The sequence below is a fragment of the Solanum dulcamara genome, chromosome 9, assembly GCF_947179165.1.
Source record: "Solanum dulcamara chromosome 9, daSolDulc1.2, whole genome shotgun sequence".
NCBI classification, from domain to species: Eukaryota; Viridiplantae; Streptophyta; class Magnoliopsida; order Solanales; family Solanaceae; genus Solanum; species Solanum dulcamara.
The window spans coordinates 47,257,046-47,329,134 of NC_077245.1; the positions used below are offsets into that span (position 1 = coordinate 47,257,046).

Below are 72,089 nucleotides of genomic sequence, written 5' to 3' on the forward strand. Positions count from 1 at the left end.
ATTCCATGAATACTAAGGTGCAACTGAAGGTAATGGAAAGTCCAGAGTGGTTGATATTCATATTACTTCCATGTTGAATAGGTTCAAAGGACGACGAGCCAAACATGATAAAGAGTAACTCGTACGAGGTATGTAAAACTTTCTCTTGGTATGTTTTGGTATAAGTACGTACAACTATCTTTCTTTACTTTTGGCAAGTCTTAGACTTAAGTGAATTGTATGTCAAATGTGGGGATAATTCCATTCCCAAAACTCCAGGTACACCTCATAATCCCTAACTACAGTTAGGTGTTGACACCCCTACAAGAATTGAGCATTGCCTGTTAAGGCTTCTACGTGCTAAAGAGTAGTGTATGATTTAAACTGCATATAGTTGCTCACTACTCTACTCGTGTATACTGTAGCACTTTTTTCACCGAGTCCTGGGCTGGGAATAGTAATCATGCATAATTTACTGCATTGTCTGCCGAGCCCTTCATTAGAGGGTCGGGATACGTATGTATATATATATATATATGATCATATGTTGTAATAAGGTGGTGATGGCACTGGGTTGTGATAATCTTACAGGTATATCCACCGAACCCCTAATAGGGCCGGCTATATGATATAATTTGAACATGCATGTTTTTGTAATTCATAGAGTACAGGTACAGGCTTCTAATTTGATAATGTGTTCCCCTGCTTCTTTATTTCGGATATACTTCCAGTTGTATTATGTTACGTTTGACATATCAGTACATATATCGTACTGACCCCCTTTTCTCGGGGGGCTGCGTTTCATGCCCGCAGGTACAGATACAGGTTTTGAGAGTCCATCAGCTTAGGATTCCGTGCAGCTCAGTTGGAAGTGGCTCCATTATATCGGAGCCTAGTATTTTATAATGTCCTCTGATGTATAAAATTGTTTTATCCATTCAGGGGTACGGCGGGGACCCTGTCCCGCCATATGTTGTCGTTAATATTTTTAGAGGTCTGCAGACATGTATATGTGGGTTGTGTGTATCAGTTTGATTCAGCTGGGTCTACATGATGTATGGTATATGTTATTATGTTATGGCAGCCTTGTCATCTTGCATGCCCTTTCATGTTATGACACAAACGAAAAGGGCTACAGGTTTATGAAAATGTTGTCGCCCAATGGGGCTCTATTACATGATATTATTTTATTTACAGTTCAATTTGACCATAACTGATATTTAGGTATACGGGGGGTCCAGGTCAAACCCCAGTCGCGGCCTACGGGGTTGGGTCGTGACAATATCAAAGCATACATAACGTGAAATATAACAGCAGAAACCTCATAAGAGAGTATAAACCATGAATAGAAATCTGAAAATGTCTTATTAAAACATAGACTCAAACATATGTCCAACTAGATGCCTCTAAAAATGAGTATGAGCGGAGGCTAAGACATGTCCCTAGCTCACCCTTAATATACAACATAAGAAAAAGTCTTTTGAAAAGAAAATAGAAACCAACTTGAAACTAGTCCCCGGTCAATGAGGACTCACCACAACACCACCGGATAGAAGATGCCTACAAGTTACGTGGACGATTAGGATCTTCAACCTCAAACCCTATATTTTGAGATAATGTAGGAAAAAGTATGTATTAGTACGTTGGAATATACTAAGTATGTGGGGAAATGCAATGCATGAGAAACCATATGTGTAACAATGACCATTTGAATTAGCAGGTTAGGAGAAATAGTCGGAAAACATAAGTAATCTTTAAGAAAGATACATGCATAATAACCATGACAGTATCATGTAAATTAAAACATAGGATTAGTCATTTAAAATATAAAAAAACGTACATATGTGGGATAGGAACCATAACCGATAATAAGACAATGCGAGCTATAACATGGAATCCGATGATCCCCACATCGAGAAGGAGGATGCTACTTTGCCAAGGTAGACTCCTAATCATGAACATGTGCTATTTGTGGATCCACTATCTAGGCCATAAAGGCAATCCTACGGTGACACGTAGTTATGAGACAAGAGACTTTATATAAGGACCCCTTACTTCGAGCCCCCACCTCAAGTCCATATTTGGTGCTAAGTCAAATTCCATGGAATACATATATAAAATAAGATCATAAATTTTATATATCATAGTCATGATCATAGGCTTAAAATCATAGATTAGCTCATTTTCATAACATAAGTGGAATGCGGGTGTTGTCCTTCCACATTAAAAATCATACATACATAGACATAATTCATACTTGGAAATTAGGGTAAAACTTGGATGCATAATCAATTTGAATGAGATTCATAATAATACCTTTGAAATCATTAAATAAAACTTCCCATAGAATATAACTTGAAAATTCATGATCATAGTTTATACTTGAAATTAGGGTATGACATGAATACATGATCAATTTACTTGAAAATCATGAAATTAACTTGAAAACATGCATGATCATAAACCTTATATTAGCCCATACATAATTCATATAGATAATATCCTTTAGAAGTATAAATCAAAATACTTATAATTTACATCATGAACCCTAGAAATCAAAATAAAAGAATTTATGAAAAAACTCTTCAGTTTAATTCAATAACCATCAATTTATATCAAAATAGACTCATGATCATATTTTAAATCAAAATTCATGCAATTAGAATAGAGATCACAAAACCCATAAAACACCACTTTAATTTGATAGAAAACCTTAAGAAATTGATTGGGCTTCATAGATGAAAGGATCCATAAATCAATACCCACATATCTTGAGTGAGAACACCAATTAATTTGGAAGAACTTGAGAGTTTTGATGGAGAAATTGAGTGAATTTGCTTGAAGTCTTCAATGAAAACCCTTAGGAGACTTTTTGTAGAGAGAGAAATATTTGATAGATGAATTGTAGAAAAATGAATAAAATTAGAGGTTTAGGTTAATTTATAGAGTTGAATTAGGTTCTAAAAACGTCTAGGTTAATTAACTAATAATTTGGGAAAAGTGTAAAACGCCCCTTAAAAAAACTCAATTCGGCCAGAAATCCTTTCCAGGTCCGCGTCGCGACCAACTCGGTCAGAAACTGTCCCCAGGTCTGCGACGCGGTCCTGTCGCGGACCCCACTATTTTGTGGTTTCTTCAAAAATCTTTCTTCCATTCTAAGGGTCCTAAAAATTCACTGAGACCATTTTCTCGCAGGTTTTGACCCCCTGGTCGATATTCCGAACTCGGATTTTCCAAAAAGATTAAGGATAGTGCGTTATATGAGTGGCCTATTTTCAAGGCATTCTTAAGTCACTTCTTTGTATTTTTTTTGATTGTTTTTGAGGAATGTACAATATCTCCCCCTTGGGAACATTCATCCTAAATGAGATCCAACTAATACAGGAAAGACATGGAATAAGGATTTAGGCTTGAGTGACAGGAAGGAGATAAGGATATCACTTCATCATGTCCAATCCCACTTCCCACGTAGCACTCTCTACTTGTTGATTCCTCCATAATATTTTGACGGATACATCTTTATTTCTTAACCTCTTGACTTGCCGGTCTAACATCTCAATCGGGATGTCCTCATAATTCAAACTCTCTTCAATACTCACATTCTCTATTAGCTTAATAGAATTCGGATCACCCACAAACTTCCTCAACATTGACATATATACCTTAGGCTACTACACCACTATAGGAAAATAGAGTACTACTCCTTACTACCCATACTCACCAAACCTCAAAACCTAATAAAGAAACACACAATGCATCTTACATTCACCCATATGCCATCAACACTACATTCAAGCCTAGTTCTATAACAACTCTTATACACTTACTTGAAACCTTTAACAAGAAGTCATCAATAGACTACTATAATCTTTCAATATCTACAACCACACATTCAAGCCTACCATTTTAACCACTTTATAGATCCCTTGAAGTCAACATCACTTAATGAGTTTTGTGTCTACCCTAGCATCTCTACATCCTCATTGGTATTTATTCCTACCAAAGGTTACACCAATATATTCTTACCTATGTATTGTACACAGCAAGGTCTCATCTAGCTCTTTCTCTATCTCCTCAAATGGACCAAGCATGCCACAATTATCAAAATACGGAACACCTACTCTTCCCCCAATCTTCCCTAACCTATCCATCGAGAGCTATAACTTTACTCAATATTATTTCTCTTAGGCTATCAACATTGGGACATACAACCGACCTTGGTAATAAAATACCCCATATCCTCCTTGTGAGAGAACCTCTATCTTCTTATCAAACATTGATTTCTCATGCTCTACCCATCATTAGCATACTTACCCCTAAATACCGAGTCACCTAAGGGTATTAATCAAAAAGGGCTCTAGCAAAATTTTGGGAAATACATCAAATTTTATAGAAAGGCAAGGAGTAGCAAAAGATAATGTTGTACCCAGATCAATTAAACATAAAGATTAATGTCAAACACCCGTAACTTACCCTTAACCACATCGAGAGACTCTTCAACCTCTTGCCTAGCTTGAAATGCATAGAACCCATTATGGCATGGGCCGCCACCTCGTTGAGCTTGTCCAACTTGTGTAGCTTTCCCTTGAGGACGTCTTTCTCTCCCCTTGTTAGGGCATTTGGAGACCTTATGCCCCATTTTACCACATCAAAACCAAGCACCCGTTCCCATCAAACACCTACCCCAATGATTCCTTTTACACTTGGCACAGGTAAGGAGAGTAGTACCACTAGCATTCACATCTCCACCTTGGACCTTAGGGTATGGCACCCTATTCTTATCAAACCTTTGGCCAGAAGTTTGAGGGGGAACCTTGACATTGGAATCTTTGGCCTTGTTGAAAATGGCCATTATCCTTACCGGTCTTAGCATTAGAAGATCCGTCTTCAAATCGAGCCCTCTTGGTCTTCCTCATCCTTCTCTTTTCCAACTTCTCCCCTTCTATTTGTTCAGCATAGGTCATGAGCCGAGATATGTCTATTTCTTTCAAAAGTATAGCGGCTCGGCATTCTCTAGTAACTAAGTTGGATACCTCCAAAATGAACTTACTTATTCAGGCTCGAGGGTAAGATACCAAAGTCGGAGCATAACCGGACAACTTCATGAAGTTGAGGTGATACTCCCTCACACTCATACTTCCTTACTTCAAGTTGATAAATTCCATTAACTTTGCCTCTCTTAACTCTAAGGGAAAGAAATGGTCAAGAAAAGTACCTTTGAAATCCTCCCAATCTATAGGGCCTCTTTCAACCCTTCCATCCTTCTATTGGTCAAATTACACTCGAGTGACACCCCTAAGTTGGTAGGCCGTCATCTTCGCCTTCTCTTCCGAAGACATCCCCATAATATCTGTAATCTTATATACCTTACAAACAAAGTCTTGGGGATCCTCATCTCTTTTCCAACCATGGAACTCGGGAGGGTTCAACCTTGTGAAGTCTATAACTCTTGAAGCCTGTGTGATCACATTTGGAGGAGTCATTACTCCTTGGTTGGACACTATATGAGCTAGCATAGTGTTAGCGGTCCAAAACTCCTCATTAGTTACTAGCTCAGAAAGAGGACCATTAGCTTGAGAGATTTGTCTTCTCGGAGGCATATTCTAAAAAATCATAAAAAACAATCATTAGAAGGGAAGGTCTTATAGTACCACTCTACCGTATGACATGGATCATGAAAGAAGTGAGAATTTCCTAAGACGCCTCGTAGACTCCTACTCATAAGTGTGGCACGCTTCACACCCATGAATAAGACTCTACTTGACGCGGCATAATGGCCACCTTAGGACATTTGGAAAATATTGTGCTCTGATACCAAGTTTGTCACAACTCGACCTAGGGCCTATTCATAACACAGTGATTGAAATCCCAAAGGGCTCCAACCAAGCCTCTTGTACATATCATAAGCATACATAAGGTGAAATATAACATCGAAATCCTCATAAGAGAGTGTAAACTATGAATAAAAATCTGAAAATGTCTTATGACAGCATTGACTCAAACATATGTCCAACTAGATGCCTCTAAACATGAGTATGGGCGGGGGCTAAGACATGTCCCTAGCTCACCCTCAATATACAACATAAGCAAAAGTCTTTTGAAAAGAAAATAGAAACCAACTTGAAACTAGTCATCGGGTAATGATGACTCACCACAACACCACCGGATAGAGGATACCTATAAGTTACGTGGACGATTAGGATCTTCAACCTCAACCCCTATATTTTGAGACAATGTAGGCAAATGTATGCTTTAGTACGTTGGAATGTACTAAGTATGTGGGGCAATGCAATGCATGAGAAACCATATTTGTAACAATGACCATTTGAATTAGCATGTTAGGAGAAATAGTCAAAAATCATAAGTATTCTTTAAGAAAGATCAATGCATAATAACCATGAGAGTATCATGTAAATTAAAAGATAGGATTAGTCATTTAAAACATAAAAAACGTACATATATGGGATAGGAACCATAACCGATAATAAGACCATGCGAGCTATAACATGGAATCTGATGATCCCCACATCAAGAAGGAGGATGCTACTTTGCTAAGGTAGACTCCTAATCATGAACATGTGCTATTTATGGATCCACTAGCTAGGCCATAAAGGCAATCTTACGGTGACATGTAGTTATGATACAAGAGACTTTATATAAGGACCCCTTGCTTCGAGCCCCCACCTCAAGTCCATATTTGGTTCTAAGTCAAATCTCATGGAATACATACATAACATAATATCATAAATTTCATATATCATAGTCATGATCATAGGCTTAAAATCATAGATTAGCTCATTTTCATAACATAAGTGGAATGCGGGTGTTGTCCTTCCACATTAAAAATCATACATACATAGACATAATTCATACTTGGAAATTAGGGTAAAACTTGGATGCATAATCAATTTGAATGAGATTCATAATAATACCTTTGAAATCATTAAATAAAACTTCTTATAGAATATAACTTGAAAATTCATGATCATAGTTTATACTTGAAATTAGGGTATGACATGAATACATGATCAATTTACTTGAAAATCATGAAATTGACTTGAAAACATGCATGATCATAAACTTTATATTAACCCATACATAATTCATATAGATAATATCATTTAGAAGTATAAATCAAAATACTCATAATTTACATCATGAACCCTAGAAATTAAAATAGGAGAATTTATGGAAAAACTCTTCAATTTAATTCAATAACCATCAATTTATATCAAAATAGACTCATGATCATATTTTAAATCAAAATTCATGTAATTGGAATAGAGATCACAAAACCCATAAAACACCATACTTTAATTAGATAGAAAACCTTGAGAAATTGATTGGGCTTCATAGATGAAAGGATCCATAAATCAATACCCACATATCTTGAGTGAGAACACCAATTAATTTGGAAGAACTTGAGAGTTTTGATGGAGAAATTGAGTGAATTTGCTTGAAGTCTTCAACGAAAACCCTTGAGAGCCTTTTTGTAAAGAGAAAAATATTTGATAGATGAATTGTAGAAGAATGAATTGAATTAGAGGTTTAGATTAATTTATAGAGTTGAATTAGGTTCTAAAAATGTATAGGTTCATTAACTAATAATTTGGGAAAAGTGTAAAATGCCCCTGAAAAAAAGCTCAATTCGGCCAGAAATCCTTTCCAGGTCCGCGTCGCGACCTACTCGGCCAGAAACTGTCCCCAAGTCCGCGACGCGGTCCTGTTGCGGACCACACTGTTTTGTAGTTTCTTCAAAAATCTTTCTTTCATTTTACGGGTCCTAAAAATCCACCTAGACCATTTTCCTGCAGGTTTTGACCCCCTGATCGATATTCCGAATTTGGATTTTTCAAAAAGATTAACGATAATGCGTTACATAAGCGGCCTATTTTTAAGGCACTTATGAGCATTTTTTTTATTTTTTATGTTACAAGAATCCATCATTCATATCATTTCATCATTCTTTCATTTCGTAAGACCCCTTTTGGATCATAGATATTATTTTCATAAATATTTATTTGGAGTCAAATCTTTAAAGTCAAACTTTATTGAAAACATAGTAAAACTAGGTGGGTTTAAATCACTTCAAATTTCAAACATGAATGTAAATAAAATTATGCATAAAAACTTTGAAATCCATCAATTAAATATTTTAAACAACCCACCATGAATTTCAAGAACCTTTAAAGTGTTAAATAGAGAAAATACTTGCAAATCATCAATTCATACATATGAAATCATTTTTGCATCAAAATAGACCAATAATTATTAGTTTAACCATAATTCATGCTTTTAAGTAGAAAGAAGAATTACCCATAAGAAAATCTTACTTGAAATCAAGAGATTTAGTTGAAAGAGTTTTGGACTACATGGGTAGAAAAACCCATGGTTGAACACCCACATACCGTAGAATAAAGCTTAAAGAAAATAGACATAATTTATCATATAATTAAAATACTTTAGGCATGAGAGTGGAAGGAATACTCTCATTGAAGCCTTACATGCCTGAAATCCGAAGTGTTACTCAGAATCGAAGGACTTAATAAACTACTATTGAATCCTAGCATTTTCTCCTCGCCGGAGCGTTTTGTGTACTACCTGAAGTATATGAATCACCAAAATAGTATTTCTACATTATTAAGAACTAAAACTATATTTTTAAAATGAGTAAAGGAGTGTATAGAGAGAAGAGTTTCTTGAGAAAGCTTGATGAACAAAATAATGAAATAAGGTGGGTATTTATAGGTGTGAAGGAGAGACCTACCAATAAGTAAAATAATTATAAAGAAAAATCTGAAAATTTAATAGAAGATTGTGATATCATGGGTGATGTAAAATAGAGGACTATTGATGTCATAGGTGATGTCAAATGGATCTAGATCTTTTCATGATTGGTGAGATGAACCTTCTTTTAACGGAATACCCTTTTTCACAACTGTGTTTGTAAAATTTAACTTTCTAATTAGGATTTGGTGTCTTCATATGAATTGTTTCTCTAGAAGTCTACTTTCATTTCATTTAAGAATCAATCGATTTAGAGCACCCTACATTGAGATATAATTTTTCTTCTATAAATACTCCATTTTGTCACAATACCATGTCTTGCTACAATTAATTTATTTGACCTACTTATTCTATAAAACTTAAAATATGTTCTCACAAAAATTGTAGGTAATGATGTTGAATTATTTAGAAATTTAAATCACTTAATTCGGACCAATCTATTAAAAGTTATGCCCAAAATACAGAAGTGATATCATTTTTATCGAGAATTGGAACATCATATACAATGCTTTTAGGGGGTGTTACAAATACCAAGTTTGTTATGACCCAAGCTAGATTCTAGATGTGACACGATCAGTAGGATCCCAAAAGGCCTTAAAATAGCCTCTGAATAAGCATGACTTAAGATAACATGATAATCAAAGTAAGAATAAAATGCGGAAGATAAGCTTAAAAAAATCTTATCATAGAAACTCAACATAATAAGAATCTAGGGATAACTTCTAACCATCTTATCATAGCTACTCAACAAAAGAAAAATCTGATATAGCTTCTAACCATCATAAATAGGGCATAGTACAAGCCCTAGCTCACCAAAATTTGAAATTGAAAGACCTGAAATAAAAGACATTATAAGGTGGTTGTGCCCTCGAAGCATGAGGACTCACCAAGCAAGCAACGCTGAAAGGATCCAAGTAATAACCACGGGCATAAGTGGGAGCATGTGATCTATATTATAAAATAAAATAGGTAAAAGAAGCATGAGGTCAGCACTATATGATGTACTGAATATGGAGAATGTTCAATGCATGATATAAAATATGATAATGCAATGACCAAGCTAAAATATGACATAATTCTTTAAAACATTGTTATAAAGATAAAGAATAATCAATGCAATATTCGTAACAAAATCATAAGCTTAACATAACATAATTGAGCGATACTGTAACCGACATAAACCATGTGAGTTATAACATGGAGTTCAGTGTCATCCCTCCCACAGCGAAAAGAGATTATCCTACTTGCAAAGGTAAGGACCATTAACGTGAGCTATTGTGGATCCACTAGCTAGAGTCAATTAAGATTAAGTCCTACATGGGCACATAGTTATGGAAAAAAAGGATTGCTACTAGATACCTAACCTCTACTAACGGGAGAGCCTCCATCCAAGTATTTATTCAGTGCTAGGTAAACTCTTAACAAGAATAGTCATAATAATAACATAGTCATCGAAAATGATAATAAGCTTATAAGACCAAATTCATCATAAATACTTGAAAATCATAAGAATAGCTCATTTAGAAAATCATGATATCATAGCATGTTCATAAATATACTTATCTCAGCATCGAAAATCATGATAACTTGTTCATAGAAAAATCATGGAAATCCTTCATGATAGAATACTTTACATTGAAGCAACCTTTCTCTTAGTAGAATCGTAATTGATTCTTTTCATAAAATCATCCTTAAGAACATAGTCATTATTTCAAGATGCATGTATAATTCTTAAACATAGATCATGTTTATAAAATAGGCATATGGTTAGGTTCATGTAAAAGTCATAAAAAACATGTAACTAAGATCAATTTATGCAAAATAAGATTATTGAGATTGAATAAAAACATACTTAATTGAACCCAATGCAAGATCATCAAAATATAAGGTTTAGGAGAGAAATCATAAGAGGAATTTTAAACACATTTGACATGACCCAAGCCTACACCTTAGACATGACCGACACTCAAAGACCATTCCTAGCCCTAAGAAAACTCTTGGCCTGGTTGACTACTGAACAGAAGACTAAACATATATGCGAAAGTTTTATAAAGTGAACCTATAAAACATTTAAGTAAATCTCATGATAAAGTTTGAATAAATCTGAATAAAAATAATAATAATAATAATAATAATAATAATAATAATAATAATAATAATAATAATAATAATAATAATAATAATAATAGTAATAATTATGTTTAAAACATCTAAAATACAAAAAGTTTACACTAACTATGTCTATCTATGAAGCCTCTACTAAACTAAGATAGGTGTCAAGACAGGACACACGGCTACCTGACTATTCTACTGACAATCACTGAAAATCGAGTAAGCTTACTAACCAAATTGGAGCCCTCAGAAAAAAAGGAGATCTCACTAACTGCTGATGGGAAGAGAACTTACTGAAGTATCTGCAATCGTGAGTACCTGAATCTGCATCATGAAATGATACAACGCCAAATGGCATCAGTACATGAAATGTATGAATTGTAATAAGATTATATAAAAGTACTAAATCAAACTAAATACTCATACTGAAAGACAAGATGAAAATATCTCGACTGGAGTAAAATATTCATGTATAATGAAACATCAAACTTTACAACTGAAATAAGGCAATAAATGCAATTCTTTAAAATAATAACTTTAATTTTTTGGGGGAGTTTCTCTATCCGACAACTATCACTATGAGCCTCATGATGATACAACATCTTGTCCATATTGCCAGAGCCATCCTATACCTTATCGGGATATAGGAAAAACTTTAATTTATGGATCCACCTTATGAGCCTTCTCAGAGGAATTGAGGAGTCACCCAACATTCGGTGCAATCCTATTCTACAGTGGCTATGTAGTTATGGGATTTAAGTTGTTTGAAATCTTGCCCAACTCGGTGTTTAATACTACTCCCAAACATGCACTATGCTCAATAACTCTAAAGATGTCCCATTTTAGGGAAAAATTGATAATCTGATACTTAGAGCCTTTGCTCAAAATACTTCCTTTAAACTGAATCTTGCTTTCTCAAAGCTGATAATGATTTCTCATAACTGATAATGCCTTCTCATAACTAAAATGCTTTCTCATAACTGATAATGTTTTATTTTACAAAGAGACATGCTCTATAACATAAAATAATGCAATTTGAACGCTTCATGTTGTTTAAAAATCTTCTTCAACTGATAACTTAAAATACTTGAACTTTACTTTAACTGAAAATCAAAGCGTGAAATTATTTATGCAAAGCTTTAACACTTCTTCAATAAATAGGATTCATGTAATGGTATAAATATGAATAGTAATTTAAGAACTTAAAACACACGAAGCATAATTTTAATGCCAATACTCTCAACTCAAGATAAGGAAATCAAGACATATTCAAATTCAAGAGAACTTGTGGTAAAACCATAGGCCTCAATCTCACTGAATTTAAATGTAGGGTGTGAGGATGAACCGTGAGGCCCCGAAAATTGAAAATTTGAAATGTTGAGTTAAAAGGAAAATTGAGAAAAGTTTAGTCTTCGCCAAATGGAAGGGGCGACTCGCCAAGGGGCCTTTGCGACTCACCAAAGGGAAAATGAGTTCGCCAAATATTACTGAAAAAATTGCTCAGGAAGTAAGGATACCCGGCGAGAAGGTATCGTGATTGGCGACTCTCCAAGAAGGTTTTGCAATCTCAGGAACCTCGCCAAAAGAATTGGAAGGTTTTTGCTCAAAGAATAGAAAAGATTGGCGAGAAAAGTTCCAGTTTGGCTACACGCCAAAATGATTGGCGAGCTGGAGAACCTCGCCTAATTAATCAAAAAAATTGGGAGGGAAAGGAAGAATTAGGTGAGGAAAAAGAGAAAATTAACGACTCACCGAATGGGTCACTGAGACAAGTACCTCATCAAATTATTCAAATATTTCTCATCAGATTCTTGATGCAAGTCGGCGAGTAAGCCAGGAGGTTGTTGACTGGCCGATCAAGATGGTGAACTCGACCGACCTCGCCAATAAGTGTTTGATAGTCATTTAATAAAGGTAGTTTCATCCTTTCCAACTCGTTTAATTACTAGAATACGTTGTTTTAGACCTATTACTAAACCTATAACTACCCAAATCCTTTGAAATCCCCTCATTCCCTCTCCAATCACTAATTACAATAGTTCTCTCTCAAAAAATACTCTCCCAAGGAATTTCTTCTCTTTCAAGCCAAGGATTTCCAAGATCAAGTTCAAGTCCCCAATTCAAATTCATTTAGGGCTTGATTTAATCAAGATGTGTTGGAAATTCATCCATGGATCCTTTCAGTTCGTTAAATCCCAAATGTTTTCTCCTTTTCCAATTAATTTCGATTCAATAAACTTGGGGCTTTCATGAGAATGTATTGGCTCAATTCAATTATGATTTATTTCAAGGTTAATGATTCAATTATGAATGTTTTAAGTTGAATTGCATGTTTTCAAGTGAGTTTTCATGGACCCGTGCATTATGCTATTTTCAAAGTATGAATTTATTTTCATGGATCGATGAAGGATTTATGAATAGTTTATAATGATGATGAATTATGATTTCAAGTATGTTCTTAAGAAAGTATAAAGATTGTGAAAGATTTTCTTACACACTCATGTTAAAGGTGACAAGTTTTCTCACCTATTCATGGATTCATAAAGATGAAAGGTTTTCTCATTCTTGTATGAATTACCATGTTAATGCGCTACATCTATGAATATTTTATTATGTGGTTTGGTATTTATTATTGCTTTTTCTATTAATATTAATGACTATAATTTATAAATTCCATTGAGATATTGACTAATTACCGAAAGGACTTTAACATGGGGTTCGGTTCAGAAACTCAAGATGTGACCCAAGGAAATTCTAGTAGTAACCTCTAGTCCCAAATTATGTTGTCCCCGTAGGTGTGCCTTGATTGTCCTAACTAGTGGATCCACATCAGGCTCATGATGTTAAGATATTCTCACAGAGTCTATCTTGGAAAGTACCCTCTCTTTTTTCGGTGTTAGAGTAACACATGATTCCCTCTTATAGCTCACATGATCTTATATGTTGGTTAAAGGTAATATACCCCAAATGAACTATGTTTCCTTCTTAGGAGCCTTATGGTGATTTCAAATGAGGCAATGACCACATGTTATGAGTTATAGTTTCAAATTTCATGCTTTTAAATGATTCTTGGTCTTGCAAAATCACATATTTTATGCTCAGCATGTTATCATGTCTTCATTATGCATATTTCTCACATATAGTGTACATTTCATTTACTAACACATACTTTTACCTATATTGTATCATCATGTAGCGTCCGACGATCATCATATGTATCTCGTTCATGGCTGGAGCTTGAGCACTATTTTCCTATTATTATTGAGTCCTCATGATTCGATGACATGACATGTCTTACTTATTTATACTTTCATCCTTTATGTTTTGGTGATGTAGGAATATTTCCTAAGCCCCATCTAATAGTAGTAGAGGCATATTAGATGGTTATGAGTTTGTACTCCCCCTATTGTTAGATTTCACTATTCAAACTTACCTTCTACTTTATGGTATCATTGATGTTTTTACTTACCTTATATATGTAATGTATGATAAGAGTATTGATTGGAGACCCTCGATATTCTGATCATCATGTCATACTAAGGGACTAGCTTGGGTAATAACAAGCTTGATATCAGAGTATATAGTTTAAGGAGTCCTAGGGAGTCTAACATGCCGCGTCGAGTAGAGTCTTGTTCGTGGGTATGAAATGCGCCACATCTATTAATAGAAGGCTAATAAGAGTTTAGGAAACTTTACTTCTTTCATCATTCTTATGTCATGTGATGGAGTTGAACTCTAAGATTTTTCCTCCTAACGCTTTTTGTTTGTGATTACAGAATCATGCCTCCAATAAGAGCTCCTATGAGAAGGAATGTTAGTAGGAGCAACAAGCTCCAAATGAAATTTTGAACAAGTCTCTCATTTAGAGTTTTGGGCTGCATTTCAAGTGCTTGCCCAAGCCTTAACCGCTCAAGATAATAGCGAAGTTCTAACTCCCATGAACCCAACTATGGGTACGAAGGTTAGCCGAGTTCATGGTTTCACCCGCATGAACCATCCTGAGTTTCATAGTTCTAAGGTTGAATAGGATCAACAAGAGTTTGTTGAGGGTATTAGATTTGGTCCGGTGGAGCAGGCGGACTTGGTGGCATATCAACTTAAGGGAGTGGCTCAAGTATGGTTTGAACAATGGAAGGGTGAAGGGGTAGAGATGATGGTCTAGTTGATTGGGAAGAGTTCAAGGGTGATTTTTTGACCACTTCTTTCCATTAGAGTTGAGGGAATATAAGATTCAAGAATTTATTAATTTGAGGCAAGGAAACATGAATGTGAGGGAGTATGCACTCAAATTCACAAAATTATCAAACTATGCTCAGTTCATGGTAGCTTATCCTAAAGCTCGCATGAGCAAGTTTGTGTTAGGGGTGTCATACTTAGTGGTGAAAGAGTGTATAACCTCCATACTAATTAAGAAAATATATATCTCAACGCTCATGACACATGCCGAGAAAATCAAGGTGGAAAACTTAAAGGAGAGGTCTAGACGAGAGTCTGTCACGATCCGACCTATGCCCTAGTTGTAACACAGCGATTGAAACCCCGAAGGGCTCCAACAAAGCCTCTTGTACATATCATAAGCATTCATAAGGTAAATAAAAAGTGGAAATATCATAAGAGAGTCTAAATCATGAATAGAAATTTAAGAATGACACATGACAACATAAACTCGAAACATTTGTCCAACTAGATGCCTCTACTCATGAATATGAGCGGGGGCTAAGACATGTCCCTAGATCACCCTCAATATGAAACATAGCAAAAGTCTTTGAAAATAATAATTAACTCAATAGCTAGGCCCCGATAAATGAAGACTCACCACAACCGCTGGATAGAAAATCTTAACTAGCCACGTAGATGAGTGTGGTCTTCAACCTCAACCCCCTACATTATGAGACAATGTAGGAAAAAAGTATGCATTAGTATGTTGGAATGTACTAAGTATGTGGACGTGACATACAAAGTAAATCATGAAATGCAATGGTCAAGCAAATCACATGGTAAGATGAGGTAAGCAAAGACATGAGAAAATCATATTGACCAAAGTATTTAAAAAGCATAATTTAAAATCATAGAATACCTAAGAGATCATACATATGTGGGATAGGAACCATAACTGACAATAAGACCATGCGAGCTATAATATGGAATTCTGTTGTCTCCCCATACAATGAAGAAAAAGGGGAATCTACTTGCCAAGGTAGACTCTACCCCGATAAGCGGGTCATGCATATGCTATATGTGGATCCACTAGCTAGGCCATGAATGAAATCCTATGGTGGCAAGTAGTTATGAGATAAGAGACTTTATATAAGGACCCCGTATTTTGAGCCCCCACCTCAAGTCCACATTCGATGCTAAGTCAAATCCCACGAAATACATACATAGCATAGAAATCATAATTTTATATATGATAATCATTATCATAGGTTTGAGATCATGCGGTAGCTCATTTCCATAACATACTTGTAATGTGAGAATTGTCCTTTCATCATTACAATCATATTGCATAATTTATATCGTTTGTCCTTAGGTCACCACATAGGGCCCTAAGTCACCTTACTTCATACTTGCATGAAAATTTATAGTCCATGATCATAATTGAAATACATAATCATAATTCATACTTGAAAATTCATGATCATAGCTTATACTTGAAATTTAGGTAAGACATGAATGCATGATCAATTGATTTGAAAATCATGTAATTGACTTGAAAACATGCATGATCATAAACTTTATATCATCCCATACATAATTCATATAGATAATATCATTAAGAAGTATAATTAAAAATTCTCATAATTTTCATCATGAACCCTAGAGATCAAAATAGGAGAATTCATTAAAAAACTCTTCAATTTAATGCAATAACCATCAATTTATATCAAAATAGACTCATGATCATACTTTGAATCATAACTCATGCAATAGGAGTAGAGATCATAAAAACCATAAAATACATACTTTAATTTGATAAAAAACCTTAAATATTTTTATTGGGCTTCATGGATGAAAGAATCCATGAATCAATACCCACATACCTTAAGAGTTTTGATGGAGAGTTTGAGTGAATTTACTTGAAGTCTTTAATGGAGTCCTTGAGAGTCTTTTGTAGAGAGAGAAATATTTGAGTAGGTGAATTATAGAAGAATGAATAAAATTAGAGGTTTAGGTTAATTTATAAAGTTGAATTAGGTCCTAAAAACATCTAGGTTCATTAGTTAATAATTTAGGAAAAAGTCTAAAGTGCCCTTACTAAAAAATAAATTCGGCCAAAAATACACTGCCAGGTCCGTGATGCGGAGGAAAGCAAGTCCGCGATTCAGACTTGTCGCAGACCTTACTGGTTTGCGCAGTTCTTTGAAAAATCTATCTTTCGATCTACGGGTCCTAAAAATCCACCGAGACTATTTTCCACAGGTTTTGACCTCCTGATCGATATTCCGAACTCAGATTTTCCCAAATGATTAAGGATAATACATTACTTGAGCATTCTATTCCCAAGGAATTTTAAAGAAACTTGTGAGCATTTTGAGGGATGTTACATAGTCCAAGAGGGCTTGAATCGATGGTCGAGAGTTTTCCCAAGGTAGGTCTAGAAATGGTGGCCGCTCTCAATTTACCAAAATTACTCGGGCTAAAATTCTTCTAACACTCCAACTCCAAAGTTCGATAAGGATAGGGTTCCTAACCCTAAGGTTCAAGGAGAAGCTCCGAGTGGTCAAGTCATTTCTATGTGCAAGAAGTGTGGAAGGAACCATAGAGAAAAATCCTTGGTGGGATCAGGTGCATGTTATAGTTGTGGTAAGCCAGGAACCATGCAAAGGATTGTAGAGGTGGTGCTCAACACCAAGCTTAGACTCAGGCTACAGACCGATCAGCTCAACAGGGTTCTACTATAGGTCCAGTGGTAGTCAGCGCTAAAATCGATTCTATGATCTTTAGACAAGGCAAGATTTGGATGAGTCTTCCAAAATGGTTACCAGTATGTTAAAAGTCATTGAGTTTGATGTTTATGCATTGTTAGATCTAGGTGCTACTCTATCATTTGTTACTCCTTATCTTACTATGAAGTTTGCAGTTAGTCTTGAGATCCTGTTAGAGCCTTTTTCTGTCTATACTCTTTTTGGTGATTTGATTTATGATAAAAGAGTCTATAGAGATTTTCTAGTCTGAGTTGATCTTTTAGAGCATGATATGATTGATTTTTATGTTATCATTTTTATGGATTGGCCTCATGCATGTTATGCTTCCATTTGTTGTAGAACCCATGTGGTCAAGTTTCAATTTCCTAATGATCCAGTCCTAGAGTGGAAGGTTAGTAATTTTGTGTTAAAAGATCAATTCATCTCGTGCCTTAAATCTTGAAAAATAATTTCCAAGGGTTGAATACATCATCTAGTGTAGGTTAGGGATAGAATTATGAAGCTCCAACTCTTATGTCAGTTTCGGTCATTAATGAATTTCTAGAAGTATTTCTCGATGGTCTCCCAAGTATTCCTCCCTAAAGGGAGATTGACTTCGGTATTGATATTCTTCTTGACACACAACTTATCTCTATTTCTCTTTACCGAATAACTCTAAAAGAACTCAAGGAGTTAAAAGACCAGTTGAAGGATTTACTGGATAAGGGTTTTATTAGACCGAGTATCTTTCCATGGGGTGCTCCGATTCTTTTTGTAAGGAAGAAGGATGGTTCTCTCTGAATATGTATTGACTATCAACAATTGAACAAGATCACAATTTAGAATGAGTATTCCATTTCAAGGATTGATGACTTATTTTATCATCTTCAAGGAGCAAGCTACTTTTCAAATATTAATCTTTGATCGGGTTATCATCAACCTCGAGTAAGGGAATGTGGCATTCCAAAGATGGCTTTTAGAATTTGGTATGGTCACTTTGAATTCTTTTTGGACTAACGAATGCCCCTACAACTTTTATGGATTTAATGAACCGGCTGTTTAAGCAATATTTGGATATGTTCGTCATTGTGTTCATTGATGATATTTTGATCAATTCTCAGAGTGAGAATGAGCATGCCAGTCATCTGAGAATTGTCTTACAAATTCTAAAAGACCGTCAATTGATTGTTATGTTTAGCAAGTGTGGGTTTTGGTTGAGGTTGGCCGCTCTCCTTGGACATATTGTGTCCGGTGAAGGGATTATGGTTGATCCTAAGAAAACCAAAGCGGTTAGGAATTGGCCTAAACCTTTGTCTCCTTTCGATATTCAAAGTTTTTTGAGTTTAGTCGGTTATTATAGACGGTTTGTGGAAGGATTCTATTTCAATGCATTGCCCTCAACTACTCTGACTAAAAAGAAGGTAAAATTACAATGTTTCAAGGCATGTGAGGTGAGCTTCAAAGAATTGAAAGATAGACTTACTACCACTTTGGTGTTGACTTTGCTGAAATGGTCCGATGGATTTTTTGTGTATTGTGATGCTTCAAGTGTTTTTATTTGTTGTGTATTAATGTAAAATGGTAAGGTGATAGCCTATACTTCTGGCAACCCAAGGTGCATGAAAAAAACTATTCGACCCATGACTTGGAGTTAGTGGAGGTTGTGTTTTCTTTCAAAGTTTGTAGGCACTATCTTTATGGTGTCCATGTAGATGTGTTCACCGACCATAAGATTTTGCAATGTGTTCAACAAAAAGGACTTAAACCTTCGACAAAGAAAATGGCTTGAGTTGTTGAAGGATTATAATATTAGTATGTTGTACCATCCGAATAAGGCGAATGTGGTTGTCAATGCCTTTAGTAGGTTATCTATGAATAGTGTTTCCCATATTGAGTGTCACGAACCAACTCCGTAGGCCGCGATGTGTGCCCGAACTGGAAACTCACGTATATCCTTGTTAACCATAAGTAAGCCTGTCTCCTATTTGAGTCATAGTGTGCCAACAGACAAGATAATATATAAGCCGACAAGGCTATCGTAGCATATCGGCACAACTATACATACATACATATACACAACCCACATATATGTCCATAGACCTCTAACAGTAAGAACAGTAATATAAGGCGGGACAGGGCCCTTGCCGTACCCGTAAACAAATAAATATACACATCAAGGGTTAGTACCAAAATCTAGGCTCCAGCACAATGAAGCGCTTCTGAACTACTGAGTGGGACTCCTATGCTAACGGATCCCCAAAGTGTGTATCTGTACCTGCGGGCATGAACGCAGCCCCCCAAAAAAGGGAGTCAGTACGACATATGTACTGAGTATGTAAAGTATAGACATCATAAGGAAATTACAGTTGGCGTAGGGATGCAGGGGAAAGTATGACATCTAATCATTTATTGTACCTGTAGTTTATAACATAAAGTCATACATACTATCATCACGTACTGTACCCGGCTCGTTCGGGGACTTGGTATAACAACTACATCACTCTGTTATTATAAGCATATATATACTATTAGTGCTATCTCATATAATAATGCTGAGGAACATATAGCCCGATCCATATACCATATAGTAATATCGAGGAACGTTCGTCCCGATCCAGATATCATATAATAATATCGAGGAATGTTCGGCCCGATCCAGATATCATATAATAATATCGAGGAACGTTCGGCCCGATCCAAATATTATATAGTAATATCGAGGAACATTCAGCCTGATCTATATATCATATAGTAATACTGAGGAACGTTCGGTCCGATCCACATATCATATAGTAATACCAAGAAACGTTCAGCCCGATCCGTATATTATATAGTAATACCGAGGAACATTCGGCCCAATCCATATATTATATAGTAATGCCAAGGAACATTCAGCCTGATCCGTATATTATATAGTAATGCCGAAGAACGTTCGGCCCAATCTATAAATTATATACCATACTCGGACCTTTATGGGATTCGGTGTCATAATCATCATATACCGTACCCGGTCCTTTATGGAACTTGGTGAAAGATGTATTACAATATACACGAGAAAAGTAGTGAGTAACCATATACAATCTAAATCATTATCAGAGACTTGACAATGTAAGAAGATTAAGCTATCGTCTGAGGACCAAAATAGTAGTGTAGCCATCTCGAGTGCCTTCTAAATACCATTAAGGCCTATACCACTTAGGATCTTGGGGACTCTAGACATGTACTAAAGTAATACTAACAGTTTATAGAATCAGGGATACTCGTCGTCACATCGTCCTTAGGACTAGGAGCTTATGTATCCAGTACCTCTCAACCTATGGAGTTCAAGGAAAGTAGTTCAACCTACTACAAGAGTTTGACATTTAGAAGTGAATAAGATATACGAATTACATTTAGGACTTAAGAGTGTAGTTACCCTAGAGCTCGTATCACATTTTACTTACAATTAGGACATGCCAAAGGAAGAGAAAGAATAAGCTTTACCTAGTCTCTACTTTTCCTCAAGGAGTCATCATTTACATATATCGTACCCAGCCCGTCATGGGCTCGATATCATAACCTTCTTATTGCATTACCTTATCATCCTAGCACCATAATTATGTCAAATACATATCAAGAGGAAAGAAGGGTAGCTTTATGTACTTATGTCAAAACATGCCAGGAGAATACTTATGTCAAAACATGCCAGGAGAAAGGAGATAACTTCACATACTTACTACTCTCCATCATATAGAAGCCTTGAGAGGCAACAACTCAACTAGTATATAAATTCTACCACCGAGAAGTGAATAAGACTTATGAGTCATACTTGGAGTTCTATGAATGGAATCATCCCCATATTTCGTATATCAATCACTTAAGGCTAAGACATGCGAAAAGAAAAGAAGGATAGCTTCACATACCTCTTACGGATTACTCTTACGCGTTCGCCTTGTCATCTCCTGAACCTATTTAACATGAAAGTAATACTAAGGTTAATGACCTTTCACTTTCCAATTTCCAACTCTACACCCAAGTACTCAGAGGAGTTATTTTCTTATCCATTATCCTCGACTAGTTTGTTACTAGTTCCAAATCTATCGAAAATCGGGCAGCATCTCCCCTATAACTTCAACATCTACGAGATTTCAAATCGGACACAATATCAACAACCATAACACCAACAACAACCAGCATCATATTTACAAGTAAATCACTTCAACCCTATACAATACAAGATCCAAACGACTAGCTCCAAACTACGATACGAAAATAGAGTTTTTAATCTTTATTTCATAAAATCTTTAACCATCCAAATAGAGGGTCGTGTGTCTGAAACCATCAGAACCCACACCCTTGTTAAAACACTTTGGATCCCTGAAACACGCAACCCAACCAGCTACACCCGCAGCACCACAACGATAACCCACTACTCGACTTCGATTTAGCTATAACCACTTCAACTTAGTTTGTTTTCAACGTCAATCATCCTTATGCAATTTTTCAAATTCCAACCTTATTCAAGACATGTAATATACTCCATAACAACATTATAAACTTCAATTTGAAAGGGAAAGCCTTACCTTGTCCGAAACTCGCCAAAACTTGCCTCGGAAGTTCCTTTAGCGCGCCTAAAACTTTGTGGTTGTTTGACACACACACACAAAAGAAAAAATTCTGCATACAGATAATTTTTAAAAACTTTTAAAATAGAAAATTAGGAAAAAAATTATTTACAAAGAATCTGGAAAAAATATGGAAACATAATAACTGAAAGTAATATTTAAATTTTAAAAAAAAAATAAGCCTAAATTTGTGCCATACTTTTCTACTTAATAGTTATTTTCATTTTCATTTTCTTTTTCCTATCAAAAATTTCATAATTCACAGTATTTTAATTTGTAAACCGAAGAGAAGGAAAATTCCTTTTTCTTCGTTTCTCGCTCTTCTTTTTATAGTAATTCCATTTTCATGCAAATAATTTTTAATAAAGGATAAAATTAATTATTTTCTATGTTGCTGGAGTATATAATAAAAACATAAAATGGATGATCACTTACAAAGTGCTATTTTTGTATTTTTATTTTTATCAATTTTATTCTTATCATTGCTAAATTTTCATTTTATCATATAAAATATATCCACGTGTATTTAAATCTAAGATAAAAACTGATACTATTACTTTAACGAATTTGAATTAGAATTGATTTTAAATTAATTTGTCATTCAGAATTTTATATTTCACTCATTATAGCATGTTGATGCTGCTTATAACTTTTCAATTTTATTCTATTAATATTAAAAATAATATATTTATTATTTATATAATTTTAATATTTTAAAACTAAATCCTAATATTATCTACCATTGTTAAATGAGAATATAAATTATTTAGAATTTGAGTTGAAAAATAAACACATCTATAAAAAAGAAAAATAGAGAGACAAAATAAAATAAAATATGAAATAAAGTAAAACTAACTTAGCACGTTCCTGTTACCCCCACTATCCTACAAACACACATGTACTTAAAATTTTCAAATTTAAACTTAATCATATTTTTGAAGCAAAATTTTATTTTTCAACAAAATCAAAAATCAAAAATTCTTTTTAAAGCGGAGATTCAAGTCACTTCCTCTCAATTTAAAAGATTTTTCTATTTGTACTATCTAACAACAATTTAGGAGCAATCTATGTCCAAGCATTATAGGTATTGTTTTTCAAACACAGACAAGTAAAAGATTTATAATGCCTTTAATGACTCTATTGTTATTTCATAATTTGTAGTAGTAACATAATCAAATCTAATACTCCAGGAAAGTTTTCTTCAATTATGCATAAATGCTAGATGTAAAGCAGTGTTTAATTCACTGATTTGTGGATAAAATTATATTTTTCAGAAGTTGAAGGTATATTATTTGTTTTGATACAATAATAGTGAGATGCTTATATGTCATCATCAAAGGAAATAAAGAAATGAATGTTTATATCTTTTTTTTTTTTTTGGGGGGGGAACAGACCCTACACGAGGCTCCCACCTCTCGTGCACAGTCAGGGGTTGAGCATCACCCCCAAGCCTTAACATAAAAATAAAACAGAAAAATACAAGGAGGGGGACATAAAACCTTACCTCCGATCCTATGTTGGTACATAAGTCGGCTAACCTACTAAGGTCGGCTAACTCATCCCCGATACAAAAAGGGCTAACTATAACTAGAAAGCAGTAAACCTATGAGAGGACTCCTCCCAATACAAATCGACTAAGAAAGCATAAATGAGGGAGACTCTCCCCTTCCATGAGAATACAAGAAAGTAACCTACACTAGTCCTATTCAATTATGCTACGACTCAGGCATAGCTACATGGAGAAGAACAAGTATACGAACCTTCTATCTCGCATGGGTTGGGGAAATTCTTTTCATCTTTGCCCTTTTTAGTCATATCGTACCAAGTAGGTCCAAGGAGTTATGCAGCAACAACAATAGCAGCTTAAGGGGGGTGAAATGATAGGAAATAAATGGAGCCATAGCAGCCAGCTTTCTTGGGGTTGTAGTTAAGGAAGCTGAGGGACAGAGTATGTGTAACATGCATTTTGTATGTGGTGCAGCCCTGACTTGACCAGCTGGTTGGGTGGTTCCAGTGTTGTCGACTGATCAGGGATGTACCTGCACATCCACAATTAAACCAAGAAAGATTTCCAAGGGTGAATCCCTGGCTTAAATGTATGTCTGAAGGTGCCTTGCACTTTGGAAGGGTCCATTGTTGCTGTTTGATATGCCTGCACATCAGCAAGTAAGCAAGCCAAGAGTTCCAGGTGGAGGTTGTATACTCAGCATTGTGTTTGTTGGTGCTCCATCTTCTTGTCTTCTCATCAATGAAAACAGTCAAGGAGTTCCAAAATACTTGGATGAAAGTAGGCTGCTGCAGGTGTTGAAGGTATACAACATGTATGCATGGAGAGTTGGTGGTAGTAGGTGAGGCCCTTGCAATTGTGGCTGTTATGTCCCTTTGTCTGTGACTTTGTTTACCTGCACAAACAAGCAAACAAAGAGACAAACAAGTGTGATAGTTGTGGGGGTTGTTGCAAACCTGTAGGCATCTTCTTGTTGTCTCCAAGGTAGGATTGAGTAGCTCCTTTGAGGGTATCTTATGTGCCTGCACATAACAATTAAAGGAGCAAGGAGGTTCAAGAGTTTTGGGAAGCATTGGATCTGCTGCAGGTGTTGCAGGGATGGAATATGTATGGGTGTAGGGATGCTGTGTTGGTGAGGTCCTATCTTGGAAGGCTGTTGTCTCTCTGTTGATGATTTTCCTCTGCCAAGGTTTCCCATCAGTTGTTGTACCTGCACAAAGAACATAACAGAAAAACAAAAAGCCAACCAGACAGACAGGGGTCTTGGAGTTGATGGTTGCATCTGTGGTATCTTCTATGTAGTTGTTGTTAGTGCATGTTGATGAATCAATCCAGCAACCTACAACAATACAACAAACAACCAAAGGCAAGAAAGAACTTGCACCAGCTAGCAACAAGGAAAGGACCTCCAGGAGTGCTTTGGAGTCTGTTAGGATTTTCAACGTCGCTCGACTAACGTCTCCAATTATCCGATTGAGTTGAAACTTCTTGAGATATGTACAAACAGCCCTTTCTTTAGTTCTGCAAGATTTGGTGATTTTTTGCACCAGTTGGAAAAAAGGCACCCTCTTTAGGCCTAAGGCAGCTGACTTTTTCAAGGTCGCTCGCCTAACGTCTCCAATTGTCCGTTTGTGCTGAAACTTCTTGGGGCTTATCCCTATATTATTTTCTGCCATCCTGCAAAGTTTGGAGGCCTTTGGACAGGTCCACATGGTGCAACTCACCCTGCACTTTATTCCCTGCTGTAGCTTAGTTACAAATGTTGCAGGGAAGAAGTTGGCTTGAATGTGAGGCTGAAGAGAGTTCCTAGCATGCCCTGCTGTAGACCTTGTTCTTGGATATTTCAATTGTGTATTGTACCTGCACAAGTAAAACAACCAAAGGAAAAGTACCTCCAGGACTTCTGCACAGCTAAAACTGTGTTGTAGTTCTGAATGTCCATTGTGGGCATGTAGTTTCTCCTTGTATGCTGCATGTTGTTGGAGTTGTTGTGTGTTGTGGCTTGTGAACATGTTTCCAAGTGTTCCATGTTTTAGTGTACCTCCAGCTATCTGCAAATGCATAGAACCAAGCCTGCAAGACCAAAAACAAACATGCACAAACCTTAAATCGGCTAACTTTTTCAAGGTCGCTCGACTAACGTCTTTGATTGTTCGTTGGAGTTGAAACTCCTTGGGCTTTGCAATTACTGTATTTTCTGTTGTCCTGCAACTTTTGGAGGCCTTTTCCACAAGTTGGAAGTTCCAAATTGAGACTTGCTCTATTATGAGACTTAAGTCGGCCAACTTTTTCAAGGTCGCTCGACTAACGTCTCTATTTATCCATTTGAGTTGAAACTTCTTGGGCTCTACAGGAGGTGTATTTGCTGTAATCTTGCCCAATTTGGAGTTCTTTTGGTGTTGCATGATGTATTTGTTGAGTGTTGGTGGTTTCTTCTGACTTCTGTTGTTGATGTTAGGTTGCTGCTGATGATGATTAGTGGCCTTCACTTCTGCTGATGTAATGGAGCTTTTGCAATTGATATTGATGTTGTTGAGTTGATGCAGGTCTATGGTGGGTTATTGGTCCTTAAACATTGTTCCTGCAAAATTAAAACCAACAAGAAGGTAACTCCTAGAGTTGAATGAGCCTCCACCTGCTGTTGATGTACTGTAGTTGCTCCATGTGTTGTTGCTCAACTGCTGCAACACCACCACATGGCTCAAAGTTGCATGATACCTGGACAATGAGACACCCAATAGTAAACAGAATTGGAACTTAAGCTTCCTTTTTGATGGCTGTTGAGTGTGGATCCATATGTGTGATGTTGTGTTGCTGGTCTTTGTTGTTGTTGCTGTATGCTCTTGAGTGTTGTGATAGGTGGAAGTTCTTGGAGGGTGCAGATGTGTAGAGGGCACTCCTACTCTATCTTTTACTTCTAGCATTGTGATATTATTTCTACTGAAGCAATAAACAAGGGAGACTCTCCCCTTACAATAGGAAATAACTAGGTGGAATATGAAGAAGTAAAACAAAATACAGGTAAATAGTCTATTACACATTGGGAATGAGATCAGTCAAGAGGATAGTTTGATTCTTTTCAGAGTTTTCCTTCTGAAACTTGCCATTCCTAGCTTGTCCATCTTGATGTAACCTTTTGTTTCCTGTGGTAGCTGCTGGAGGTTGTAGAAGTGTTGTGTATCATTGAACATGTGGCTGCATTTTGATAAGGTATCTGCAGGATGGTTTGCTTCTCTGAATATATGTTTGCACTAAAAAAATTCCAATTGTTGGACCTGGGATTGTAACTTTGTAACATATCTGTGAATGCTCCAAAGTGGCTTAAGGTCTTGTTTCAGCCACTTAGTCAATAATTCAGAGTCAACTTCCAATATCACTCTATTGTGTCCATATTGAAGACACCAAGTGAGGCCAATAGTTGCTGCCTGCACCTCTGCTTGGTTATTAGTACCCATTCCCAATGGAGTTGCAAAGGCATATATTAAGTTACCATTGTGGTCTCTTAATATTCCCCCTGCTCCAATTTTCCCAGGGTTGTCTAATGCACTCCCATCAGTATTCAATTTCACAATGGAAGATGGAGGTCTGATCCACATAACTTTGGTCACTCTCATGTCTTGTAGACACTGTTCTAGCATAGGAACCAGTTCCTTCCAGCTCTGTGGCCACTTAATGTAGGGGAAAGCATTGTGTATCAGCATGTAAAGGTCCTTGACTATGGAGAATTTAACTCTAGTAGTACTAGATTTCTTTCCTCCATACTTACTTGCACATCTATTCTTCCATAAATGCCAACATACAAAGATAGGAGTGGCCTGCAACATGAGCTTCTGAGCCTCATTACTGGACTTGGCAGTCCACCACTTCATCAGTATGCTTCTCAGTGAGCAGGTCCCTTGTATTATCCCCCATGAGCTATAGAATTGTTGCCAAATATGCTTGGCAAAATTTCCAGAAGCAAATATGTGATCTACATTGTCCAATCCTGGTCTGTAACAACAAGAACATGCTGCTGGTGCTGCTCCAAACTGGACAAGTTTATCATTAGTGGGGAGTTTCTGTCTCACAGCTCTCCATAGTAAGAAAGATACTTTGAAGGGAATGTTAGCGTGCCAAGTGCATCTATCAATCAGGGTCTTGGCTCTTTTCTTCCTAACTATTTCCCAAGCTGATTTAGAAGTGAAGTTACCATGTGAAGTCAACTTCCAGCGAGCTTGATCAGCTGTGTTAGAATGATTGTCTACCTCAGTACTTAGTATCTGCTGCACCAGTTGAGGAGGGGCATATTTTCTGATTTTCTGCACATTCCACTCCCCATTCTCCATGTAATCAGATACTCTACTATTGTTGAGTCTAGGTAGATAGTTGTTATGATAAGCTAGGGGGCCAATACCCAGCTAATCATCCCACCAGAAGCTGCATGTACCAGAGTTGATGTGCCAGTGTATATGCGGCTCAATATCACTTTTATTAGCCATCATGTGCTTCCACATAATAGACTGACCTTTGTTCCATTTTTTTATAACAGGATTAGCTCTTTGGCAGTACTTAGCCTTCAGAAACTCTCCCCATAGTGTCTTCTTGGATCTGAAAGTCCACCATTGTTTGTACTGTAAGGCTAAGCACACATCTTGTATATTTTTCATGCCAATACCCCCTTCCTCCACAGGATAGCTGAGAGTCTCCCATGATGCCCAATGATATTTCTTCTTCTCTTTGTCCCACCCCCAGAAAAAGTTAGCTATGAGGCTTTTAATCTGATTGATAGTTGTAGCAGTAGGTCTGATCGCAGACAACAAGTGGATTGGTAAAGATTGCAGCACTGATTTCACCAAAGTTGCTCTGCCTCCAAAGCTCAGTATTTTATTCTGCCAGCCTCTAATTTTGCTTATAACTTTGGACACCATACCTGTATAGTATATGATTCTCTGTCGTCCAATGTAAAGTGGACAGCCCAGGTAAGTAATGGGACCATGTGTGCACTTGAAGCCTGTGATCCTACCTATCCTATCAATAATATCAGGATTGGTATTAAGAGGAAGCATGAACTGGCTCTTGTCCTTGTTGATTAGCTGGCCTGAAGTTGTTTCATAAACCTTCAAAGTCTTGGTAATAAGAGTCATGGAAAAGTTGTTTGTAGCAGTGAAGATGATCACATCATCTGCAAAGCTCAAGTGGTTCACTTGTGGACCCTTTCTTTCCATATGGAATCCAGTATATAGGTAGTGTTGGTTAAGATTATTCAGCATCCTGGATAACACTTCTGCTCCTATAATGAATAAGGCAGGTGATAAGGGATCTCCTTGCTTGAGACCTCTTGTTGAATGAAAAAAACCATGTCTTACCCCATTGATGATGACTGAATACCAGTTGTTAGACATGATCCTCCATACCATATCAATAAAGACTTCTCCAAATCCCATCCTTCTCATGACCATACAAGTGAAGGACCAAGAGACCCTGTCATATGCCTTAGCCATATCCAACTTAATCACTACATTGTCCCCAACTGTGGGCCTCTTAATGTTGTGAATAATCTCCTGAGCCAGCATTATATTTTTTGAGATGCTCCTACCTTTAACAAATCCTGACTGATTGTCAGAAATGAGCTGAGGTAGAATGGGAGCAAGTCTGAGACAGAGGAGCTTAGATATGATCTTGCTAGTGAAGTTGCTGAGGGAGATGGGCCTGTACTCTGACAGTTTGTTGGGGTGTTTAGTTTTAGGAAGTAGAACCAAACAAGCATGTGATATGTACCTGGGAATACAGTGACTATTGAAGAAGTGTTGCACCAGCTTCAGCAGATCATCACAAATGATATCCCAGCATGAGTGAAAGAACTTACCACTCATGCCATCTGGCCCTGCAGCAGAAGTAGGACTCATAGAAAATACTACCTCCTTTAGCTCCTCCTTTGTAGGTATGGAATGTAATAATTCATTCTGCTGATCAGTAACTATCCTTGGGATACATTTAATCACATCTTCATTGATTTGTTTCTCCTCAGCTGTAAAAAGTTTCTCAAAGTGTGCACAGGCTGCACTTGCAATATTGTCATCACCCTGGATAGAGTTTCCTTGTTCATCACTGATTTGATGGATGAACAACCTTCTTCTTCTCCCTCTGATGATGTCATGGAAGTAATTGGTATTGGCATCTCCATCTTTAAACCAATGCAATTGAGTTTTTTGTTTCAAGATGGACTGCTCTATCTTCAAATATCTAATATACTGGGCATTTATCTGATTCAACTTGGCTCTATTATCTTCAGAATTGTCATTGATGATATTCTCTTCAGCTTGTATAACCTGTTCCTCAAATTGTTTAACTGAAGCAAATATATCACCATATTGCTTTCTAGACCAGTGGCTAAGGGTATTAGAAACTCTTTTCAGTTTTTGATGGAAAGTCCTCATTGGATTTCCATCCACAGGTCTTTCCCAGCAAGATCTTACAGTATCAATGAAGTTTTCATTTTCAGCCCAACAATGTAAGAACTTGAAATATTTGATAGTAGGACTTTGTCTTTCAGTACATTCCAAAAGGAGAGGACAGTGATCAGAACCTGTGGAGGCCAGGTGATTAAGAGTGCTCACAGGCATGGCCTCCAACCAAGCATCATTGACCATGGCCCTATCAAGTCTCTTCCATATTCTGGCATCTGCATCTCTCTTGTTGCACCATGTGAATTGTTGTCCATGAAAACCAAGATCAGTGAGTCCACAGGCTTCTATGACACTAATGAACTCAAAGCTCTTGTTCATGTTATAAGGTTGGCCCCCCATCTTCTCTTCAACATGAGTAATTACATTGAAATCTCCAATGGTGCACCAAGGTTCTTCTCTATCAGAGAATTGCAGCATCTTGTCCCATAGATCTCTTCTCATGTAGTCTTTGCATTTGGCATATACAAAGGTTGTGAGATATTGTTTAGGCCAAGCTGCATGACTGATCTTACAGGTAAGCTGCTGTTCATCCTGATCCACAAGATTGCACACACATTCTTTATTCCAAAATAACCATATTTTGCTGTTGGTGTTGGACATGGCATTATCCATACCTAGCTGGATTCTGTAGAAGTGGAGTTGTGATATGTTGGAGAAAGGTTCCAGTATTGCAATCATAGAGAGCTTGTGGTAGTCTTTCAACCTTTGTAGTCTGTCTAAGGCACCTTGAGTATCAATACTCCTTGCATTCCAGCAAAGTGTACTAATCATCATAATTTGTGGGATTTAGACCTTGTGTTGATGTTGCTTTTGAAAGCAACATTATCTGAACTGCTGATGAAGCTTTGTTTGCTCTTCTTCCTTTCCTGCTTACTTTTGGATGGTGGCTCATTCTTCTCCTTTTCTTGCTGATTTTCCTTCTGTAGTAAGGTTGTCATAGTGGATCTGAATGCCTCCTGTTGGTTTTCCTGTTGTTCATCCTCCCACTGGTCAGGATCTTCCTCATCTTCAGAATGAGTGACCCTATATTCATCAGACAAGTCTTCTGAACTGTCTTCTTTACTAAGCACCTGCCTCTCATTGGATAAATCATGAATTTGGAGAGGTGTGGCCTGAATTTCATTGGATGTATCTTCTGTTTGCAGAGGGGTCACATGAATACCTGATTGTTCTGGAACCAGAGCATAGTTCCCACTTGGTTGCCCTGCTTGCATCTCCTTGATAAGCTTCTTTTTAATAGCATCCCTTTTCTTCTTGCTAAGAGATAAGGTGGATTTGTTATTGAGGATCTGCGCATCTGTACTGTGATTTGTCATACTGATATTAGGAGTTTGGTCCTCTCCCATATTTTGTTCAGTAACCAGTACCTCAGTTTGTTGCCTCTGACCCTTGTTGACCTGAATATTAGTCACATTACCCTGAACTGTATCATTGAGATTGTTGCTTCTGAGCTCATCTTCTTCTTGGGAATCAAATTGTTGATCTTGTATTCTTAAATTGCTAGCATTCTGAGGAGTGGTTGCAGGGGATCTATAGACTTTTCTATGGTCAACCAATAGAGATTCCCTCCCCCTGGTAGCCCCTTCCTGCAGATTAGTAGTTCTCTCCTGTATTCCCCCTTCCTCAACCCCACAGACTTCTTCAACCAGCTCAATAAAATTGTTTAATACATTTAAATTATTGGGGGAGCCATGGGGTTGTGGGAGCATCAAGTCAATACCTGGGACTTTGTCTGCAGATTTACTTGTTCCATTTTCCTGTATTACCTGCTGCATGGGGTTATGGGGATTGGGATCCAATGTAATGTGGGGAGAGGGGGGTTGCCTCTGGACTCCAGAGTCAACATTACAAGTTGGGATATTACTAGTATTAGATTTAGAATTTAGAAACATACCTGCTTGCTGCTGATTTTTCCTTTGATGGTTGCTGTTAGTGTTATGTTGGAGAGGTACAGAACTTTCTCCAAGTAACATGAAGCCTTGTGTTTTATGCTGTTGTGTATGTTGTTGGTGGTGTTGTCCATGGTTCTGCTGGACATGGTTAGTGGGCTGATCTTGTGGGACAAGATCAGCATAATTGTTAGAAGTAACATTAGAAGTAAGAATCTTACCTGGGCCATTATTGTTCTGATGTACTGGAACATATTTGCCTTTAGCTTGAGCTCCTGTGGTTCTGATACCTTGGTTGTGCTGAATATCTTTCTTGCCTCTTCTCCTTTGAGTTTGCCATTCTGCATGTTCTTGATTTCTTTTTTCAGCTTCAGCCCTGTTAGTGTTTTGTTGTTCCTTAATGTGTTGGTCTTCCTGGTGCTGTGTTTGCTTGTGCTGATCAGTAGCATGGTGCAGGACATTTCTCTTATCAGTGATGGTTTTGTCTGTGTTTCTGGTCTCCTCTTCTTGCTCATTCTTTTTCTTATTGTCATCATCTCTTCTTTTAACAGTACAAGCATGTATGGTGTGACCTTGATGTTTGCAGTAAGTACAGTAGTCTGGCACTCCCTCATATTGAATGGATTGCCACCTGCCATCTCCATTTTCATCTTCATCAAAGCCCATCCAAATGTGTTGGGGTCTTTGTTTGGTTAGATCAATTTGGATTTTGACTTTGGCTACACTACCCCTTGTTTTCTTGTAAGTGGCCAAGTCCAAGAATAAGACCTTTCCAATTGGAGACAGTAAAGGGGTTACTACTTTAAGTCTATAGCAGTGCCAAGGTAGTTCTGGTAATATAGCCCATATGGGAACTAGAGGGGTTTCTTCTTCTGGCTTGAAAGTGGGAGTCCATAGTTGGAGTCTCATAAGCTGCCCATTTATATACATTTTTCCTTTGGACCATACAGTAGAGTGATCATACTCATTGTCCAAGTCTATGTAAAGGTGTCTAGCATTAAAGTGAGTAAGTTTCACTCCTCCTTTAAGTTCAGTTTGAAGGATGAATTCCTTTCTGATGATTTCCATTTTTGGCATGGTGTTGGTAAATTTACCTACTAGAGTATATTTACAGTCAGAGGCTAGATTCACCATGAAATCTTCTTTTGTAAATACCACAGCAGGATATCCTTGTTTTGTTGTGATTTTAGGAGGGGTAATATCAATATCATCAGCTTTCATAGCCTCTTGAGCTCTCAACTTGGTAGCTAAAGTGTGAGGGATGACAGGGTTAGGAGGGGTGGATAAATTAGTACTAGGAGGCTTATTTTGAGTGACAGTCTGGTTAGGATTGGTGTGGCTAGGCTTGTTTCTAATGTTAGCAGCAGCTGTATTATTGGAGTTATGCCTTTCAAAGTTGTTTGACACTCTCATGGGGTTGTTATTAGGGATATAAGGTCTTTGGACATTTTGCTGGTTCACATTGGGATCCTTAGACACTTGTGCAGAATGTTTGTTTGTATACACATGTCCATTGGATGTGTTCCCCTGCTCATTGTGCTTATCTACAAGATCATCAGGATCAACAAGATGAACTAGAACCTGCATAAGGTTAGTAGCAGCAGTACCATGGTGCTCATTTACAGTAGGATGCAACTGCGCTCCCATGGCTTTCAACATATTGCCTTCACAATTCATAGTATTACCATCTATCCTTTGCACAAAATTATCAACAACAGTGGCAGTACCACTTTGCAGGTTCTTGGACACAGCCAGATGCTTATTTTTCAGAACATTAGGAGCCTTATTTTTCAGAGCATTATCAGTTAAACTGGTTTCATTTTGATCGACAATGACCCTATGCATTTGAGTCACATTGTGACTATGATCAACATCATCTAATGTTTGTTGATTGACATGGTTAGAAGACTTACCTGGAGTTGCATTTGGTAAGTTACTGTTGCATTGCTGATCAGTGTAATTAACCATTGAACTTTCTTTTGGCACTTGAGTGTACTCCTCAATATTATTCAATACATAAATTCCTTCCCTTTCCTGCTGATGTTGTTCATGAGTAAAATCCACAGCCACCACTTGATCAGCCATTTCACTGTGTTGTTCAACTTGTTTGGTGTCATGGCGACTTTTTAAATTTGAACTCGTTGGGGATGATTCGAGGCTTTCCCTATAGCTTGGAAGTTGCATATCATTCTCTTGAATCTTTTGATATTGGTCTCCAGTCAATTGGTTCGCCAGAGCTCCGGTACCGCCACAGTAGTGTTGACGACTTTTTGAAATTGAGCAATTTGGGGAAGATTCGAAGTTTCCTACCTGGATCGGATGATGCGCACCTACATTGTGGTCCTTTTGGTGTTGGTGTTGTGCCGGAGAAGTCGTCGGAGCTCCGACGAGAACTCTACTGTCAGTTTTCCTGGAGGTATTCGAAGCTTTTGGTGAGGAACTGAGATGGCGCTCATGGGTGGGAAGATGCGCGGCATCTTTTAGAACATATTGGCATTCATTTTGTTCGATTTGAGTCACCGGTGCTCCGGCGCCGCCATCACTTTGTTCGCCGGCGATGGTTCCTCCGGCGAAACGTATACCCAACGATTCATATTGGCATGGAGAGAAATCCCCTGCTACTGCGCCATCACGATCGTTGCCGGAATCTGCTCGAATTTGAAGGCGCAGTTCCTGCGTGTGTGCGGCGCTGCTTGGAGAACTCTTTTGCTGAGTGCTGTCAAAAGGTGCAATGAAATTTTGAGATTTTTGGACCACATCTGGCCCTTGTGTTGCTGAATTCGATTCTGCATTCCTTTGTAATCGAATCAATCCTGAATTGTGCAAAAAAATGATTTTTTGGGCACGCTGCAGTTCTTCCTCACTAATATGAACATCCATCGCTTTAGGATTTTGTAAATTGGATGAGCTGCAGTTGAAATTTTGGAATGTAGTAACTTGCATTAGATTCGTATCAACAAGATCTTTTATCCTGTATTCCTTTCGAAATTTTCCGACGTCCGGTGGTGGATCCACCGGCATTTTCGTTTTAGGACTAGATTGCCCTTTCTAGAGAGTGTTTGGCTTAGAAAGATGTTAGAGTGAGAAAGCGATGGTGTTGTCAAAAATGACTTAATGTTTATATCTAGATATTACAAGTTGGTCTCTTTTATACTTTTTTTTTTTTTTTGTATTAATTTTCGATTCTATTGCATATTCCAACTCAAATTCATGAGATGCTTAAATATGGATCATAATTTATGATAATTGATAATATTTTTCTTTGCAGATTTTGATTATCTTTTTATTGTAATAGAAATCAAAAACTAATTATATCATCTAAAATTTGGTAATTTATTTCTTTTGCAGATTTTGGCTACTTTTTGGATGATTTTTTTAATGCAATAAAAAATTAAATATATCACTTAAAATTTTGGTAATTGATTATATCTTCATTAATTTGGTGACTCATACTTATGCATAACTTATTCTCTTCCTTTTCATCTAATTTCACGCGTCAGTACATTTTTATTCTTAGTTTAAAGATAAAGAATGTAACATGTGGCTTAAGCCTGAAATTGGATCAAATGACTCATTCTATACTACTTATGTTTCGTCGTCTTTTTTCATATATCATTGGGATTTGTCTACTGTACATATTCTTTTGAATTGAATGCATTATATATATATATATATATATATATATATTCTAACCCTGCCTACGTGGTGCCCTTAGAATTCAGATTTATTTTTTTCCGTATATTTTTAGGTTTTCTTCCTACTTTATCATTATCAAGTTTAAATCCGTAACTTCAACTCGCATCCCTTCGACGACGATGTAGGAAATTCATAACCGTTGTCTCTTCTTCTTTGTGAAAACTATTTTTATTCCTAATTTCTATGAATATCAAATTTCAACAGTCGCTTATTGAATAACCAATAATTGTAGAAAAAGAAGCTTCCTCCTAGAAACCACTCTTTTTTTCTTTTTTCCTTTTCCTGATGACAATTCCAACTTTCATTCAATTAGTTACCTTTTACCGTTCCCCTGTTCCAATTTAATTTTTTGGAATTGAAATAACTATCTGATTGCAATTTCGTTGTTCAAATTTTCCTAATTACTTTGTTTCAGCAAGTCACTTATTGACTAATATTTATGTTCTCCTCTTTTCAGGTTTTAGCAATTGCTCTCTACAATCAAGTCTCGATTTTCTCATCAATAATTATACATAAAAGCTAATTTCACCCATTTGTGCTTTCTGATTTCAACTGATCTCTTTAGATTTATTAAATTATTTTGGTGAAACACTATGTTTATTTGTCTTTATCGGGTTGAATAATTTCGCTATTTTCTTTTGCATTCTTATTTTTATGGCTTTTTAGCAGGGATATAGAGGACGGCTCTTCTGCGCATTGGGGTCACACATCATAATGCTAACAAAAGGCCACATTTCAGGGCTCTTGAGGACACTTGAGATTGAAAACACCCTTGACTCTCTGATTTTAAACCATTACTTAAGCCAAACAAACAGCCTCACCAGTGAGCCAATCCACTAAGCAGGGTCGGAATAAAACTTCAACATAACTGAGAAGACGGCTGTAATCACCCCTGATTCCTTCCGCTAATGATCTTCTAATAAGAATTCCAAAACTATAGACATCACTTCTTACATTCAACATGCCAGTTCTAGCATACTTCTGGGTGATATAACTGATAAAAAAGGGAAATTGACAATTTATTTTCAACGAGCAACTCAATATTCTTTCTAAATGTAATTTTGTTGTTCAAATTTGTCTAATTAATTTACTTAATCTAAGCACTTCTGGCTAATTTTCATGTTGAACTCTTCTTCTTTTCAGGTTTTAACAATTGCTTTTTCGATCAAGTTTGATTATCACCTCAACAATTGTGAGCAATAACTAATCTCTTAAATTTGTGCATTCGGATTTCAACTGATCCTTTTTGATTTATTAAACTATTGTGGTGAAATACTTTGTTCAATGGCTCATTCATATCTGAGGTACTATATCCTTTAATTAGAATTAGTTTTTGTTAAGGTACAGTTGGGTTTTTGGGCAATGAGGAAAAAAAGTAGTTGCTAAAGATTTTAGCTCCAAAAAACTGTTGGTAATGTTTCCCTCACTACCTTTTCTTTCTATGGCCTATCACTTTTAGATATAAAAAATATATGTCACTTAACACAAATTGAAGTTACATCAACCAAGCACATGCAACTAAAGATACACTTTTAATCAAAAATCAAATAAAATACTTTTACATATGTTACTTTGTATAATGCATCTGCTGCTTTGTACAGTGCTTTTATATAGTTTAGATTCCTAATAAGAATGTTTCTTATAGTGAACTTGTAGTTCTCGCTAAAGAAATAAACTGATTCGGTATTTTACAATTTCTGATTTACATTCATATAATGCAACAACTTAATATTGTGTTTTATTTATTTCCTATTCCTGAGGACTCTGTTGATATGTTTACCACTTCTTTCATACAAATATTTACGAGTTTCACAACTCTTATATAAACACTTTTTTGTAAGCTAACTCTTAAAGCATCAAGCATATCTCAACCTTCAGAAGTTTGTTGTACCTAATCATGATATTTTTTGTTTTAAGTAAACGACATTAAAAAATGAAATTTTGATGTAAATTTAAAATCTGTGAGTTGATTTAATTTTAAATTTGGAATTCATTTTAATATTCTTGATTTGCCACAAGTTTTTAGAGTTTCTATTTAGAGTCTTTCCGAGCTAAGGTGTTCTTTGATTTTAGAATCTCATAGTTCTATTATTTATAATTGCAGTGGTTGAATATCTATTTGAAAGTGAAATCCTAATTGAAGATGCAGTTTGTTTCCTTGAATTTTTCACCAGAAAGTCTTGCTCTAGAGGGGGTATTTCCCTTCACTTTCCACCTGCACTTTTTAGTACTTTTGTATGTTCATCATTTAATATTTTAAGGATGCCGATGCTGGGATCAAACTCTCATCCCTGCAACTTATCTCTTTTATAGTTTGAGGAAGATATCAATGGAATCGAATAAGGCAACTCAAGAAAGACTTTAGCAATTTGATTCTAAATGTTTTGAGTATTGCGCACTGTTGTATTTTTATTGTTTCGCAGCTTTCGCCTTTGTGTTTTCTTCTTCTTGCATGTTAGTATTGTAGCTCATCACAGGAAGATATAGAAACTCTCTCTTTCTAATATGCTAATCTATTTCCTATTAATAAAGTTTCTTAACATTAAGTTGATTAATGATTACCACTGAAAAATCTACTCAAATTTTAATATTAAATAACACGGTTGTCTTCTAAAATCTGATTTTAAGATAAAAAGTACCTACCAGATTATTATTTTTTTGGTCTTGAAAAAAAACAAACAAGGTTGGATATTACCTGAACAAATAGTCATAATACAAAAATATAAAACGAGTGTGAAATATGAAAAATAGTTTTTAATTTGTAAAATTTGTGACGGTCTGGGAATTGATAGAAGGGTAGACAGGAAAGGAAGCAAAGGAAAAATAGAAACAGAGAAAAGAAAGAACGGAAAAAAAACTAATACGGAAAACGGTGGCACTAAATAATAGTTGGACTATTGGAGAAAATAAATTATTTTGTATTTTTTTTAAGAATGCTTCAACAATATTTGTGCTCATATATATGACTGATAAGTTTATGAATTTGCTAATATTTTAGTGACCGCACGAAGCGCGGCAAGCTCACTAGAGTGTATATATATATATATAGTATTGAAAAGTATGATGATAATTAGATATTTGTTAACTTAAGATATTCTTACGCATTTAATCAAATTCTTGAATTGAAGTGCTAAATATCTATATTCTTTTATGTGCTTATGCAGCTGAATTCAAAAAGTGAGATTTTAGTGTTTGGAGGATTCTTGGAGTAGAAAAGCAACACGAAAACTATTTTAAAATAATGACAAAATTTTAGTGTATTAATTTATATCTCTTATTTTTATGTAGAATTTCTGTCTTATCACAAAATAAATGAGAAATAAAAAAGAGAATAAGAGTAATATTGGATATGGCAAAAATGTGACATTTGCTAATTTACTAAAGTTTATGAAGGTGAAGACTAAACAATTCCAAGCCTAAATGTATAGTTTTTTTTACGTATATAAAATAAGAATTTTTGAGCAATACATTCTTAATTTTCATCATATATTATATTGATGGTAATTGTTGGATAACTTTAATTTATTTTATCCAATGAAAAAGTATGAAATATTGACTTGAGAAATTGTAAGAAAGACTCCTAGTAAAAAATGCTATCTATTGATATATTGAATTCATATTAGTTATTTTTCCCCCTTATAATAGAATGCTATTAGATGATAATTACATTTGAAGGAATTTCATTAGCATATTTAAGTAATAGAATAGTCAGAATAATTTGATGACTTCATCAAAATTTTTATCTTCTATGGCATTATACCACTTGCAATTTTGACATAATTGATTAACGTGCAATTATACATCCCTTTTCATATCATTATTTTTTGAGATTCAAATATATGAATATATCTAATAGGGTAGGTATATATAAAAGCTTAAAATTTTGAATCTCATATAAAATAAATATTTGCGTTGAATACTTTTATTGAATAAATGTTATCTACTTAACACTCACATTAAGCAAAAATATTATTACACATAGTGATGACGATTAGAAAGAAAAATGACTTTAATAGTATTATTCCCTCCTAATGATAACTATAATTATAAAAATATATTTCAAAAATTTCGATAACTTATACATATGATTTTGAATATCTTCTTAATGAATTTTTATTGCAATAAAAATAAACGTTATAGAATTATATTTCGTATATATTATTATCCGTTCAATGTGTTATCCGAAATTGATTTGAAAATAAATCTATAAAAATATTATTCAATTGTAAGAATTGTATAGTACTAAAATACCATATAATTATATGATTTTTTATAATTATTATACGATTTTTAGAAAAATTGAAAGACAAAATTTAAAAATTTGAATAGTATGCCTACACAATTTGATATTCAAGTGATTTAAACTTCTTAGTTTTATACTTAGCATTATCATAATCGTTGGACTTTTCTTAGTTACATTTTATTTTTTTTATCTATCGATTAAATTTTCTTATATTTTCATTATTCTAACAAGAGGATAATCTGATTTATGTGAGTATATTTATGTTTTGATAACTTGAAAAATAAATAAATTAAATAATGCTAAAAATTATTATTGTCAAATTTAGACAATGAGCTAAGTTTATATAATGATTTATTTTCATACATATTTTATTATAACCTTTCAAAATGCTAAATATTAACATTCTTTTATATAAATTTAACAACATCATTTTATAATAAGTTGAATTTTGAAATTGTCAATAAACTATTTACGATTCCGTTATCAATTGACCGCACAATGCAGATACATATACTAGTTTATATATAATAGAAAAGGCAAAATGCCACGTGTCAGCGCTATAATATTCTTGAATTTTCAATTTTCTTAAAAAGCAATTAAATATATATAATTAAAAACTGATTAACAAAAAAGTAATACAATAAAAAATGCCAATTGACAAAAAAATGGACAACTTTAAAATTAAAAATTTAACAATTCTAAAAGTTTTTGTGGGAAATTATCATATTTTTAATCTGAAACCACAACTCCTCCTTATTTATAACAAAACAAATGCATACAACAACAACAACAATAATAATAATAATAATAATCTATATATCTAATTATAAATATGTGGCTGAAATAACTGCTCCATGCACGATGGAGACTTCTTCAATACATATTTATCTTTTTTAAAAAATAAATGAACGCCTGAAATTTAGGAATACATATTTATCTTTAAAAAATATTTTGGACTATTTTTTTTTTAATTATATATATATATATATTTTCCTTACTATATAGAAGAGTGAAAGTGCTAGGATGGTCAAGGGAAAAAAAGTAATTTTGCTCTAACAAATATCTCATTCCTCATATATCTAGAACCATCTTCTTCATTCTTTTGCCAAAAATAAAATGGTCATTGTGTCATGTGTTCAAAATGGACTCTAGAAGTATCGATTTCTCTTTGAAATAAACAGACCCTCGAACTCGTACAACTCCACGGCAAACCAAAACTTTGTCTTCGTCTGCTCCTCATCCTTGTGACGCCAGGTATGCTTGCCATTCAAATTTTGCTCAAATTTATTTATGTCAAGTCTTTCCATAAGTTCGTTTCGATTTTTGCCTGCTTCTCCATTTTCTTGCTCTTTTCGTTTTACTTTCCCACTTTAATAGCTCACTTTATTCTCTTTACTAGCCCAACTGCTTCAATAAAGATATTAGCAGACATTAGCATTATTAAGAACTCAAACACCTAAAAGGTATTCTTCCAATAATGTGAGTGAACCTACACAAATATCCAATCCGAATAATCTAACCTGTTAATGTAATCAATTGAAGCGGCTAACTGGTCACAAACATGACGACAACAATGTACAAAGGTCATAATACCTTCATCTTCTATATTAGTTTTTTGCAACATACAATCTATATAGTTGTGCCAAATATTTTTCATTGAAGCAAATAGTAAAGCATATATATACCATCAACAAAGTTCCTCAAAGAGTACCTCAATCAATGGAGACTTGAACAGTTATCCCCAGTGTCAGCTAAGTATTGACAAAATTTAATCTTAAATTGGTATCACCAAGTCAGAATCACCCAGAAAATTTCGAAAAGGGAAATCAAAATCCGAGACCCAAGCTTCAACAATGGTGGATTTCGAAGCTTTGCTTTCCACCAAAGAAATTTCGATTCAATGTGAAAATTTCAATTCCGACCTCAAAGGACCATATCAAATCAAATTTTCAGCTTCCAATTTCGTCTTCGAAGGTTACAAGATTAGAGTCTCTAAATGCCTATCAACTCAAAGCTTCTCTGTTGAGTTGCTCCTGAGTTATTTTTTAAAGCATACTAATTTAGCTATGCATAAGTTTGAGAGTGTCTATATTATATGCACTAAGTGTTCTTCCTTTCAAGATTGAAACTGATGAGTTTGTTAACCTTCTTGAAATTGGGTGAATCGGTAATTAAATTTGTGTAAAAAATCTAAAAGTACTCTTTTAGGGCGGATGGGTTCTTTGATGATGAAGTTGGTGTTGTTTGATAGTATGCCTAAATCAACTTTTTTTTCCCTTTCAAGTTGCTCAGGTATTCTACCTTTATGCATTTAATTATCTTCGTGTAGTTGTTGTTGTTGATGCCACATGATAGAGAGGTTCATTTTAGAATGTGCCAACTGGTAGAAGAGATGGAACAAAATCAAATGTCTCAAAAGCCAATGTTGACATTCCAACTCCAAAAAATATCAAATTATTAATAGTTCCGCCTACAATAGAAGATACAGATGATCATTCTACATTTTAATATAGTGTATGAGATCATTCAAAATGCATTCTCATGAAATCCTAACTTATCTATCCTTTAGAAGAAAGATCTACTAAACCTAAAAGGCCACCAAATGCCTTCCCGTAATAGTTACAAGAAGACTGCACTACGTATAAAGGTTAGTGAAGCTTACACCCTATTGTTAGAACTGAAAAATGCACATTTGAAGAAATAGAATGACATTCTTTAACGGGAGAAGTCTTCCAATTTTTAAATATGGCGTGCTTCTTTTTTTCTTTCTCTGTGTTATGGACTTTTCTAGATTTCTTAGAAAGTTTTTAAGACACTAATAACAACTCTCTTATATTTTTCTCCTGACTTGACAAATAAATATTCCGATCAAGTAATATGTAAAAATAATAGGAGCATTCCGCTTTGGAAGTGTAGAAAAGACACCACTTCTCTCTGCTAGACTATGACTATGAGTACTTGATCCTTTCTCACCCTAAGATGGAGCTAATCATGTAATCCTTAGATGATATAGGTGTACAGGTTGTGAACTGGATTGAGCTTTTAACTTTAAAGTTGTTATCTTCAACGGCTGATGCTTTTGATCATTAGCCACTATATTATTCTATCGAAACATTATTGGAAATATTATAAAGGTCAGATAGTAGCTTCATTAAAGTTTTGATTACTATATCAAGATGAGAATGTGGTACATAAGTGAATATCATCAACGACGAACTGATTATACAAAGAAAACTATTTGAGGAAGTTATGAATAAGTAAGCACCAAAGTACTGTCAAATTGTTACTGAACTAACCTGTCAGCTTCCATATTTTCTTTACTTGATTTTAAAGTTGATACACAACTTTATTTTCAGGGTGATAGAGGTCAGGGATGATAACACTACATTGTAGGAATTTGATCTCAAAATATATATTTTAATTTACAGTTATGATTCAGCTCTAAATTGAAAAGTTTAAAGGTTCATTGAACCTAGCACGACTGCTGCAATAAAAAGTGTATTTCCATGTTGTTGATGTTTTATGTTAATAGAAACTTCTCCCCTCAAGTTTACAAGTAGCTTCATGTTCTCTATCAATAAAAAAGACTCAATCAATAGGATAGGTGATTTATACATGCTCTATGATGATATTTTGTTAAAATCAATTTTCTCTTCTTTCACACATAAGTGATGGTTGTGTCTTGAGGTGACTCGCTAATTTCTTAAATCGTTATTACCAATTTTTCCAATTAATTTTCATTAGACGCGTGCCTTCTACATTAGCAAACACGTATACTACACTTTAGGTACGTGTGCTACACTTGATTTTACAAAGTGGGTTCTCATCTAGAGTCTTTTTTCTTCCTATTGCCTATGGCCTTTTCCATTCTATTAACAAATTTTGGTTTTCAATTTTCAGCCATTCTGAAAGTTACTTGGAATATGTTGAAAGTAATTATGTGAATGTCTTTGAGAAAGAGACCTGCACCGTCGAAGAAAAGGTGCTATGCCACTTCTGTTGCCAATATATTAACCTCCTCCTTTAAGATCAAATACTCATTTTAAAAAAAATTCTATTTAAAATTTTGTCAATAAATTGAATCCATTGAACGAAAGGTTGCTTCTCTTAGAGCTTTTATCAGATGTATTCTGGATTACAAACTTCAGTCTCAATATCTGATAGAATTTCTTACAAGGCAGAAGGAAGATCAAGCTGCACTATCCCTCATTTGTGAGGCTAAAAGGCCAGAGCAAGCTAATGTGAATCAGATGGGATCTACTAATCCATCTATTCCCACAGGCACCAAGGCCCTCAACTCTGTATCAGTCTCTGCTAAAGCCTGTGCTTGCACTTTCGGTCATTCCAATACTATGACAATTATCCTTATGAACATGAGTGGAAAGAATTTGCAGAATTTTGTAAACAAGCATTCAAAGGAGCACAAGTTGTTGCGAAGTGAAGTCTTTAGTGCTCTTCGAATGTCACCGGACTCGTATATGTTTGTGTTGGAAGCACTGGAAGGGTTTTATCCTCCCAACCATCAGAAAGAAGAGATTGGATTTCATCGTAATATTATTAGGCAGAGTTGCATCCTTTTATTAGAACAATTGATGGAACTTTCACGGGGGATTGTACTAGAGGCTAAATTAATAGCAAGCAAGCTTGCATTTGCCTGGAAAGCAAAGATGATGACTGAAATGGAAAACCATTTCGCAATCATGGGTTTTCTGCTTCTTGTAGGTTGCTATAGATTGGCATCTGCCTTTGATAAAGATGAAGTTGAGAGTTTGTATCACAAGGTAGCACATCAAGTGAATACATCTAAAATTTGTCACATCCTTGGTATTATGTTCTCGTATCGACTCTGCAGGCTGGGCATATAAATTCATGTATGACTATTCCTGTTGGTGGACCAAATCATGTTCAAATGTTGCATGAACTGATTGGGTTTGCTGGTTAGATTATGTCTTGAAATTTTTCACTCGTGTTTTCTTAGAAGATTGGCCCTGATTTAGCTTGTGGCAACAATATCGTGTTAAAGACGGCTGAGCAAACCCCATTAAATGTACTCTCTGTAGCAAATCTATTGCAGGAAATAGCATCCAATTTCCTCTTTTTTTTTGCCCAAGAGTGTCGTTCTGCATAGTAAGTCCACAAAGTTTCATCTTTATGGTATCACATCTAATTAAGTGAATAAGTTTTTTCTTTTCAATTTTTTTGAAAATATTCCATAACGCCTTAATTTTTTTTATTACATCCTATACAACAACTTACTCGGTGTAATTTCACAAATAGGCCTAGAGAGGTTGCTATGCACGCAACCTTACCACCTACTTTGTGAAGTTAGAGAGGTACTTTTCTTTTTAACACATGGTTGTTGCCACTTGCTATATGTTGTTTATTTAGTTATTTGACATATTTTTGGCTTTGCAACACATTTTTTATGTCAAAAATTTGAGGATTTAATTTATTTTTCTTATAACTAATATGCCTAGATAGGACACTGGCATTGAAATTAATAGTTGTCAGTTTGTGTTAATGACCCTAAAATAATACCGAACAAGTTGTATTTTACTTATACAAGATAATTAAATTCAAATATATATATTTAGTTCGTCGATAGATTATTTGTAAAAAGCATTTGGATTGACTTGAGGAACAAATGCTTATAAGGAAAAAATGTTAGGCTTAAAGTCTTTCTTGTGCATCTATATAAGCTCTATTATTGATACTTATTTTCATTTTGATCAAGTTCTTACTAGATCGAATATGTTGATAACAAAAATAATTGAAGTATTTTTTTCATGGACAAAATTTTGCTGGAGTTCAAGGGGTATATACGATACAAAGGGAACTGCATATAAGCTCCTTGATACTAATTTGTGGGTGCCTCATACTGATAGGTAAGAAATGAAATTTCCACATCTTGAGAAAGCAATTAAATTTTTTATATGGTTATTTAAATTTTCACATCGATGATCTTGATTTAGCGACTTGTTCTTTTGTTCTTATTATGAAATATTTTCTTATCATTTTGTGCATGCATGTTCTTATTTGTCATCGATTTATTCATGCCTAAGATTTCCTAGATGTATGTATCAGAAATGTTGTGACTTGACTGCCGACTGTCACTATTGTGACTGCTTATCATTTTGATTATGCCTTTGTAAGTACAATTTGTTGGTATACCATTTTTGTTGATACCATATTTCTGGATGATCTTTGAAAACGTATTTCATTTTAGATTGTGGGTGAATTATCAATCTTAATTGTTGTTAGGGACATGAACATCAATGTCAGTGAGAGATCAGGATTGAGCTATGTAATACGTATTCAAATTCATTTAATAGGTTGTATATATTGTAGTACTTGTTAGTATCAAAGGTTATAAACTGAGACTTTCATCATTATTAGCTCGAAAGTTAGAAGTAAATAGTTTTAAAAGTAGAAAAGGGATATTCTTTTTGCAACGGACTGAAAATAAAAATAAAATAAATAAATTGAAATGGTAGGATGCGCTGGGGAAGAGCAACCGGACCTGACGAGATTCCTGGGGAATTTTGGAAGAGCACGAGTTCGGTAGGTTTGGAGTGGTTGACTAGGTTATTTAATGTCATCTTTAAAACGGCAACGATGCCCGAAGAATGGAGGTCGAGCATAATGATCCCTCTATACAAAAATAAAGGGGATATCCAGAGTTGCAACAACTATAGAGGTATTAAGCTACTAAGCCATACTATGAAACTGTGGGAAAGAGTGGTAGAGATGAGGGTGAGGAGAGACGTGTCTATTTCAGAGAACCAGTTTGGATTTATGCCGGGACGCTCAACTACAGAAGCCATCCATCTTATGAGGAGACTGGTGGAGCAGCATAGGGAGAGGAAGAGGGACTTGCATATGGTATTCATCGACCTAGAAAAGGCTTATGATAAAGTCCCAAGAGAAATACTATGGACATGTTTGAAGGCTAAAGGTGTACCTATGGCATACATTAGGGTGATCAAGGACATGTACGAGGGAGCCAAAACCAGGGTAAGGACAGTAGGAGGGGACTCAGAGCACTTCCCAGTGGTGATGGGGTTGCATCAAGGATCAGCTCTTAGTCCTTTTTTATTTGCCTTGGTGATAGATGGATTGACGCGACAAATTCAAGGTGCGGTGCCATGGTGTATGCTTTTCGCGGATGACATAGTCCTGATCGATGAGACTCGCCACGGAGTTAACGCTAAGCTGGAGGATTGGAGACATACCTTGGAGTCTAAAGGGTTTAAGTTGAGTAGGACAAAGACAGAGTACTTAGAGTGCAAGTTCAGTGAGACACCTCAGGAGGTTGATGTTGGAGTTAGGCTTGGTGCTCAGGTCATCCAAAAGAGAAGTAGTTGCAAGTATCTTGGGTCTATCATGCAAGGCAGCGGGGAGATTGACGATGATGTCACACATCGTATTGGGGTAGGGTGGATGAAATGGAGGCTCGCTTCCGGAGTGCTATGTGACAAGAATGTGCCACCAAAACTTAAGGGCAAGTTCTACAAAGTGGTGGTTAGACCGGCTATGCTGTATGGGGCGGAGTGTTGGCCAGTTAAGACTTCTCACATTCAAAAGATGAAAGTTGTTGAGATGAGAATGCTGAGATGGATGTGTGGGCACACCAAGAGCGACAGGATTAGAAATGAGGCTATTCGGGACAAGGTAGGAGTGGCCTCGGTGGAAGACAAGATGCGGGAAATACGACTGAGATGGTATGGACATGTGAAGAGGAGAGACACAGATGCCCCAGTGCGGAGGTGTGAGAGGCTGGCCATGGATGGTTACAGAAGAGGTAGGGGTAGGCCGAAAAAGTATTGGGGAGAGGTGATTAGACAGGACATGACGCAGTTACAGCTTACGGAGGACATGACCTTAGATAAGAGGGTGTGGAGGACCCACATTAGGATAGAAGGCTAGTTCATAGTCTCGTTATTCTTCTCTATTCATAGGTGTAGTAGTGCATTACGATCTCTTGCGCTTTGACTTCTGATTTCTGTTATTTCTGTTATTATTTATTACTTTTTATGCTTTGATTACTCAATTTTACCTGTGACGCTTTCATTATTTATTTAATCGTTATTTGTTCTTAGTCTTTATTTATTTGTATTTATTTATCATCTATTCGTTATTTGTTTGTTGTTTTTCTCATAAAGCTTTTAATTTTCTATTCTTATCTAACATTTTTTATGCATTTATGCTTTTACTGAGCCGAGGGTCTCCAGGAAACAGCCGTCCTACCTTGGTAGGAGTAAGGTCTGCGTACATTCTACCCTCTCTAGACCCCATGTTGTGGGATTTCACTGGGTTGTTGTTGTTGTTGTTGTAAATTGAAATGGTAGGAGTAGTTGTATTGTACGTTTTGGCATTTCACTGGTATGTTGTTGTTATTTTAACTTTTTAATGCCTAAGTCCACTGCTTGATTCTTGTCACTAGGAATAGAACTTAATTTATTAGTAATTATTCTTAGGCTGCACTTGTTTCTTTCGTTATCTTTCCTTTTGGTTTTTGTTTGACATGTTCTTAGGAGACTGATGATTTTTGAGTAATTACCAATTTTGGTACATTTTACGTATAAGTAGTGTAAGACCGCAAGATTTAAAAGCCTTTTTAATTTCTTAAACGTCGTATCATACAAACAAATTGAAACGTAGGGAGTAGTATATTAGCTCACCACCCCTAACTGGGGTAGAGAGGTAGGTTTTCAAATTATCAATTTAGCCCTAACCCTCCACCCCTAACTACCCAAACCATTCCACCATCTTCACCAAGAGGGTCACCAAAACACTTAAATTCTTGACATAAAACGAAAAGATTGAAACTTTACCATGTGAAAGCTTCAAATTTGATCCTAAAAGTTGTCAGGTAGTACTGTGCGTTACATTGTTCTCCTGGCTCATGAAACTAAACGAACATTTATAGGCAAAGGTATGAGGTAGTTAATCAGTTTGCAAAGGTATGAGGCAGTTAATCAGTATACTTTTACTAACCTGATTAATTAAACTTTTTGACATCAAGATTAGAACTGGCCATGGTACAATCCTTCAAGTACTAGCATTTGTAGTTACTTAAATCCTTTTGTCTATGATGTGTAAATTATTTTCTTCTTCTTTTACATGGGTTTGATACACTTGATCCAAGGGTTTTTCGGAAATAGTCTCTTTTACCTCCACAAGATAGTGGTAAGGTTTGTGTATACTCTACCCTTCCTAGATCCCACTTTGTAGGATTTCACTGGGTATGTTGTTGACATACAAGGTAAGTAGTATGTATAAAGATTCATAAACAGATTTCTTAACTACATTGTTTAAAACTATGTGCCTAGGCAATTGGTAAATGTTTCGGTTTAATATAATTAGTTGCATTGGAATGTTGACTTTCCTGTCCATAGTGATAACTCTGATAATTCTTATATAATGTATCTTTGTTTGCTTGGCAGTGTATGAAATCTTTTGATGGCTATTTTTGCAGGTGTCTTTATTTTCTACAGATGCTTATCAAATTAGACGGATATTGTCGGATTACACAACTAAGTTAGACTTGATTTTTTTTAACCAAGAGAGCAGAGGAGTACTGTTGCAATTCTCCTTCAGACTTTCAAGAATTTCTTGCTATTTTGAGGTATGTTTTCCTCTCAACTGTTCTAAGGTGACATTTCTCTATCTATAAATGGAAGGAACACACTGAAAATTTGGGTTGAAGAAAAACCTAAAATTGTTAAATTTTGGGTTGAAGAAAAGCCATTTCTTTGATTTGATACGATTTTCCTTGCTATTTTCAGTGTCATCGTTTATTGAAAGTTCTCTCCCAACTTTTCGATTTTGACCTAGAGGTTGAAAATAGAAAAAAAAAATACTGTTGTGTAGTTTTAAGGCAATCTATAAGTTCTCACATTCAGGAAGAAACTCAGGGAAGTCAAAATGCATTTCAGAATACCTATCCGTGAAAATCAGTCTTTTGGAGATGATCTCCTAGATTAATCCACATGTCGATCTTATCCCTGGGTCAGATTCAATATTCAAAGCTTTTCTTAGTTGTTATTACTGTGTAGTGGGCCGACAAATTAGGATAGGGCAGTACTATAATAGACATTTGCGAGTATTTGGATGCGCGTGTTTTGTTCATGTTCCTACGCTGTTAAGAGAAACATTGTCCCCAAGGCAACCACTTGTGTCTTTCTTGGATATGCTCAGTCTGGGTATACCTTTTGCTCTCTGTTGTGGTCAGTATGTTCTCTCCTTTATGTAGTTTTTCAGGGTGTAGTAAGTAAAGCTCTTCGTTTTAGGTGTACATATTGTATGTTTACCTCAAGTCTTGTTTGTGATATATACCGTATTTGCAATCCATTAATTAAAGTTTAACATATAAACACATGCACATTAATCACTGTTACCCGTAATTCAAAAATTACTTTAGTATTATTTTTTTTTCATGCCTTATTCCTTAATAAATCTTCAGTAAAAAATATAGAAAAGTCGTAGAGATGTTTAAAACGAATCATAAAATGATTAAAATTTTAAAAAACACATGCTGATTAAAGGGCTAGGAAATGTGGATTATATAGACTGATGCAACCTGACAAGAGAAATCGCTTTGAACATGACGAGTAAATAGAGTTGCATTAAAATGAGGTCTTTTCTGTGACAGTTCAACAGTAATGAAAATATTGTCACTTTTAGTTATTTCATCTATTAAACTGATGCAAGTTTTTCTACATGTCTATAAGCCTATGCCTTTGGGTCTTTTCTCATTGCCGTGGCTCTTAAAAGCCACTTTGTGGTTGTAGAAACTTTACAGCTTCTTCATTTTTTTCCTTCCATTTTTTTATTAAATCTTTTTCTGTAGTTTTTTTTAGTTTTCTTCCGTCTTTTCAGGTCATGGTAGATCTTCAGGTTAACTCCTCTTGATGTTTTTATCAAAGCTATATGATGCTATTTTTTCTGATTTGACTTATATATCGTTTTCTTATTATTGCCGATTTTTTCGCTTTGTTTTGTTTCACCTTCATTGTTTTAGATTTTTCTGTGTTATGGTTGCTATTTGCTCGACTTTCTCATAGTCCAATTAGTGTCACTCCTGTACTGTTTTGTTTTTCTTTTAGCTTCTTCAAACCTAAGAGGGGTTGAAATCCCAAATTTTTCCTCAATTTTTGGATGGCGAAGCTTATGGATTATATTTATCTGACATCCCAAAGTTAGTTCCTTTTAACTTGTCTTTCCTTCTCTTTTTTTATTTTTTAGATACTGTGATTCCATGTCACATTGTCAAATTGATAAACAAATTTGATAAATTGAAATAGATAAATGAGGTTAAGTGAGTTCTACACCAACAATAGATAAACGAGGTTAACTATGTCTGAATATGAAGTTGATTGGTGTTTACTTTGGTTTGACCATGATTCAAAACTCCTATTTTCTAAATCCGTTCTTATGCTCTCCCAAAATCCTCACTATTAGCTTTAGGCAAAGGGCAGTTCGATGCACTAAAGCTCCCGCTATGCACGGGGTCCGGGAAAGGACCTGACCACAAGGGTCTATTGTACGCAGCCTTATCTTGCATTTCTGCCAGAGGCTGTTTCCAAGGCTTGAATTCAAAATACCTGAAGCCCTCATTGTTAGCCACTGGTGGGGATGAGGCTGGAATTTGGGTTGGTGATCTTGTAGGTATATGTGCCCTTAGCCCTTCTGGATTCTCATGTATAGATATGATACTTTTTCAAATTTTGAAAAAAGAACTACTTTAATTCTATGTTCATTCAACTCTTGGTACTTGTAACAGTGGCATGAGTTAGGCAGTACTATGTTTCCTTGTTACATATGGCCTTTATTGGGTCCAAAGTGCAATAGCTTGGTCACAGCTAAGAAATAAATAAATTTGACTTCAAATACCTGGTCACCAATACATTCCACCAACAAATATAGTCTTTAAAACATTATTTCATCCACCGAGCTATGACACAAGTGGATATTGCTTTCAATATGGTGAGATAAAGAACTGAGATCTCATTGCATGGGACACTTATTTCTTCTTCGTTTTGGCATCATTTAGGTGCATATATATCAGAAATATAGCTAACAGAACTCTTGGAAGTTTGCTCCGATCTCTTTCTCCGATATACATATGCACTAAACTCTAATTGACTATCTAAATTTGTTTGACCAAAAGCTTAGGCATTCGTCGACACAACGGGAGAGGACTAGACCAAAATTTGCACTACATGAATTTGTACTATCTAAATTTGTTTCAAGTTTCTAAGACTATCTAAATTAACTCAATATAAATAAATTGAGGTATAAGAGGAAAAAAATGTATTTTATTGATTTGACAAGTAAAAGTAAAAATCAAACTAGAAATTATTTTACAAGTTAAAGTGAATGGAGGGAGTATTAAATTAATTTTATTAATGAATATTGAAACTCTAAAGACAGTGATTGTTGTTAATACACAAAACTAAATAAATTAGTGAATAGAAAATAGTTTCAACATAACTAATTGTAGCATAACTAATCTCAGCATTCTAATACACTATATTTAGTATTATTCTTATAATATCAAATGACACTAATGTTAGTATATGAAAGAAGTAATAAAATACTCTTAATATGCAGAAATAAACAAGTCGAATGTCCATATCCATGTAGGATATGAGCTGTACAACTAACATGATCATTCTTCTTTTATTATTTTGATATATTAGCATTATTATTATAAATAGAAGATCTTGCATATTTTAAGACACTCCTATTTCTCGAAGGAAGATAACCGTCTCTTATATGTATCCATATTGGTAGGGGTAGATACTTCTGTGCATCTCTTAGAATTGCTAATTATACATGCTCAGTTAAAAAGGTTTAACTGTGAAATGAAAATAGATGGAAGAGATCACATATAGAGAGCTAGATTCTGAAAAATGCAAATACTGTAGCTCTTGATCTATGAATAATTTTTTTTGTACTTGGCAACATGAGATTTTTCTTGCTTAAATTGTAGTTATATTTTTGTGAATTCATCATTTGCAGAGAGATTAAATGGCGACATTTTGAAGTGATTTATCACATTTCAGATGGTTGGAAATCGTCGAAGAAAGAAGAAGAAGAAAAGGAACTCTGGAATGTGCTACGAACTGCAAATTTGTAATGACATGATGACATTGAGAATATTGTCATTGAGTTGTGAAAATTATCGTCTGCTCCAGAAATTCAGGATTAGAAAAAGCAATCTTTCATATATTTTTATATCATTGTTTTTTACTTCTTAATCATACGTCGAGGAACCCGTTGGAGTTATTAACAACCCCATAATGCTTAAATATATCTAATATTGTTATTGAATACTTAATTTGCTGTAGTTGCCACTAGTATACTGAAATAATTTCAACCTTTCAGTTGTGATATATTTTATATCGAAATGTCGTTTCAGAGTGCCACATGGCAACACCATAAAAAGATAAATATTTTAGTTTTAAAATTAAAAATAAATTTCAAAGCTGTATTTTTTTTTTTAAAAGGCCACATGAGATTGTTATACACAGATGCACATTAGATGCACATTTCGTGTTATTAAATGCGGTAACTTTTTTTCAACAAATTTAAAATTTTGATGATATTTTTAATGAACATTAATCTATAAATAATAGGAGAATCAAAAAATGCCATGTTGCCACATGGCAGAACCATAAAAATACTATTTTTAAAAAAAATTGATGGTCGAGAATTTTTGGTATGCGTATCTATAAGCGAAGTGTCATAATTAAATCTCATTAAATTAAAAATAATTATAATTATCAATTTAAAAGGCATGTATATCTATAAGCCAGGTGTCATAATTAAATTTATCCATGTGTAAAATTTTAGTACAGTTGACAAAATTGTTAACAAATGTCCCATGATCACCCGCAATTTCAGAGACACCCATAACTATCACAAATGAAATTCTTTCAAAGTTGGTGGTTGATTGAATTAAAAGAGATTTTTGAAAGTGTAAATAAAAAATATATGATACAAGTATTGAAAATAAAGTAAAAGGAACTTTTTTTTAATTAGTGATAATGACACATATTTTAAGAACCCACAATTTTTTTTTAATTTACAAAAGACCCCCTCTCTTTTTTCCCTGCTCCTCATCCACCCCTCAGCCCCATCATCCCCCAACCTCCCCTCCTCCACATCATCATCACCTCTAAACAACTGGCAGATGTTTAAATATTTGTCTAAACAACTAACAAATGTTTTCATATCTCGGTCTTCAAAATAATTACCAAATATTTTCATATCTCTCCAAACAACTAGCTGATATTTAAAATATTCACATTGTTTTAATTAAAGAATCATAAAAAACACCTAAACAACTTAGGGTTGTTTAAATATCTTCTGGTTGTTTGAACTAAACAACTTTTGGTTGTTTAAATAATTTTTGATTGTTTAAACAACTTCTGTTGTTTGAACTAAACAACTCAGGGTAGTTTAAACAACATCTCTTGGTTGCTTGAACAACTCCTGTTTATATAAACAACATATTAATTTTTTTTTTATAATTTTCACAATCAAATCGGAGTGAAAAAAAAAAATGAGGATGACAATATTCGAAGAAGAAGATGATGAAAATACAAAAAGTTTGAAAAGAAAGGAAAAAACGGAGAAGAAAAAAGGCAAAGAAGTTAAGGAAAAAGAAGATGAAAGGGAAAAAGAACAAGAGTGTTTAAAAAAAGGAGAAAAGATAAGAGAAGAGAAGAGAGGAGGGAAAAGGAGAACAGAGGGGAATGAAGGATAGGGGAACTAGAAGAGAAATAGGGGATTTCTATTTTTTTGAGAGGAGGGAATTTTTGAGGGAAAAAGAACAAGAGTGTTTAAAAAAAGGAGGATAAGGGATTTCTATTTTTTTTTCCTTTTCTTTTGTTATAAACATTTAATTAGGGGTTAATTATGAAGAGATGGGGTTGAATTAGAATATTTAAAAGTTTAGGGTAAAAATTAAAAGATCAAAAACTTTTAATGAAACCCTAAATTCCATTCAGCCCATTATCGAAGCCTTTGACTGTAACTAAATCTCAACAACACAGATTACAACTATCAAAAGACGGGGAATTTAAAAGAAAATGGATTGGATGATAAATAGAGGTTATGATGACGCCTACTACAATCCATCAATTCGGCAGGGCCGTCTCAATAGGTCTGGGGGCCTAAAGCCAAATTTCATGAAGAAGTTTTATTTTTTTCGTTGATATATAAAAATTAAATAATTACAATATGCTCACTATAACCCTACAAATGAGGTCTGGAGAAGTAGTATATATGTGGACATTACAACAACAACAACAACAACCACCCAGTGAAATCCCACAACGTGGGGTCTAGGGAGGGTAAAGTGTACGCAGACTTTACTCCTACCAAGGTAGGACGGTTGTTTTCGAAAGACCTTCGGCTCAATAAAAGCATAAAAAGAGGTCAGATTAGGCTAAGAATTTCAAAGCGTTATGGGAAAACAAATAACGAAAGCAACACAGATAAAATAGAGTAATCAAAGTACAGAAAGTAATAGATAGTAATAGATAATAACAGAAATTAGAGCACAAGAAATTATAGTGCGCTAATGCGCCTACTAATAACGAAGAGTAATGAGACTATGTACTAGCCGTCTATCTTAATGTGGGTCCTCCACACCCTCCTATCTAAGGTCATGTCCTCGGTAAGCTGTAACTGCGCCATGTCTTGTCTAATCACCTCTCCCCAATATTTCTTCGGCCTACCCCTACCTCTTCTGAAATCATCCATGGCCAACCTCTCACACCTTCACACTGAGGCATCTGTGTCTCTCCTCTTCATATGCCCAAACCATCTCAGTCACATTTCTCGCATCTTGTCTTCCATCGAGGCCACTCCTACCTTGTCCCGAATAGCCTCATTTCTAATCTTGTCACTCCTGGTATGCCCACACATCCATCTCAACATTCTCATCTCGGCAACTTTCATCTTTTGAACGTGAGAGACCTTAACTGTCCAACACTCTGCTCCATATAACATAGCCGGTCTAACCACCACTTTATAGAACTTGCCCTTAAGTTGTGGTGGCACCTTCTTGTCACATAGCACACCGGAAGTAAGCCTCCATTTTATCCATCCTGCCTCAATACGATGTGTGACATCATCGTCAATCTCCCCGCTGCCTTGCATGATAGACCCAAGGTACTTGAAACTACTTTTCTTTTGGATGGCCTGGTCACCAAGCCTAACTTCCGCGCCAACCTCCTGAGGTGTCTCACTGAACTTTCACTCCAAGTACTCTGTCTTGGTCCTACTCAACTTAAACCCTTTAGACTCCAAGGTATGTCTCCAATCCTCCAGTTTAGCGTTAACTCCGCTACGAGTCTCATTAATTAGACTATCGTCCGCAAAAAGCATACACCATGGCACCTCACCTTGAATTTATCGCGTCAATCCATCCATCACCAAGGCAAATAAAAATGGACTAAGAGTTGATCCTTGATGCAACTCCATCACAATTGGAAAGTGCTTCGAGTCCCCTCCTACTATCCTTACCTGATTTTGTGACCCTCATACATGTCCTTGATCACCCTAATATACGCCATAGGTACTCTTTTAGCCTCCAAACATCTCCATAGTATCTCTCGTGGAACTTTATCATAAGCCTTTTCTAGGTTGATGAATATCGTATGCAAGTCCCTCTTCCTCTCCCTATACCGCTCCACCAGTCTCCTCATAAGATGGATGGCTTCTGTAGTTGAGCGTCCCAGCATAAATCTAAACTGGTTCTCTGAAATAGACACGCCTCTCCTCACCCTCATCTCCACCACTCTTTCCCGCACTTTCACAGTATGGCTTAGAAGCTTGATACCTCTATAGTTGTTGTAGCTCTGGATATCCCCCTTATTTTTGTATAGAGGGATCATTACACTTGACCTTCAATCTTCGGGCATCGTTTCCGTCTGAAAGATGACATTAAACAACCTAGTCAACTCCAAACCTATCGAGCTCACGCATTTCCAAAATTCCCCAAGAATCTCGTCAGGTCCGGTCGCTCTTCCCCAATGCATCCTACGAACAACACCCTTAACCTCCTCAACCGTAATACTTCTACAACACCCAAAATTATGATACCTCTGTGTATGTTCCAAATCTCCCAACACAATCTCTCTGTTCCTTTCTTAATTCAAGAGTTTATGGAAGTATGATTGTCATCTCTGTTTAATGAGGGTCTCCTCTACCAATACTTTTCCATGCTCGTTCTTAATGCACTTCACTTGATTCACATCGCGTGCCCTTCTCTCCCGCGCCTTGGCTAGCCTGAACAATTTCCTATCCCCGCCTTTCTCTTCTAGTTCAGCATAAAGGCGTTCAAAAGCTGCCGTTTTTGCCGTCGAAACCGCCGCCTTCGCCTCCTTCCTCGCTATCTTATAAAGTTTTCTATTCGCCCACTTCTTCACCTCATCCTTGCTTTTTATAAACTTTGCATACACCATCTTCTTTGCTTCCACCTTCCCTTGCACTTTCCATTCCACCACCAGTCCCTTCGATGTCGACTACGACTACCTATCGAGACTCCTAACAATTCCCTAGCTACAACCCTAATACAACTAGCCGTCTTATCCCATATACTATTCGCATCCCGACTACTATCCCAGGCCCCCATATCCTTTAATTTCTCTCCCATCTCCAGGGCACTAGCCGTGGTCAAACTCCCCCCGTTTGATCCTAGGTCGGTCATCTTCTTTCTCATCATCTTGATCCCTAAATCCATCACCAAGAGCTTATATCGGGTTGTAAGGTTGTCGATTGGTATGACCTTACAGTCTTTGCACAGACCGTTATTATCCTTCCTAAGGAGTAAAAAAATCTATCTGAATCTTAGCCACCGAACTACGGAAGGTTACCAAGTGGTTCTCCTTCTTTGCAAAACTCAAATTGGTTATCACCAACCCAAAAGCTCTTGCGAAATTCAAAATTGAAACTCCTCCTCCATTTCTGTCCTTGAAGCCAAATCCTCCATGCACATCATCATACCCTCCCGAAATAGACCCGATGTGCCCATTAAAATCCCCTCCCACAAAAATCTTCTCAGTAGGTGGTATGCCTCCCACTAACTCGTCCAAATTCTCCCAAAAGCACATTTTATCCTCCTCGCCTAAGCCCGCTTGCGGCGCATAAGCACTAATAATGTTCAACGTGATTTCTTCAATGATATATGTGGATATTATGAAGTAATAATATAAACAATATAAATTTTCAATGAAAAATATATAATATAAAGTTAGAATAAATAAAACTTGACTCAAAAATTTGAAAAGTTTATATAATGATATCGAAATAATGTTGCACTGAATTTGATAAGTTGATATAATGATATTAAAATAGTGTTGATTAGTTTGTGCTTGAAATTTGAAGAAGATACCAAAAAACAAATTTGATCTCTTTATAAATACAGAGTGATAGATTTTGCATAATTTACAAGATTTGACCATTTGAGAGAGTTTAGAATATTCAATAATGAGAGAATAAAAATAGTGAAAGGGGAATAAGAAAGTTAAATATAAGAATAATAATGTTGGTTCATGATAATCATTAGAATATAAATGAGGCAACAAAATAGATAGCCACATAAGAACTGATGCTACAATTAACTAACAGTATTCCATTCTAAATTATTACACCAGTCCTTATATTGAATGAGGTAAAAGATTATTATATTTTCTACCCAAAAAATTCTTTTCAAATTTATCAATAAATAAGACTTTTTAACAATATATATACATATACATACATCTTTAAGAGAAAGTGGGGGGGGGGGAGGAGGTATCATAGGCCGACCGAGCTCAAAAAGATCATATATATATATATGTATGTATATATATAAATAAGCAGCATGATAGAGACAACAAAGTCTAATAAAAGCTAAAGGCAGTCCAAAGTTTTCATCGGTAAAATCAATCAAAAATTGGTATCCCATTCCCTTGGAGCTCAAATCCATAGAAAAGTGTAGTATAACCCAAAATAGCTCAAAAATCTCTTTACTTTCAGAAATTAGATGCAAATATGCCATGAACATGCTTATGCACCAATGCAATCCAATCAATATCTTTAAACAATCCAACTCATGCGTATAACCGGGTAAAACACCCATCACAGCTCAAAGGTACTAACCTGGAACTCCTCCAGTCCAAGCTCATGGCATTAGGCTCAACAGTTCAATCAAAATAGAGAAGTAAACTTAAACATAGCACAAAAATGGCATACAACTCAACTGAGCAACAAAACGTACACAAGCTAAGTTTCACACCACCTAAGGGCAGTCTAAGGATCTAAGCGACAACCAAGCCAAGAATCAACCTAACCTAAGGTTCAACAATAAAATGCTAAGCTAAATAGCCTGAAATAGCCAATGAATCTCGCTAAGGATCAAGCATACCTATCACCTAATCCTGACACAAACCTAGCTATCAGACTACTCAAATATATAGATGATCAAACTAAACCAATTCTAAAAAGGGGAAACCATAACGTACCTTGAGGCTAAACCGCACTCAAACCTTTACTTGGGTGCTTTTCCTTTTCGAAGAGTCTTGAGTCGCTGCCAAGCTATCAAGAATAGAACGAGCAAGTCAAAACGAATCTAACGTACCCATATTACAGTTACCAAATTCGAATCGAAAAGGGGTCAAAAATTTGATCATCAAATCGACATTATAGAATTAAGAAACAAAAGCTGTCCTAATGTTCTCCTTGAGGTAAGGATCACATGCCCAAAGTTTGGGCGAAAATGGGATTTAATTCATACCTCAAATGCTCTAAATACTATTCTTTGAAGACGAATTTGAGGTTAAGCATGGAAATAAAACACGGAATTGACGCTAGGATCAAGTTAGGAAAAGGAAATGAAAGAGAATTACCTTTGAACCACTTAAATTATTCAAGAAATGAGGGAAAAGCCTTGGTCCGAGCTCTCCTTTCATCTTTGAAGAATAAAGAAAAAACATGGATTAAATCCTAGTGTGGTCATCGCTAAAGCGACATCCAGGTCGCAAAAGCAACCTCCGCCCATGTGCGTTTGTCGCTAAAGCGACAACCCGATTGCAAAAGTGTCTATCGCTTAAGCGATGGGCTGGTTGTTTAAGCGACCCCCATCCCAGGGACGACTTTCGCAAAAGCGACACCTTGGTTACAAAAGCGGCCATCACTTAAGCGACCAAGGGTCGCAAAAGTGACCGCACCAGAGGCCTGCACTGCAGTTTTGAGACTAGGCTCACAACTTTAAACCTATCCTTGAACATCATTTGGAGTCCAAATAATGCAAACCAAAAGTGCAAACCACTTGTAAACGACATTCTAGACTCAAATGGAATTAATGAAACACCCAACATAGGTCATCTCAATCTAATGTTGATCAAAGTCAAAACTAATTCAAGAAAACACATCAAACACACAAATGACCAAAAACTCATTTTAAAGACCTCAGGAACCAAACCAAAGGTCATTCTAGACCAAACTTGATGTTAGCAAGCTAACCAGCTTGTCAGAATTTCAATCTGACCACGTTTTTCTAGAATATTGTTTGAACTCAAAATTTGGCCAAAATTTTAACGTTACAATGCCTAATCGCATAAACTCAAAACAAAAGCTCCAAAACCCAAACCAATACTCATTCTCGACCAAGATGACCCTTTTGGAGCTGATGGAACTAACAAAAATGTCATCCGACATCAAAATCTCCGAATGTTGACTAACATCAACTCTTCCAAGCCTTAAGCCTCAGAAATGGCCAAACTTCCTCAAAACTCAATTGAACACCTTGGGGAGCGTTTCACTCATCCAAACACTACATAAATGCTACAAAAAAGCTAAAAGAAGGGGTAAAAATAGTAAAACACGCAAAAATGCAGAAATGGCTCCGAGGGTCATTACAACATCCACTACTAAAAGGACTTTTGGCCTCAGAAGTAAAAGAAAGAAAGGTAACTAAAGGCTCAAAAAGGTGATGATATTGGGTCCGCATATCAATATTGGTCTCCCAAGTTTCCTCCTCGATCAGACGATGTCTCCACTGGACTTTCACTGATGAAATCTCCTTAGTTCTCAACTTTCTAACTTGCCTGTCTAGAATTGCTTTAGGATCCTCCTCAAATGCTAAGGACTCATCCAACAGAACCGAATCCAACTTAAGCATGCAATAATCATATGGAACATACTGTCTTAGCATAGAAATATGGAAAATGGGGTGAACACTCAAAAGAGCTGGAGGTAATGCTATCTCATAGGCCACCTCTCCTACCTGCCTCAAAATCTCAAACGGATCGATGAACCTGGGGATAAGCTTGACCTTCCTCCCGAATCTCATCACGCCCTTCGTAGGCGATACCTGTAGAAATACTCGATCACCTACCATTGTAACACCCCCTAAAAACATTATATATGGTGTTCCAATTCTTGATGAAAATGATAGTGCTTCTATACTTTGTGCATAACATTTCGTAGGATGGTCTAAATTAGGTGATTTAAATTTTTGAATAACCCCAACATCATTACCTATAACTTTTGTGAGACCATAGCTTAAGATTTGGAGCCTAAGTAGGTAAAATAAATTAATATTTGCAACACTTGATGCTATGATGAAATAGAGTATTTGTAGAAGAAAAATCATATCTCACTGTAGGATGCTCTAAATCAGTTGATTCTACAACATGAAATAAGACTTCTAGAGATACAATTCATATGACGACATCAAATCCTAATTAGGAAGTTATCTCGTTCAAACATAGATCCAAAAGGGATATTCCTTAAAAAGAAAAATTTATCTCAACAATAATAGAATATCTAGATCCATTTGACATCACCCATGATATCAATAGTCCTCCATTTAACATCACTCATGACATCACAATTCTCTATTAAATTTTCAGATTTTTCTTTATAATTATTTTAATTGTTGTTTGGTCCTTCCTTCACACCTATAAATACCCACCTTATTTCATCATTTTGTTCATCAAGCTTTTTTAAGCAACTCTTTTTTCTATACACTTCTTTATATATTCTCAAAATATAGTTTTAGTTCTTACTTGTATAGAAATACTATTTTGGTGATTCATATATTTTGGGTAGTACACAAAATGCTCTGACAAGGAGAAAATATTAGGATTCAAGAGTGTTCATTAAGTCTTTCGATTATGAGTAAAGCTTCGAATTCCAGGTATGTAAGGTTTCAATGAGAGTATTCCTTCCACGCTCATGCCTAAAGTATTTTGATTATATGATAAAATATGTTCTCTCATGCCTAAAGTATTTTGATTATATGATAAATTATGTTTATTTTCTTTAAGATTTACTTGAAGGTATGTGGGTGTTTATCCATGGGTTCTTTCACCTATGTAGTCTAAAACTCTTTCAACTAAATCTCTTGATTTCAAGTAAGATTTTCTTATGGGTAATTATTATTTCTACTTAATAGCATGAATTATGGTTAAACTAATGATTATTGGTCTATTTTGATGTAAAATAATTTCATATGTATGAATTGATGGTTTGCAAGTATTTTCTTTATTTATCTCTTTAAAGGGCCTGAAATTCACGGTGGGTTGTTTAAAGCATAATTTTTAATTAATGGATTTTAAAGTATTTATGCATAATTTATTTACATACATGTTTGAAAGTTGAAGTGATTTAAACCCATCTAGTTTTATTATATTTTCAATAAAGTTTGACTTGAAAGCTTTGACTCTAAATAAATATTTATGAAAGCAATGTTTGTGATCAAAAGGGAGTCCTATGAAATAAAATAATGATGAAATGCTATGAATGATGGATCTTTATACTATAAGGACAATTCTTGCATGTTTTGAATCATTAAAGTTTTTAATGAGCTATTCTACCAAATGTGATGTTTTGAATTATCAAGCTTATGCTATGACTATTTTGAAGTATTAAACTATTCCATGAGATTGAATTAGCACCGAATGAGTCATTGAGGTGGGATTCGGTAAGGGAATCCTAGTAGCAACCCCTTGTCTTATTAACTATGTACCAACATAGGAGCCCTTGTAGGCTTAGGCTAATGGATCCACGAAAGCCCTTAAAGTTAAAGTTAAAGAATGAATGTAAAATTGATGGAGTTCTATCCTAGGCAAGTAGACTCCCCGACCAACGTAGGAGGGTTATGTTGGATTCCATGTAATAGCTCACATGGTCTTAATTTCTGTTATAGTCAACTTTCCACAAATGAACGTTTCAAATGCTATTTACATGATTACTCATGCATGTATATATCCACATATGTATGATTTAAATTATATCTACTTGATTACTCATGCATGCACTCATTTATGTACTTTACCTTATAAATGTCCTAAATGTTTTACTTTGTAATGCATGCCTACATAGTTAGTGCATTCAAAGTCCTAACTCATATAGTTTTGCCTACATAATATCACCATGTAGGGACCGATGCTCCTCTTTGTTCTCCTCCACATGGCTAGTTTATATTTTTTTGAAGGCTACTTTTGGTGAGTTCCCATATTCCGGAAACAATACTCCTTTATATTTCTAGATTATGATATGTTAAGATCTTTAGACACTTACTATGGAATTTCTTTCTATTATGATTGAGGGTGAGCTAGGGACTTATCTTAGCCCCGTTAAATCTAAAAGTTAGAGGTATTGTGGATATATGTAAGTTGAAGATTTACTACTATGATTTTCGCTTGTTTATTTATTGTCATTACCTATGAAAGGCTGAACGAATGCTAAGAGGCTTGTTTGAGGTACTTTCGGGTTCCTCTTTGGACACCAAGCTTGAGACACTAGAAATAAACTTGCTCATCCTAGCTCTTGGGTCGAAGACCATGAAGGGAACATATTTTGACAACTTAGTGAATTTGAGAGCATAATCCCTCACGCTCATATTCCCTTGACGGAGGTTGATGAACTCTTAGATTTTGGCCTCTCTTAGCTACAATGGGAAGAAGCGGTCTAGGAAGTCACCTTTGAACTCTTCCCATCCTATCGCTTCCAGTTTTTCATCCCTGTCAACAACCCATTATTCATACCACACTCGAGCCATACTCCTAGTAGCCACCCATTGTCTAATTAACTATATTCCAACATAGGATCCCTTGTAGGCTTAGGCTAATGGATCCATGAAATCCCTTAAAGTTAAAGTTAAAGAATGAATGTAAAATTGATGGAGTTCAACCCTAGGCAAGTAGACTCCCCAGTCAACGTAGGGGGTTATGTTGGATTCCATGTAATAGCGCACATGGTCTTAATGTCGGTTATAGTCAACTTCCCACAAATGAATGTGTCAAATGCTATTTACATGATTACTCATACATGTATATATCCATATATGTATTATTTAAATGATATCTACTTCATTACTCATGCATGCACTCATTTATGTAATTTACCTTATAAATGTCCTAAATGTTTTACTTTATAATGCATGCTTACATAGTACATTCAAATTACTAACACATATTATTTTTCCTACATGATATCACCAATGTAGGGACCGGTGCTCCTCCTCATTCTTTTCATGACCCAACCCCGTGGACCGTAACTAGTGCTCGAGCTGGACACTTGTATACACAACTGTTGGCTATAATCGATCAATAACTAAACACGTAGAACTTATAAAGATGGAATATCTCAAAACTGTCACACACACACACACACATATATATATATATACACCAAAACCACCTGTCTTCTTAGGAGTCACAATCATCAAAAGAGAACATAGTACGTAAGCCAACAAGGCTGTCATAACGCATAGGAATGTCCCAACTATATACATATATGCAAGCCGACATGGTTGCCACTACGAATAGGAATGCTTCAAACATAAATCATACTAGCACAGCTGGATAACATCTATATACAATCCATACATGTCTACAGACCTCTAAGAGTATTAACAGTAGCATGTCACGGGACAGGGCCCCGCTGTACCCCTGGATAAACAAATATATACATCAAGAGATCGGTACCAAAAGTCTAGTATTCAGAACAATGGAGCACTCCAAAATAGTTGAGTGGAAATCCTAAGCTGGCGGATCCCCAAAACTAATATTTGTACCCGCATGAATAAAATTCAGCCCCTCGAAGAGAGGGGGTTAGTACGAAATATATACTGAGTATATAAAGCATAAAATACCATAAAAGAGATCACATCTGAAATAAAGATTCAGGAGACAAGTATAATAATCAAGAAATCACTGTACCTGTATTTTATAAATAAAGTCATACATATCAATGTCATATATCGTACCCGGCCCATTATGGGACTCGGTGAATAAAGTCGTGTATATGTATACCATACCCAGCCCGTCATGGGACTTGGTGCCATAATCATATCATTATATCATCATAACATCCTATTATCAGACCACATACCCACCCTCTAGTAAGGGACTCAGTGAATAATGTAGTGGAATCCATACATGATGACATACCCGACATATCGTAGGACTCAGTGGATAATACAATAACAATATGCACGAATAGGGTATCATTAGAGACCATGTGTAATTTGATCATCATCTGAGACTTAATGGGCTAATCAAAATAAAAATCAGGACAATCGTTATTTTAAGTACCCCGTGATCGTTACTATGAATTATACCAAATATGAAGTATACTGAAATATGAATTATACCAAAATATGAATTGTACTAAAATAGGACGGGTGGAGCCATACATATATATCAAAACATATTGATATAAGTTTTAGAAATCAAGATCATTAGGTATCCTAGTGTATCTAAGAATAAAAGCTTTCTTTGGAATTTATACATTCGTCGTCTGTTTGTTTTATATAGATCATGCCAAAACAAAGAAAGGTTAGCTTTACATACCTTTAACGTTTATTTGCACACAACACGTATATGCTTTCCAATAGTGTCTCAACCTATATTAAGACGTTAAGCACTATGGTTAAGCTATGAAAAGGCATAAAACTACTTTATCATTAGTAGGTTATTTCTAGAAAGAATTGGACAACACCTCCCCTATAATGCTCACTCTCCTCGTCTCTAAATCATCCATACAACCACCAAGCAAAATCAACAATCACACATTAAAATGCCATGTTAAGACTAGCTAGGGCGAGATTCAAGAATATTTCGAACAACCCACATAAAATTTGACTTTCGTTAATTATCAACATGACGACTGCAATGCTGTCAAATTACTCCTAATAGGTTGCATCCACCATAAAATATAACTGCCCAAAAATTAACCATACAATGCATAATCATAACTACACTTAATCCTTCAATTCAACACAAGCAACCACACGTTACAACCAAACCTTAAATCAATTACAACTCCAACTTTACATATCGAATTCTTTCATTTTTATTATATAATCTACCACAATAACAACCACAACATTAATCGCAATTAATCCACCATTCATAGCTTAGAACAGACCCAATGGAGATTTAACATTAACATATATAATCCCTTCACTTTTAACACATAATCCACAACAAAAATAGCAACAACAACAATCATCCCAATCTAATTCAAGCAACTCTAATTCTGTCAATTTCAACACCAACACTAATCATGGAGTTTTCTTACATCCAATTCCATTTAATACAAGTTAATCTCTTCATTATAACATTATTTCTAGATTAAGGCAGCCCACATAACATTCGACAACAATCCAAATTCACATCCAACTATTACATCTTCAAGTTATCTTTAATGATCCATAATCTTAATGTTTTCATCGAAACATTCCTACAACAACCCAACCAACATACAACATAATGTACAATCTTAACTATTATTAATCTTCAAATCTCAACAAGAACAACAACAACATATCAAAATACCCCCTAATTAACAATATAAGGATTCTCGAAACCTTGCGAATACTTGTGGACACACCAAGGAAACCACATACAATTTTTACACCTTATTTCATACTAACTTTTCATCAAATTTTTGTGAGACATAGCAGTAGCTATACGACAATTATATCACGTTTTCATATGCAAGTTAACTACATTTTCATCACTAAAATCCTTACAACAACCCACAACAAATTTAACTATAACTTTAACCATTAAATACCTTCATTCTCATCATAAAATTCATAACATCAATAATCAAAATACTAAGCAAAATTAATTCACCATTTTCTAAACCAAATAGCCCCCAATGTCTCCCATATGCTTCAATCATCAACATCCATAATTTCATATATTCATCACTCATTTACCAACTTATACAAGTTCAAATTACCTCCAAAATGTGTTGAAAGATTGAATCTTACCTTAAGCTATAAGGACACAATTTGCTTGAACTTGAGGACTTGATTCAACAATATTTTTGTTGTCTTAATGACTCCATCTTGCTGCCATGACCTTGAATAATCACCATCCTTGATCCCTTAATTTTTATCTGTTATGCCCCATACTTTTGCACCTTGGGACACTGTCTTAAGTCTCTTGAAAAGTGCCGTGTGCTCTAGATTATCCCCACATATCAAATAAGTCTAAGAAAGGAGAATTAGATACCCCATAATAGGGAAGATTGGAAATAGGGTTATAAGAATCCGAAAAAAGTTGGAGGCCAAGTAATGGGTCGTAGGTCTCGACTGGCTTGCATAAGCTACCGATTTAGACGTCTTACATAATAAAGATACTTAAGTACACATCGAGCTTAAGTATCAAGGAATACATACGCTCTTGAAGTAAGACGAGATTATGAGCTCACGAAAGAGAAATAAGGAAATGACGCACCTACTCGAAGCAAGTAGGTGATTCACCTACTTAGGGTCAAGTAGGTGATGCAGCACTTTGGGTGGACCCCATTGCTATATGGCAGCGTGTAAAGGGCTGCATGGGCTGAGGTGGCGCCCTAGCAGGCTGCCACGTGTCACCCCTAAGGGGCTGCCATGTGGCACCTTCTAAGGAGGTGTATATATGTATATTATGCTGAGATATACTTTATTTTCAGCATGTTCTCTTTGGAAAAAAGAAGAGGAAAACGTTGAAGGCAAGAGAGGGCAGCCATGGGTTGGCTTAATTTAAGGTAAGGTTTCCGATTTCGTTCCATGAATTAATTATTTAAGGTATACTAAGGTGATATAGTGGTGTTTAATAACGAAAAATTTCTATTTGTGGTAGCGACAAAGCGACACAAACAGCACATACTAAGAGAACTTCCGAGATAAGTTTAGTAAGTTTTAACAAGATATGGCTTGGTTATCTTATCCCACATTTTGTTAAGGGTTTGAAATGTTATGAGGGTGTTAATAATGTAAAGTTAAGTTTTGGAGCAGCACCAAGTGGACAACAAACATCCACGATGTTTCAGCCGCGCTAGAAGAACTTCCGAGGCATGTTTTGGCAAGCTTTGACCAATTTCTGGTAAGGTAAGACCTTTCCCTTCAATTTGGAGTTTATGGTATTTTTATTAAGTGTATTACATGTTGGGTAAGTGGCTGGAAATATGGAAATCCCATAAATATGCTTGACATTCGAAACAAACTAAATTGGAGTCGCTATAGTTAAATTGTAGTCGAAGCAAGGTGTTGTGCTGCTGCAGGTGTGTGGTGGTGTGTTGCAGGCCTAAAAGTGTTCTAAAAGAGGTGTGGGAGCTTCTGGTTGCATCCACATGACCCCTCATTTTATATAATTAAAGGTTTTGCAAAATAAAGAATGGAAATCCTATTTTGGTATCGTAATTTTCAGCATGTTGTTTGGAGCTTATGTTGTGTAATGTTGCCATGTTTTATTTGTATATGAGCTGCAGGTTGTTGTTTTTGGTTGGATGTAGTGGTTAGGAATCTAATTGAAAATTCGGATAGGGCATGTTATAGGGGAGGTGCTGCCCAATTTCCATTAACTCCTTAACTAACTAAAGAACTAGTCGAGAAGGCGAGCAAGGAGATGAGTTGTATGAATACTCGTATGTAACTTAAGATGATGGAAAGTCCAGGGTTTTTGATTCTCATATTACTTTTATGTTAAATAGGTTCAAAAGACGACGAGGCGAACGTGTTAAGAGTAATCCGTAAGAGGTATATAAAGCTAACGTTTCCTTTTTTTGGCATGTTTTTGGCATAAGTATGTAAGGCTTAGACTTTCTTTTGGCATGTCTTCGGCATAAGTGTATTAAGCTTATTCTATCTCTTGGCATGTTTTGAAAACAAATATATAAAGCTAATCTTCCTTGTTGACATATTTTTTATGAAGCAAGTATATGACTTTTATATGATTCCAAAGAAGTTCCTATTCTTAAAGCCACTAGGATGGCCAATTTCTCGACTTCTAAAAGATATTTTGTTATGCCCTGATACGTGTATATGATTCCTAGCAGTTCTATTTTGATATAGTCATAGTGACTTTCAAAAGGTACTTGATATGACTCTTGTCTCGATTTTGAACGAAAGCTCATTTTGATTATTCTGTCGAGTCTCACATATGATTTAAATTGTATATAGTTTCTCACTACTCCACTCGTGGATACCTCATTGCTTCCTTCACCGAGCCCGAGTTAGGTTTTGTTATCGTACGTACTTCTCTACATTATTCACCGTGCCCCGATATGAGGGGGAAGGTACAAACTGTACATGGGTTTTGTGGAGTTATGATGTGCCATGTACACATATGATATGATATGATATGATATGATATGATCTGTTACGAAGATATTTCCTACTCTGGAGTTATGATGTGCTGTGGTGCCAGTGAAGGGGTGATGACCAAGTTTTGTATTTGTCCACCGAGTCCCATAATGGGGTCGGATATGTCATATGTTTTTCTGCATACATTATCTGTGGTTATGAAAAGCATTTTGATATTCTGGATATTTTGCTCATTTTTGCACCTTTTGTTCTGGTAATGGCTTTACTTGTTATAGTCCGTGCTTTATATACTCAGTACATATATTATACTGAATCCCCTTTCTTCGGTGGGGTTGCGTTTTATGCGCACAAGTATAGATGTTCATTTTGGAGATCCGCCAACTTAGGGTTTCCACTCAGCAATGTTAGAAGTGCTCCATTGTTCCGGAGCCTAACTTTTGATACTGGTCATTTGATATATATATATATGTTTGTTTATTTAGGGATATGGTCTTAAGTCTATTGAAAACCTGCCGTGTGCTCTAGATTATCCACCACGTATCAAATAACTCTAAGGAAAGGAGAATGAGATACCACATAATAGGAAAGATTGGAAATAGGGTTATAAGAATCCAGAAGGAGTTGGAGGCCAAGTAATGGGTCGTAGGACTCGACTGGCTTGCGTAAGCTACCGACTTGGATGTCTTACATAAGTAAGATACTTGAGTACACATTGAGCTTAAGTAGAAAGGAATACATAGGCTCTTGAAGTGAGATGAGATTACGAGCTCACGAAAGAGAAATAAGGAAATGACGCGCCTACTCAAAGAAAGTAGCTGATGCACCTACTTAGACAAGAAGGTGATGCACCTACTTAGGGTCAAGTAGGTGATGCAGCATCTTGGGGTGGACCGCACTGCCATGTGGCAGTGTGTGAGGGGCAGCATGGGCTGAGGTAGCGCCCTAGGAGGCTGCCACATGTCACCCCTAAGGGGCTTCCATATTTCTAAGGAGGTGTATATATGTATATTATGCTGAGATATACTTTATTTTCAGCATGTTCTCTTTGGAAAAAAGAAGAGAAAAACGTTGAAGGCAAGAGAGGGCAGCCATGGGTTGGCTTAATTTAAGGTAAGGTTTCCGATTTCGTTCCATGAATTAATTATTTAAGGTATACTAAGGTGATATAGTGGTGTTTAATAACGAAAAATTTCTATTTGTGGTAGCGACAAAGCGACACAAACAGCACATACTAAGAGAACTTCCGAGATAAGTTTAGTAAGTTTTAACAAGATATGGCTTGGTTATCTTATCCCACATTTTGTTAAGGGTTTGAAATGTTATGAGGGTGTTAATAATGTAAAGTTAAGTTTTGGAGCAGCACCAAGTGGACAACAAACATCCACGATGTTTCAGCCGCGCTAGAAGAACTTCCGAGGCATGTTTAGGCAAGTTTGGCCAATTTCGGGTAAGGTAAGACCTTTCTATTCAATTTGGAGTTTATGTTATTGTTATGAAGTATATTTCATGTTGATTAAGTATCTGAAAATATGGAAATCCCATAAATATGCTTGACGTTCGAAACAAACTAAATTGGAGTCGCTATAGTAAAATTATAGTCGAAGCAAGGTGTTGTGCTTGTGGTGTGCTGCTGCAGGTGTGTGGGGGTGTGTTGCAGGGACTAAAAGTGTTCTAAAATAGGCGTGTTAGCTTCTGGTTGCATCCATATGACCCCTCATTTAGTATAATTAAAGGTTTTGTGAAATAAAGAATGAAAACCCTATTTTGGTATCGTAATTTTCAGCATGTTGTTTGGAGCTTATGTTGTGTAATGTTTCCATGTTTTATTTGTATATGAGATACAGGTTATTTTTTTTGGTTGGATGTAGTGGTTAGGGATCTAATTGGAAATTCGGATAGGGAATGTTATAGGGGAGGTGCTGCCCGATTTCCGTTAACTCCTTAACTAACTAAGAAACTAGTCGAGAAGGCGAGCGAGGAGATGAGTTCTATGAATACTCGTATATAACTTAAGACGCTGGAAAAATGAGGGTTGTTGATGCTCATATTTCTTTCATTTTAAATAGGTTCAAGAGACAATGAGGCGAATGTGTTAAGAATAATCCGTAAGAGGTATGTAAAGCTAACGTTTCCTTTTTTTGGCATATTTTTGGCATAAATATGTAAGGCTTATACTTTCTTTTGGTATGTCTTAGGCATAAGTGTATTAAGCTTATTCTATCTCTTGGCATGTTTTGGGAACAAATATGTAAAGCTAATCTTCCTTGTTGACATTATTTTTATGAAGCAAGTATATGACTTTTATATGAT

At 35.7% G+C, this 72,089-nt stretch overlaps 1 protein-coding gene and 1 long non-coding RNA gene across 4 annotated transcripts; both read left to right on the forward strand.

Annotated features, from left to right (window-relative positions):
* Nucleotides 1–36,357: 36,357 nt before the first annotated feature.
* Nucleotides 36,358–38,375, forward strand: LOC129903986 (uncharacterized). Of its 3 annotated transcripts, XR_008770341.1 has the most exons (5): nucleotides 36,358–36,382; nucleotides 36,595–36,980; nucleotides 37,069–37,117; nucleotides 37,273–37,336; nucleotides 38,030–38,375. It is a non-coding gene; the product is annotated as an uncharacterized LOC129903986 (long non-coding RNA). The 3 variants fall into 3 exon arrangements; XR_008770340.1 differs by lacking the exon at nucleotides 36,358–36,382 and having other exon boundaries at nucleotides 36,395–36,807; nucleotides 37,267–37,336; XR_008770339.1 differs by lacking the exons at nucleotides 36,358–36,382; nucleotides 37,273–37,336 and having other exon boundaries at nucleotides 36,395–36,980.
* Nucleotides 38,376–41,189: 2,814 nt separating this feature from the next.
* On the forward strand, nucleotides 41,190–45,271 carry LOC129902683 (FRIGIDA-like protein 1). The gene is made up of 2 exons (XM_055978048.1): nucleotides 41,190–41,422; nucleotides 44,069–45,271. The coding sequence occupies exon 2, from the start codon at nucleotides 44,419–44,421 to the stop codon at nucleotides 45,031–45,033; it is 615 nt and encodes a 204-aa protein (XP_055834023.1). The 5' UTR covers nucleotides 41,190–41,422; nucleotides 44,069–44,418; the 3' UTR covers nucleotides 45,034–45,271.
* The last annotated feature ends 26,818 nt before the right edge of the window (nucleotides 45,272–72,089 follow it).

Bases quoted from the DNA above. Each gene is read 5' to 3' on its own strand.
- LOC129902683 (XM_055978048.1), top strand. From the start codon at position 44,419: ATGGGATCTACTAATCCATCTATTCCCACAGGCACCAAGGCCCTCAAC.